Source organism: Mercenaria mercenaria, chromosome 19, assembly GCF_021730395.1.
Source record: "Mercenaria mercenaria strain notata chromosome 19, MADL_Memer_1, whole genome shotgun sequence".
NCBI classification, from domain to species: Eukaryota; Metazoa; Mollusca; class Bivalvia; order Venerida; family Veneridae; genus Mercenaria; species Mercenaria mercenaria.
In genome coordinates this window covers 12,530,155-12,602,243 of record NC_069379.1, presented here as the reverse complement: position 1 = coordinate 12,602,243, position 72,089 = coordinate 12,530,155, and the positions used below count along the sequence as shown (strand labels likewise).

The 72,089-nt window shown below is 35.3% G+C and overlaps 2 protein-coding genes and 1 long non-coding RNA gene across 4 annotated transcripts in view; all 3 read right to left on the bottom strand.

The window, feature by feature from the left end:
• LOC128551210 (uncharacterized) overlaps positions 1 to 2,830 on the bottom strand; it is a 5,779-nt gene extending 2,949 nt beyond the window's left edge. The window contains exons 1-3 of the mRNA XM_053531831.1: positions 2,587 to 2,830; positions 1,048 to 1,182; positions 615 to 701 (exon numbers count right to left, since the gene is read on the bottom strand). Of these exons, the coding sequence (XP_053387806.1) occupies positions 615 to 701; positions 1,048 to 1,182; positions 2,587 to 2,692 (328 nt within the window). The 5' untranslated portion in view covers positions 2,693 to 2,830. The remainder of the gene's footprint in view (positions 1 to 614; positions 702 to 1,047; positions 1,183 to 2,586) is intronic.
• Positions 2,831 to 39,307: 36,477 nt separating this feature from the next.
• On the bottom strand, positions 39,308 to 48,693 carry LOC123541839 (interferon-induced very large GTPase 1-like). The gene is made up of 2 exons (XM_045327462.2): positions 48,587 to 48,693; positions 39,308 to 44,029 (listed from the first exon to the last, which is right to left on the bottom strand). Exon 2 carries the CDS (start codon positions 43,922 to 43,924, stop codon positions 39,308 to 39,310), a length of 4,617 nt encoding a protein of 1,538 aa, XP_045183397.2. The 5' UTR covers positions 43,925 to 44,029; positions 48,587 to 48,693.
• Positions 48,694 to 63,714: 15,021 nt separating this feature from the next.
• Positions 63,715 to 67,174, bottom strand: LOC123542502 (uncharacterized). Of its 2 annotated transcripts, XR_008368622.1 has the most exons (5): positions 67,156 to 67,174; positions 66,868 to 66,947; positions 64,730 to 64,789; positions 64,335 to 64,440; positions 63,715 to 64,042 (listed from the first exon to the last, which is right to left on the bottom strand). It is a non-coding gene; the product is annotated as an uncharacterized LOC123542502 (long non-coding RNA). The 2 variants fall into 2 exon arrangements; XR_006684753.2 differs by lacking the exon at positions 67,156 to 67,174 and having other exon boundaries at positions 66,868 to 67,149.
• Positions 67,175 to 72,089: the final 4,915 nt, after the last annotated feature.

Sequence of the window (72,089 nt, the reverse complement as noted above, 5' to 3'; positions counted from 1 at the left end):
CTCGGCAGAGCCTTTAGTATTTTATTAACCTTTAGCATGCTAGATAAATTGTCGTCTGCTGGAAATGTCGTCTGCTAAAATTGTAAAGTTCATTCAATTTGCTCCAAAATTGGAAGAAATATTGTCAGAGTAGCAAACAGCTTGGAACCTGATCAGACGCCGATTTAATCGGCGTCTGATCTGGTTCCAAGCTGTTTGCAAAGGCTGTCAAATTCGCCTGCAGCAGGCTAAGGGTTAAACTCGTTTATAAATTCAATATGAAAAGACGCTCATATAAAATCCTCTATACATTTTACATAACATTTCTACTTAAGTGTGATGAGTGTCATTAAGCTTTCTTTACCAGATACTTTATAGATCTAGTACTTAATGATTTATACAAAACACTTTTTTACGATCTGCACTTAAAGCTACTAGCCCGCAGTTTGGGTGAAAGTTCTCAGCATGTTCGTTTCCAATAGGTTTGGCATGGTGACCTTCGACTTTTTCATAATTTCTTTCTAACATGACACTGTGTTCATACACAAAGTTTGAACAAGTTCTATTTTTGGGAATTTTTTATCCAAAACTGCCGCAACAGACCCTAACACTCAATGAAAACACTAACTACTTACATGTTATAGTCGTTTCAAAGAAAGGCGTTCCGTTAATGGTGATCTCCATCTTTATACCCGACGTTTCAACCGATGCAATAAAACATGCTGAAATATAAAATAAAACATGACTGACGATTGTCTGAAGTAACAAAAAACATGATATTTAGCATAAATACATTGTGTGTAACTAGGCCAAGAAACTCTATTTGTGTTACATTTTAAATACAGTGAAATATTAACCGTTCAAGGCCGATGGGCAAATTTCTCGAGCTACAGTGTACGATGTATCTGCTGTTTCAAGGAATTTGGTATATAAAATATATGGAAACAAGTCGGGGAACGTATTGATTGATCCAGATTGCGTGGAGGCTTGAGCAATCAGCGTAGTTTCAATATTTTACGTTTTGTAAAAATCCTTATTCATACAGATTTCTATTAAATAGGGTGCTACCTTCGATAATTTCCGTGCTGCAAAACTTGCATGTTCCATTGCTGCAGTCCCGAAGGTCGAATTCATGGTCATCGGATGTGCTTCCGTGGGAACTAAGAAGCGAATTCAAAATCTCCGGGACGGCGGAATCAGTTTCTAAAATTAAAAATAAAAATAACATTAAAAGCGCATGAACAAATTCTCAAGCCTTTTTATGTACATGTATGTATACTCTTTGTCAACATATAAATAATTATGTACATTATAAAGAAAGCTGCAAATATCAAAGACTTGTATAAGTTAGACATTGTAACGCTTGACGCTGTGTGTTGCGTTATATACCCGAAATGACATACGGCAATTTCCGTGAGATTACGTATTCTCGTCAGACAGTTCGGCATTCTTCGGACGTAAATAAGCTCAAGGCTGAACACCACTAAATCCAGCTGTTCTTTATTTCATATAAAATCCACTTACTTCATAACGGTTTTTCGACATTTTCTAGCATATTCAGATCAGATTTTCAGAGACTTATATTCCCATAAATAACTAGATCGCTACTTTAGAAAAGCAAAAAGAAAAGGGAGTGTTTTAACTTTTATAAAGAAAACTACAGTTAGTTAAATACAACCCGCTGAATTACTACTTTTCGCTTCTTTCAATTTCTCTTTCGAGACATTAAATTCTTACGCCGCCATTTTTTTCCTAGCATGCGATAGGAACATGCCGACTTCAATAGAATACAAAGTGATACATACTAAAACGCGGTAGGGTAAAAGTAAGCACGTTGCTATCGAGAAAATGCACTAGGAAAGGAAAAAAAAAGATTAGTACTATTTATATTTGGACTACTTGTGACTAGACCAGCGGGGGCTTACATTCTATTTGGTAGTGATCAGCCTCAACGTGCACAAGACTTTCCGTAAAAATGCGAAGTAGTAATTTGCCGATTGCCTGGCCTGGTCCACATAAAGATGCAAAAGATAAAAAATGCTCTATATTTTTACATTCAAAATAAGATTTGAAAATAGCTCATATTTCAAATAATTCATCTGGTGTTCAAACGGTGAAAGATGCTTCAGATATGAAGATGAAACAAACAAATACGTTTATATTACATGCTGTCGATAAAAGCAATTTTTCTACAACTGACATTTTCCACAGTAAAAACGTTTCTCAACAGAACAAAACTAAGATATAGCCAGTTTTTGGAATAATGACACTTCGAATATAAACAAACATCTGAAAAAATCTTTTATTGCACACCAACTCTATTACAATTTTGCAATTGATGATTACCAGTTTGAAATGGCCCTAAAGAAATATGTTGAATAATTTTTATTTTACAATCTTTTCACTGTCTGACTCCTGTAAAACAAAGCCTAACAAAAATACAGGCTACTTATATCCCCAATATCATATAATTCATTTTTTGAAAATTTAACGTTTTACCGTAGTTACCGAATAAGGAATTCAAACCAAAATCCTTATTTTTTATTTGAAAAATCGAATAAGGAATAATGTAGAGTCAACTGAATAATACATAAGAATAAGGCATACCTTTAGAATCTTCTGTCAAAGAGATAGCAACTCTCTCCAGGTTCAAAGTCCGAGCCGCTGCCAGAGTCACAAACACTAAGAAACAAAGGATCCGCGTTGAAGCCATTCTACACCTTTGACGCAGACAGGGGAAAACGGTCTTGTGAATCCGTTATCGCTTACCGATCTGATAATTTAATCATTTTCCTACGTGATTTATATAGATTTTTTACAGATTCGCAAGGAAATTAATTCTAACTTCTCCACTCATTTAGTTTCCTTCCACCATGACTAAAATGCATGTGTTATCTATTCAAAGTTATATTTTGGTTACTGGTTATACTTAAGGCAACAGTGAACCCATTTATTGTTGGTATGTCCTCTGCTGTCAACCTGTAGATATAATGTTAATTCTATAACAACTTTGTTGAAGGAATAAACGAACTATGCGTTAATACAACCATCGTTCACCGGCAACAAACAAGTTTATTAATTGGTAATGGGTCAGTATAGCGTTAACGGATGCCCAAAGTATAGAAAAATTGCGGCTGACGGTGACGTAAAAATTCCCCCGCTGCTGCTCGGTTCTCTCGTGACTGATGTATGGGGCGCATAAACCGCACAATGACAGCAAGATCAATGCACATATACAAGACGAAAAACATTCAATTTACGGACATCACCGCGATAGTAACGGACTTGTACCTCGTAAAACGTAAGTACAACGCATGAGAAACTGACAAAACGTTCTTCGAACGTTTGACTAATGTACTGTCAGTTATCGTCCGTTGAACATACGTTACATCCGTTGCAACTCCGGTAGTAGTCCTGCCGTGTATGAGGTCCATCGGACAAGAACGGATGCGAACCAGACAAGTACAGAATAAGGAATGCACGAGTAACGAACAAAACGCATACCAGCGCTTTACTACCGTATATCTAATGGACATCTTTGAACATGTTCAAAACCTTTCACCGGATGGAATTAACCCCTCGTCGAACAATGCACAGGTGCCGTATAAGAAACTGGAAAGAAACGCATGCGAGCGGACACGAATGAATTGAAAATTTTGTCTTACGTTGGACGTCGGTTATCGCTATACGGTGTAGTGAGACTGACCCATTAGGTTTACGTTTAGGTCGAAAGTCTCCTTTACCTTAGCGCACATTTCAAAGTATACCTGCATGTATATAAATATGCATGCACGCGTAAATACAGGCGTGCACACTTATATGGACATGCTCATGTATATGAACATTCGCTTGTAACTGCGCATGCACGTATTAATTTAATAAGCGAATATTTACGTGCACATGTAATTTCAATTACAGTTATTAATTTACACAACACGTATATTTGTACGCACATGCGTATTTATATGAAGACCTAGAATTACGTGTACACGCGTAGAACTTTACGTCAACGTATGTATTAACGCGTACACTGTTAGATATATAGGTGCACGTGTATATCTAAGAGAAGTTTGATATGAGCGCTCGCGTAAATATGAGCGTCCAGATGCATATATTTGTACGTGCACGAGTAAATATGTAGTTGCACGCACACATGGACATTTGCGTGTAAATTTTTAAGTGCACGCCTTATTACAAATGTAGGTATACATGTAAATCTGTATATTAGGTGCGCACGTATAAAAAAACACACGGACGTTTCAATCTACACGTGCAAGCATGTTCTTAAACGTGCACGTGTATTTTGAAATGTGCGCGTACGCAAAGTAAACTTTCGACACAAATGATGTACCATAGAATTATCCACTGCAGCTGGAAAACTTTTTCAAGGGACAAACTTTTCCACAATTTGAGTGATGCAAATATATTTAAAGAGTAAAAGGACCGTTAAATTAAAAGCTATGAAAATAGATTTTTGGGAAAATCATTTCACATTTGGATGTGGAATTATGCCTGCCTAATAAAGCACTTTTTTTCAATGCATGTATTGCTATATTTAACATTTGCATATGCACCATAAATTATTCAATTCAGTGATAACCCAATAATAAAAAGACACTGCTATAATAAATAGCTTTTTTTTCTCTTTTGTTCTCAAAGGAAAGAACCTAAAATATCATAATTTAACATTTATTTCAGTTTCAGCAGGAAGAAAAATGATGGAAAATAAAAGAGGTTGTCACAACTGTGAAAATATGTAAGTGGTGTTTTTTGTTTCATGTTGTATAATACAGAGTTAAGTAGGTATTACTAAATGTACACGCCGGTATTTCCCACACTTGCAATGTGATTATTCGTAAATTAATAAATTGACTACTAGTATATGTTCTATATAAGATTAACAATCTTCTGAGAGTTAGGCCCATTTAAAAAAAAAACAAAAAACGATTACTAGTCTTTATGTTCTTAAATGGCCTACAAACCACAACGAAAACGCAAAAAAAGTAGGGGTCATGTATTTTTTAAGAGTTCTTTTTGTCTGACAAGTCAACACTATGGAATATCTCCCAATCTGAACTGAAAGCTCAACTGTGGATATGAACATATGTGTATCTATATCAAAAAGTTTGTTTACATTTCATAAATAAAAAATCTCCTTGAAAATGCTACCTTAACGTCAAGTATAGGTCCAAAATGAAACAAAAACAGGAACTGGCTTACATGAAAAATGAAAATGTCACTTTAACTGAGGATTTTTCATTTCATCCATTATCCGACCAGCTTGATTACCTGTTGCTGCACCTAAAACAGGTATAAAGATAAGAACGGACGAGAAATTTTTATTGTGGCATATGTCTGCATCCACTGAATACGCAAATTCGTAAAGTTTTTATGACAATTTAAGAAGCCTTTCATGAAAAGAAACTCTTGTTCTAAATGAAAACAATTCACAATTTCGCGAAACTTACTGTTTTTTCATGTAAACAGAAGTTGTTTTTATGCAGTTATCGTTGTGCAGTACTGGGCACTATTTTGACATATAGCCTTGATAACCAGATAATATTTTATCAAAAACTCTCCTAAATTCACGAAAGTTTATCCAAGTTTTGGCAAAAAGTATTGTTTTTTCTCGAATGTTCATACTTCTGTGTTTGCCCTACACTGTTAGACATGTAGCCTCGATGAAACTTGTGTTTTGCCGCCAATTCTCAATGCCTCCATACAGTTTAGGGTGGACTGAGGTATCTATCGACCAAGTCGCATCTCGCTCCTTGTCATGCCTTTAACATTTCTGGAGTATATGTTCCATAGTCTGATCTTCCTCACCACATGGACAGATTGATGATGGTGCCAATCTGTATTTCTTGTACATGTGAGCATTGACCTTGTTGTGCTCTGAGCAAAGCCTAACCAGCATCTTCCTCTATCCTTGGTATCGTTAGTGCCTTGATGATGGTGACTTTCTCCTCACAGATGTATCTCAGAGATGCTGTTGGTTGTTCTGACTGAGCTCCCAGCTTAGCTACCTGGTCTGCCTCTTCACTGCCTGCAAGTCCACAATTGAGTGGAATCCACTGAAGTGCTACTTTGCAAGTGCTACCCATGCTCTGCATCCTCCTGGCTAGCTGTGGAGCTTTATTGGTGATCAAAGCTTCCTCGACAAGACAGTGCATCTGTGAGAAAAATTACTGGAGAGCCTTCTTCTGCCGGGTCTTCAATTATGGAGTTGGCCTTCATGAGTGCTCCAGTCTCCGCCTTGTAATTGCCGCAGTGTTTTCCTCTGGATGCATGTAGTATTTTTTTGCCAGAATGTTATAGAATAAAAAAACTCCTGCTCCGCCATCTTTGATGGCGCATGTGGCTGATACATCTGTATAGACATGAGTCTATGTTTCCGGAGGATAGTCGTCATTGATCAAAGCTAGTGTGCGAACACCTTCATCCTTTTGTTTCCCGCGGGCAATTTATAATGCCTTCTCTACCTTGGGAGTCGTTGGTATGATCAGCTCAGTTACGAACTCTCGATTGAGTTTCTTTGCCTCGTGAACGAAGAACGTGACTTTTGAGTCAAATCTTGTTGTAGCCATCCAACTTGGCTTTCATGGAATGGTCTTGAAAAGATCTGAACCTCCCTACTTGAAGCAGAACCTTTGCATGTCTCCTGTCTTGTAATGACTGTGTACCTGTTAGCTTCTCCATGAAGGAGATTGGTGTAGACTTTGCGGCACATGTCATGTTTCATAATACTTGGTTTCGAACCTTGTCTTGAGCCTTTTGGTTAGTTGTGGCAGTAGTGGACCAAGCAGTTGCAATATAATCTAAATGGGGTCTCAGTGTTCCTTGATATACTTTCTTGCGTATGTGCTCATTTGCGCCCCACGTTGTTCCAGCAAATTTACACATCATGGCAAGTTTTCTACGGGCATTCCTTTCTGCTTGACTAATGTGGGGTCTCCAGGTTAGCCGTGTGTCAAAGTTCACTCTAAGTTATTTTGCTTCGTCTGCTTCAGTCAGCGAAGTATTTTCCATCTTAATTTTACCCGCCCTCTGCTTTGATTACAGGGAGAGTAGTGTGTTGGACGATTTCTCAGTATTGCAACACAGCAATCCTCCGCATAAGCTAAAAGTTTGTTGATGGCTTCTTGCAATCTATATGTGGCTGTTATGGCATGTTCTTCCTTGCACCATAACACCAGATCGTCAGCGTAGAGTGCAGCCTTAACTCGTTTCGGTAATTTAGACACAAGGTCATTGATGAAAAGCAGGAAGAGTGTAGGGGATAAGACTACGTCTTGCGGGTCATCATGATGCAACAGGAACTTTCTACTGCTGGCATGTTCTAAGCTGACTCTTGCTCTCCTGTTTGTAGAGGTATGACTTAATCCACCTCAGCATGTGACCTCCTACTCCACTCCTCATCAGACGAGAAGTCCATCAGTCCAGACTTTGTCGAACGCTCGCTTTAGATCGCTTCGAGTAGGTTGTTAGTCTCGCAGCACAACAGCTGGTTTCAGGCAATGCCGCTCCACTGAGGACCATACCACCCACCTATCACAAGAGGTAGAGGACGTCTTCCAAGAGCAGAAAGTCGTGATGTGAAGCGAGCGTACGACAAAGTCTGGACTGATGGACTCCTCGTCGTGGAAAAGGTTGTTATTGTCGATGTACCACTTCAGACGTGCATTCACAATCCTCTCCATGGTCTTTCTAACACAACTGGTTAGACTGGTTGGGCGATAGCTTGCAGCCTTCTTTGGATCCTTCCCTTTCTTATGGATGGGGATCATGACTGCCTCTTTCCATATCTGTGGATTGCTAAGTAGCCTTGTGTCCAGCTGTAGCTGTACTTTTCAAAGAGTTTGCAAATGCCGCAGTGCCTAAGTAGGTCAGCTTTTTATTTGTGACTCTATCTGGTCCAAGAGACATTATTGTCTTCAACTGTCTGAGAGCCGTCTGTAGCTTATATAGTTTAAGACTCTGTTCCATGAATTTTGATGTTACTTTACTAGCCTGCCTTTCCATGTTTTCTCTTCGGGCTTCCCTTTGCTGTTCCCTGTTGATGGAGATGTTGGAAACATCTTTGTAGTTTGAGGTAAAAATTGTAAGCCGCTTGTTTTCCAGTCAAAATTTCACCATTCTCTTCCAAAGTTGTTCCCTGTGTCTTCATCGTTCAGCGGTCTTGTCAATCTCCATAGTTTTTACCATCTCGCTTTAGGCTGAGCGAGACTGTTTTGTTTCTCCAACTCTTCCTGTGCTTCTTGTTTGTGCCTGAAGACTTTGGTCTTGGCTCGCTGTATAGAAAGGTTATTTTTTGTGGGTGACTGCTTTCTGTTTCCTCCCTGCTTCTGATAGCTTTACCTGTAGATTCTCCAACTCCTCACTCCAGCAGTTCAACAATTTTCATGAAAGTTTTATGATTATCGTATGGAGAAACATGCCACCATAGATCCTTATTTGTTACCTCTGGCACATTGTTGTTATGTGTCGCGCGTGACCATTACTTTTACGTAAAAAAACCTTATCAGCCAGAGAATATGCAGGTGCAGCCCGGGGGTCCAGCAGCACGCTTCCCATATATATGTTTCGTATGGGACTTAGGCATATATAATAAAAATTAAAGGTGACAAATAAAGGCAAATAAAAAACATAAATCTTAAGAAATGACTACACATTTTGAAATATACGACTAAACATTACGATAGCCGTACAATATTCTCTTGAAGTCAAAACATGTGCAGGGAAACGAATGATTTTGAAATTAGCTCAAACGAATATCCGATTAAAGACGCGCCACAAAATAACTGTATTCTGATGTATTTCCATGATGGTAATTATACATGATTTGCATGAAAAGTCTGAGGTGTACAAGATTTTAGTTTCAAACTGACAGTGACATATATTAGGCTCAGAAAATGTGTTAAATGTCTACAATTCTATTGAATTAATGTAGTAATATGTTTATAAGTCAGTGTATTTAGGTAAAGTCCAATCACATTTAGTTTCTACAGTGTAAGATAGTTATTCATCTGTATTCTTAAAACTATGCTGAAAAGAGATTGACTGAATAAGTTTGCAGTTGAAGTTGATAAAACACATTTATTCGGAAAGGGCCTACTTTTTCCACCCGAAAACTTATTATAAGATTTTTTTTTAATGAAGATTTTGTGAGTTACAAAACTGTTGAATTCCCTATGCTATGTTTGTAAACATCACGTTACCTTTGGAGCATATAAAATATTTTGCATCTATTTATAAATAATAGCCGCGTTTCGGAGCATTCTTCCGAAAAAAGAATCCGAAAATGCGCGAAGGGTTCGTAAGCAGTCGGAAAACTTACTTTCGGTTTGAAATAGGCAAAAATGCTCTTGTTTATTTGTTGGTTATTCTTGAACATATTCATGATTGTTTGGTCATGTCCGATGCAGTGGGTCATGTTTTCAGTAAATATGAAGTCTCAGCTACAAACTTCGGTTTTCATATAATATTCGTTCGGGTGCTAGTATTGGACCTTTAAAGGAATGTTGTTCATAATATGGATTCTAATAATGAACTACAATAATACTATTTGATTACTTTTGCATAAAAACTGCGCAACTGTTTATAATTCTATTATATCAAGGCTACGTCAGTGAACAAAACACATATTTTCAGTCTTGGCAGCAATCACGCTCTGTTGTCTCTACGGTAGCTAGTGTTGCGATTATCAGATCTTACATGCTTGCCTGTGTAAGACGGGTTTTTTCCTACCCGAGGGACACTGTAAAACGGAAAACCGAGCCTTAATGAGGTTTTTATTCATGCTGTCCCGAGGGTTGGGAAAACAGCTGTATTACACAGGCAGACATCGACGCCTCAGAATTACAAGGGCGTAAGTGGAAAAATCATAGTTTTCGGCAAAACTAAAAACAAACTGTATATGACAGATACACCCTTCTAATTCTATAGAAGTAACAGAAGGGCGTAAGTGGACCCTTCTGGTACATTTAAGTGCAGATACGACCTTCTATTACTATGATTCTGAAAAACGCGTTACTTACGCCCTTTTATTATTGGTGAATTAGGTCAACACAACTGTTTGTAAGAAATTATTTTTAATAGGATTATGCCCCTTGGCATATAGTTTTAAAAAATATATAATTCATAAAAGGGCGTCGCTATCACTTACCCACTTCTTATTCTTGGGCGTCGAAATACTAAAATAACTAAAGCTTGTAATGTCAGCACTAAATGTATTTAGTAGGTCATGTGTATTAACTGTCCCAATGTAAAATTTTAATTTCTGTTTTAATTAAGAACATCATACTGTACTTACTGTAATGACGAAAATTAAAAGCACTATTTAATATGTCCAAATAATAAAACCAGTTCCAGATTTTCTTCTTTATTTTTCTTCAGTGGAAAACCACACAGTTTAAGGTTAACAATCAACAGTTTTCACACGGTTATCCGTAGAATGGAACAATTAGAAAAAAGATTTAAGTGTTAACAATTCTAGTGTTCTAGTGGAAAACCACGATGTTTCTACTTGGAAATCCAAATCTATTCTCCTCCAAACCTGCTGTCTTGAAAATATATTTTCTCTCCACATATAATAACCAATTAAAATGACCCTTATTGAGACTGTAATTAACAGTGTAAACCAATCAAATTCAAGAAAGAGTAACGATACATCTCTTGGTTTAAACAATATTTTTTTTTAATCACAATTCATTTACAACATGTATATATATATCAAAAAAAGCATACAGGATTGAGTAGGAAGCTGAAAGCTTATTTGAAACTCTCTCCATACATACATCTCTTATTGTAATTCACACGCTTAAAGCACACCAAGTAGAGCGACAAACACTAATTAGATCGCCGTTTCAACAGCAAAACTATTATTTGCCTCACTGAATAAAGTTTGTCTTGCATTTATCTGCATGGTAAATTATTTCACCGTAAGTTTCATTTTTCTGAAAGGGGTATATAGATCATGCGCAATGAAGTTCTACAAGTGAATGGAGATCACGAAAGTAAACCAAAGAACCTGTGCTAAAATGCTACGCTTACACATAAAACAGCAACATATCCTAATGGTATATTACCCGTATAATCAAGTCAAAGTATCGTTAGATACAAGATATAGTAATTTGTACATTAACAATAATGTTCACTAACAATATGAGCGCACATGGAATGTATTGTTTTATAGTGTAAATATCAATGTATGCAAGGTAAGTCGAAACAATCTGTTACCTGGGCTCCTGAACAGTGTCATGACAACAAACCCCTAGGACTTCTACAAACAAAACAGTTTAATGATCAGGGTGTCATTGTAAACCTAAAGTGACGACCTTTCCACCAGTATATTATATTTGGCATTTGAATGTAGATAAGCGATAGTCAAACGGCAACAAAATTTGATAAGAACGAATCAAATGTCAGTTGGACAGATGTGCAAGAATCTTTTGTCATATTGAAAGATGCTTGAATATCTAAGCAAACATCTTGCAAAATACATGTCTACGCTGAACATTGTGACTGAACATAAGCTCCACCATCTCCATTTACAACATGTTTTACATTCACATTTTCATAGCATATCCTTTCCATAGCCGTAACGTACTAAAACTTTTTAGAATCTGGTTGCCCATTCACGCTTCCATAGAATCAACATTTATAATACGAAATTAATTATTTCTGAAATGCCTAGGTATGAAGGTCACAAATACGAACATATCTTACATCCGAGACATAAAGTGACATTTTAAGACAACATCAAAAAGGACCCTATGAACGATTTGCCAAAGGGACAAAATACATTGTATTCCTGTTACTGATCCCTGTGAGAATTGTGTATTTTCCGAGTGCAAATAATAATCTTAATACACACATATATTTTCATTACAATTTAGAAACAAATACTCAAAAAACTAAGGCATGTAATACCATAATCAGTTCTTTTGCCATATCTAAGTGGCATATTACCCGTATAATGAAGTCATAGTATCGTTAGATGCAAGATTTAGTAATTTATTCATTACCAAAAATGTTCAATAACAGTATCAGCGCACGTAGAATGTTCTGTTTTGTAGTTAATATCAATGTAAGCAAGGTAACCTGAAAAAAATCTGTTAATTGGGCTCCTGAACAGTGTCATGACAACACGCTCCTACGATTTCTACAAACAAACCTGTTTTATGATCAGGGCGTCATTGTAAACCTAAAGTGACGCCCCTTCAACCAGTATATTACATCTGGCATTTGAATACAGGTATGCGATAGTCAAACGGCAACAAAATTTGATTAGAACTAATCAAATGTCAGTTGGACAGATGTGCAAGAATATTTTGTCATATTGAAAGATTGCTTGAATATCAAAGCAAGTAACTTGCAAAATACATGTCTACGCTGAACATTGAGACTGAACATAAGCTCCACCATTTCCATTTACAACACGTTTTACATTCACATTTTCATAGCATATCCTTACCATAGTCGTAACGTACTAAAATTTTTTACCCTCTGGTTGCCCATTCACGCTTCCATAGAATCAACATTTATAACACGAAATTAATTTTGAAAATGTATCTAAAATGCCTAGGTTTGAAGCTATATGAAACTATCTGACATCCGAGGCATCAACTGACATTCTAAGACAACATCTTAAAGGACGCTATGAACGATAAATCGAAGTTGCATAAACCTCCATACATTGTATACCCGTTACGTACACCTGTGGGAATTGTGTTATTTGCCGAGTGCAAATAATAATCTTAATACACACATACATTTTCATTGCCATATAGAAAAAAATATTCAAAAACTGAGGTTTGTAATACCATAACCTGTTCTCTATTGCCATACCTTAGTGGCATATTACCCGTATAATGAAGTCATAGTATCGTTAGATGCAAGATTTAGTAATTTAGTATAGCCAATAATATTCTCTAACAGTATGAGCTAACGTGGAATGTTCTGTTCTGTAGTTCATATAATGTATGCAACGACTTCTACAAAGAAACTAGTTTATGATCAGAGCGTCATAGTAAACCTTAAGTGACGACCTTTCTACCCGTATATTACATTTCGCATTTGAATTCAGATAAATGGTAGTAAAACTGCAACTAAATTTGATAAAAATGAATCAAATATCAGTTGGAGAGATGCGCAAGAATCTTTTGTCATATTGAAAGATGCTTGAATATCGAAGCAAGTAATTTGCAAAATACATGTCTACGCTGAACACTGTGACTGAACATAAACTCCACCATTTCCATTTACAACCTGTTTTACATTTATATTTTCATATCATATCCTTTCCATATCCGTAACGTACTAAAACGTATTAGCCTCTGGTGGCCCAATTACGATTCCGCAGAATCAACATTTATTATTCGAAATTAGTTTTGAAAATACTTCTATAATGCCTAGGTCAGAAACTCTCATATACGAAAACGACAACATCAAAAAGAACTCTATGAACGATCTGCCGAAATTTTTAAAGTTTCCACACCTTATATACCCGTGATGGATCCTTGTGGTAATTTTTTTTCCTAGTGCAAATAATAATCTTAATACACTCATATATTTTCATTACAATATAGAAACAAATACTTAAATTAAAAAGGCTTGTTAAACCGTAACTAGTTCTCTCTTGCTATATTTTAGTGGTATATTACCCGTATAAAAAAATCAAAGTATCGTTAGATGCAAGAGTTAGTAATTTGTTCATTAACAATAATGATCACTAATAGTATGAGCGCACGTGGAATGTTCTGTTCTATAGTAAATATTAATGTATGCAAGGTAAGTAAATAAAATCTGTTAACTGGGCTCCTGAACTGTGTCATGACAACAAGCCCCTACGACTTCTACGAACAAACCAGTTTATGATCAGGGTGACATTGTAACCCTAACGTGACGACCTTTTCACCAGTATATTACATTTGGCATTTGAATACACATAAGCGAGAGTAAACGGCAACAATGTTTGATAAGAATGAATCAAATGTCTGTTGAACAGATGTGCAAGAATTTTTTTTTTCATATTGAAAGATGCTTGAATATCTAAGAAAGTAACTTGCAAAATACAATGTCTACGCTTCACATTGTGACTGAACATTAGTTCCACCTTTTCATTTACAACATGTTTTACATTCATATTTTCATAGCATAATTATCCTTTCCATAGCCGTAACGTACTAAAACGTATTAGCCTCTGGTGGCCCATTTACGATTCCGTAGAATCAAAATTTATAACACGAAATAAATTTTGAAAATATTTCTAATATGCCTAGGTCTGAAGCTCTCAGATACAAAAATATCTGACATCCGAGACATAAACTGACATTTTTAGACAACGTCAAAAGGACACTGGACGATTTTCCGAAGTTCCACAAATCACCATACATTGTATACCCGTTCCTGACTCCTCTGGGAATAGTGTTTTTTTTTTTCGAGTGAAAATAATAATGAATAATAAATTTATGATTTATGACATTGTCATTTCAAAGTAAATATTCCATTAAAATAAAACACGACAGTTTACAAAATTCAAGAAAATATGGAAGTATTGAGTTTTATATCTAATATTCATTTCTACTTCATTACAAAATCCAAAGAAAATTGCATTGCCTAGATATTTGTTTTGAGAATTCACATTTTCGAATTGCAGAAATGTTCTACTTGTAATAGAAATCTAGTATCAATGCGAGCAATAATAAATGAACAGATCTAGTTTTCAATCAACAGTTTAGTGTAAAGTAACAAAGTCTCGATAAAAGTATGTTTTTGAAACATCATCCAAGGTAGTGAATTTACGTTATTGACACAATGCAATAGATTAAAACGTTCAGAAATATCCTATATAACCCCTCTTTCGTGTATTAATTACATTTAAACACGAATACACGATTTTTTCTATACATTGTTTCTTAAATACGAAACTAATTTCCAAGTCAGATAACGAACAACATCATATGTACCTGCAAACTTTTTGAACGAACATTTTACAAACTGACGTGACGTCATACACATTAGAGTCATTTAGTCAATGTTAACACAAAAATAAAAAAGATAGGTATTACGGGTTTTCATTTATTTCGTATCTGTTTATATTTATATTTATATAATTGATAAACTGCAAATATGCTAACATAAACATGTATATATATAATACTTTGAACATTGATAGCTACACAAATTGTAAGAATTCGTTCTTTCATTTGTACCATTGATTTTAAAGCTACCAAATTTAGCAAAGGGAAATTACTGTTTCTATACAAATACACTTTATTGGTAATATTACCTACCTTCTAACACTAACGACTGTTTTCGACCCTACATCAGATACAACGGGTAAAATGTAAATATCACAAGTTCATTTAAACAGCTACCTCTATAAAATTCAAGAAGGTATGAGTCAGTTACAAATAAACATACATTAGAGGGCAACTAAAGACACTTGTAAGTTTGACCCATAAGCGGCAATGAGTTTGGGCCTACTTTGCAAATGCATGGTTCTGAGGATGTTGATTGTGATGCTCTGTGCTTCCGAGAAATATACCCTTACTATCATTTCTTATATATTTTCTTGCAAGTCGAGCCTTCTTGCCACCTCTGCTGATGACGATGAATTCTAGGGAAGACTTTTGTATAGAATGAATCTCTTAATTCAAATCAGTTTGAAGCATGAGTTTATATTCTATGTTCCTCATTTAAGTATACGTCTCTGTCACTGTGCTCGAAGGTCAGTTTAAAAGCAGACTGTTTTTCAAGCCCTTATACACGTTCCAAGCCCCTGTGGTCTGACTGATCCTTTTAACAGTTCATTATTCATACATGAAATGTATTTGCATGCAAGGCATTGTTAGAAGTCAGTCACTTACAGTAAAAACACAATCACACCAGTTATACAAAATGCATGCTTGTATTTTATAATCGTCATATTCATACGAGCTCATTTAGTCAATGTAGACACACAAATAAAAAGACAGATATTACAGCTTTTCATTCATTTCGCATCTGTTTGTATATATAATCGATAAACTGAAAGTATGCTAACATAGTATTTTGAATATTTATAGCTGTACACAAATTGTAAGAATTCGTTCTTTCATTTGTACCATTGATTCTAGAACTACAAAATATTAGCAATGGGAAACTACTGTTACTACACAAAGACACTTTTTTGGCGATATTACCTACCTTTAAACACTAACGACTGTTTTTCGCCAGTTCTTTCAAATACATTCAGTGAAGTACATATATCTAATAAAATATAATTTCAAAATCTGCCTTATTTATGTTTTATACTGAATATTGTCCATGATATCAAAGGTTAGTAGTAGTGTTAAATGATATGGTATACTTCCTTTGCATATTCAGTATGACGTCTGTATAAATAAACTTATTTTCATTTAAACAGTTACCTCTATAAAATTAAAAAAAGGCATACAAATAAACGTGTAAAATTACAGTGCAACTTAAGACAAATTATAACTTTGACCCATAAGCGGCAATACGTTTGGGTCTACTTTGCAAATGCATGGCTCTGGGGCTGTGTTTGTGGTGCTCTGTACTTCCGAGAAATCTATCCTTACTATTATTTCTAACATATTTTCTTGCAACTCAAGTCTTCTTGCCACCCCTGCTGATGACGATAAAATATACTTAAGACTTCTATATAGAATTAATCTATTAAGATAAAGCAGTTTGAAGTATGACTTGGTATTTTATGTTCCTCTTTAAGCATACGTCTCTGTCACTTGGCTAAGCTCACTAGGAAGAACGTTGGTCTGCGAATCTCGGTGTCGCGAGTTCGATCCCTGGGTGGTGCGTATGTTCTCCGTGACGATTTGATAGAAGACATTGTGTTTGAAATCATTCGTCTTTCAAATCTGAAAAATCTTGTGGGGAAGTTGGCAGTTACTTGCGGAGAGCAGGTTTGTACTGGTACAGAATCCAGTAACACTGGTTAGGTTAACTGCTCGCCATTATATGACTGAAATAATGTTGAAAAACGGCGTTAAACTCAAAACAAACAAACAAACTGTCAATTCGCTGAAAGGTCAGTTCAAAAATAGACGTTGTTTCTCCCAGCTATCACACACTTACTAAGCCCCTGTGGTCTCATTGAGCTTTTAAAATGTTTATTATCTTAAAATTGAATGTATGTGAATGCGAGACATTGTTAAAAGTCAATTACTTAAGCAAAATACAATCGCACCAGTTACACAAAATACACAAAATGCATGTTCGCATCAGACAGAGAGTGCCGCAATGGTTAGTAGGTTGGTCTACAACGCGAGCAATCAGGGTTCGACTTCCGGCCACGGCTGATATCCCGAATAGTGCTTATTTCATAATCGACCCAGCAGTTTCTGAAAAGTTTTCACTAAAACCAGATACGAATAGGTTACCATGACTCCTATCACCCATGTCAGTCTACTGCATTGAAATAAGATCAACATAGATTAACGGTTTAGGAGGTGGTATTCTTTGAATATAATTCAGCTTTTGGCTCTGACATGATTTTGAATTTTATTGATAAAGCTTAGCAGAGGGCCAACTAAGACACGTGAGAATGTGTCTAGGTACATCAATGTCTGCGCTAATGTGGTTTACGTTGTAGTGTAATTGTGATTTAGGAACGTAGCATTCCCTTTGTATATTCATCCTCTTCAACCCACTCCCCCTGTCCCCTCCCCCACCCTCCCACCACACCTCCCTTTTCTACCCCTTCCTCCCCTCCTATCTATATTTTGCGTAATATTAAAATGTAATTGTTTCATTTTTGAAGCAACATATCTATAATATTTTTCAGTCAAAGCTTCTTTTTGTTGTGGGCCTACTTTACAAATGCGTGGCTCTGAGGCTGTGTTTGTGTTGCTCTGTGCTTCCGAGAAATCTACCCTTACCTTTTATCTTTTGTACCAAAATCAGAAAAGCATTTTATGACATGAAGATTGTAATTGAAATTTCCACTATGTATACAAAGGGACAACGATGTTTCAGACGAATTGGAGATAACTGTAAACTCTTGGTAGAGGATTACCTAAGGAGTGTAAGAATCGTTTTTCAAATATCGGGCAACAGATTTCGACATGATAATTAAAAAAATCTATTTTATACATATAGGAAACTGTAATTTAGCCCTCTAGCATCTTTGTAGAATGGCAGTAATCCGAGCATACAACAAAAGTGTGTGAAATTATTTTGGAATTTGACAACGAGATCTTGCTGGCTGCATCTCCCAACGGGTTTTTTTTTTGCCACGTGTCGTCAATGGGCGCTGGCAGAGATAGTATCTGTTGATTTTGTGCGGGTTAGTAGTTAACGGGCAACGGAGACTGCGTTTTATGAGCGAGGCTTTCCCATTTGAATATTCATCCATACATTTTCCACTTTCCAGAACACATCCACCGATTATTCTACCCCGCACTAATTTTTGCATCTTTATTATAAATTAAAATGTATTTGTTTTGTTTGCTTTGGGTTTAACGCTGTTTTTCGACAGTATTTCGGTCATGTTACGGCGGGCAGATAACCTAATCAGTGTTCCTAGATTATGAACCAGTACAAACCTGTTCTCCGTAAGTAACTGCCAGCTTCCCCACAGGAGTAATCGGAGATGGAGGACGAATGATTTCAGACACGATGTCTTTTATCAAATCGTCACGGAGAACATACGCCCCGCCCGGGGATCGAACTCGCGACCCTGCGATCTATAGACCAACGCTCTCCCTACTGAGCAGAGCGGGCGGGCTACAAAATGTATTTGTTGCTGAATTGATATGCGACCTGTCTGCTATATCTTTCCACTACAAGCTTTGTTTGTTGCGGACCTACTTTTTGCCGATGTATGGGTCCGGGAAATCTACCCTTACCTGTTAGTCCTTTTATTAGTATTTGTCTTCTTCCGCCAGCAGTCTACTGACTGCCATCTGAAACCAATCTCTGGCACTGCGTCAGGGAGTTTTTTTGTTGTTTTTTTATTTAACATCGCACCGACACATGATAGGTCATATGGCGACTTTCAAGCTTTCATGGTGGAGGAAGATCCCAGATGCCCCTCCGTGCATTATTTCATCACGAGCGGGCACCTGGGTAGAATAACTGATCTTCCGTAAGCCAGCTAGATGGCTTCCTCACATGAAGAATTCAACGCCCCGAGTGAGGCTCGAACCCACATCGATGAGGTGCAAGTGACTTGAAGTCAGTGACCTTAACAACTCGGCCACGGAGGCCCCTGCGTCAGGGAGTCGACTCTGGCTCAGTGTTAAAGCATTAGACTAGCAAATACGAATCCTGCCGCAAGCAGTTGGGTTTTTCATGAACTGTTATGCTCTTTAATTTCTACTACGCCCTAAAAGTCGTAAGACGGGCCTTGGCCGCGATACAAATTTTATCTCTCGTCAAAAATGGCACTTTCTGTGCCAAAATAGCTTCACACCATTACACCATCGGGTGGGCCGATGGTCTGGTGGTAACACGCTTGACTGTCAATCCAGAGGTCCGGGGTTCGAATCCCGGTCCAGGCACTGGAAATTTCTGTGTCTCCCACCTAACCAGAGGCCTGTACTGGTTCTTCACAGGAAAGACGGCTTTGACTCAGTGCTTAGAGCATTAGACTAGCACCCGAGCGACTTAGGTACGAATCCCGCCAAAGGCAGTTGGGATATTTCGTCATAAAGTGATATGCTCTTTAATTTCTGTTACGCCCTTAAAGTCGTACAATTGCAAGATATGGACTTAATCTGGTACCGAAAATGGCACTTTTTATGCCAAAATGGCTTAACGTAATCATAAATGATGACTTCTTTGAAGTGTAGAAGTGTTACGGTCGCATACGCTTAGCCTGTACATTTAAAGCCAACCTTTGACAACTGCACAAGGGAGTCGAATCTATAGCTCAGTGGTTAGAACATTGGATTAGCATCCGAATGACCTGGGTTCGAGTCCTGCTACAATCAGTTGGTATTTTTCGTCATGAAATGTTATGTTCTTTGACTTGTTCAAGTCGTCAGAAAGATCACTGTGATATTGAACTAAGACATAATGACACTCAAAATAGTTGTTCTTATCTACAGGACAGTACAAATACTACTCTTAAGATACTAGTACTGAGCGGAATAAATATTCAGTCTCGAGGTCGCTGTGACCTTGATCTGATCCTTAAACAATAGGGGTTATCCTTTGACTAAACACTATCGCTCGATTAAGTGTAATGATGGTAAGCAAAGCCTTGTTTCCTTATTGGAAGAAAACCGTTTACAGACGTCTTGTTTTGATGTAACAAAAGTTGTTTGAAAATCACATCTACCCCCAGCCCCTATTTTTGTTTGCCGATATTACTTTTTTGTACAAATTAACGCCACACCGACACAATTATAGGTCATTTGACTTTTGATGGTGAGGAAGATCTATGTTGTCCATCCGTGCGTAATTTCATCTCGAGCGGGAAACTGGGTAGAACCACAGGCCTTCCGAAAACCAGAGGATGGTTTCCTCTAATGAATCATTCAACGCCCCGAACGAGGCTCGAACCACATCAGTAAAACCACGAATAATTTATTATTCAATGAATTTTGAATATTGTCAGACGAAGCATTATCCAGTATTTGATCTAAAACCAAATGGAAGATTCTATATCGCATGTGAGTCTGACTGACCGATAGACAGAACATGAGCAAAACAATATATACAGCACTGTATCCCCTCTCTTTCGAAGCGGGGGGAGGGGAGTCATGAGAATAATTTGAAAATTCATTTTACAGGGTCACCCTAGAAATAATTTTGTAACATTATTTTAAATCTGCCAGTATTTTGTTAGGGGATGTTGTTTGAAGATATTTCCTATTTTTAGCTCTACCGAACCCTACAAATTTCAATACAGCCAAGCGGAACCGTTTGAAGAACGATTAAAGCGGACTATTTAGGGAAAGTATTGCTCTGTTTCAACAAACTACCAAATTGTTTCACGGGAAATGTAAATGTAATTTGAAATTGAAAACAATGTTATCAACGGACGAACGTCGGACAGTAAGCAATCACAATACTTCACCAGGACACGTTGTGTTTAGCTATAAGCCTCCCAAAAGGCTTTATCTTTACGTCTTATGAACAGACTCAATCAAACCGGGTCTGCTATTATGTTGTTTGGTCGCGTTCTATGCTTCTAATGGATCTTTTCACAAACTTATTAACTATCATAACTGTGTTACAGCAGTCCTATATGTCATATGGCAGCTGGAAAAAGTCTGCCTGCACAGTCTCCCTTTGTTATATTGTCCTGTCCTTTAGATTTATGGTGAACATTCATTTTACTTCATAATAGAATTCCGCTTAAGCCGGTGTCTGGGGCGTGAGGGGTGTTGCACATTTCATCAAAATGTGATAAGAGCTGTTTGTATGTACATAATCTCCCTTGATGGCCTTTCCAATTTCAACCCTAAGATCATTATGACCTTGTCCTTTGAATTACTGATCCCATAACTATAGGGTTATCTGCTGACCACTGTCAATCATTTTAATGTCTGAAGGCAGTAGTCCTGGGAGTTCTTAGGTTTCTTGGCGGAAACAATTGACCTAGTCCAACAACAATAGGCATCATTTCCTGACTAGTATGCTGACTCTCGGTTAAAGCGTTGCTTAGTTATAAAGAGGAAACCATTCTCTGTCTCGAGGTCATTTTGATCTTGACCTTGACCTTTGACCTACTGACCTTTATCTACTTACCAAACACTACGAAGTTCGATCATTTTGAGGCCAATCATTCTAGAGTTACTGGTAGAAAATAAAATATTTTACCAACTGACCGACAATGAGCAAAAGAATATACCGCTCTTCTTCGAAAGGGGGCATAAATATTTTAATGGGTATAAAGGTAAAAATGCAAGGTCTCATAGTATGACATTGGAGACCAACAATAGCGTTTTGCATGTTATCTCATTAGGCTGGGACTTTGTGGTAAGTAGTTTGAAAACCATTCCAAGGATACAGATCTTTCATACTTGGCCTTTGATCCGTTACCTTTGAGCGTAATTCTGGTTTAAATTTTGGGCTTATTGTTAAAAAATGCTTCAAAGGAATGATATCATAATGAGCGGACATAAAATAATCTCTTCGATCTCACTGTGTGGCCTTGATCCTTAAGGGACACTACCGGATGTTGCTTTTTGCATTTTGTCCTATAGTTGTAAAGTTGTGCGACAAGATATTTAAAAACCCTCTTCGGTGAGATACAATTTCTCATGAACGGACAGACGGACAGACGACCATATCAAAAACAATATATCTCCCTCAAAATATTTTGGAGATATGATAGCATTACACAAGGTCTTATTATTATAAGCCTTTCTAAATCTACTAGACTAGAAAACAGAAATAAAAGAATAACACTAACTAAATTATATCTTTTAATGATTACAAACATTAAATTTAAAAATTAGATTTTGTAAATCATAACAAATTTACTAAGATGCCAAAATATTATTGTGACGTGTAATGTAGTCAAACATTAATATTCAGTTTTGCATTACATGTAATTGGATTGTGAAGCACAAAATAAATATATTCCATCAAATTAAGTAACACATATTTGTTCAGATATTTAACGGATTTGATGAAAATGTATCATATATCTGCTTTATCAAAATAAGTCTTCCATTAAAACATAGATGTATATATTAGTTTCTTAAAACAATATAGAATATTTGTCAAATTCATATCAAGTTTAAAAATAACTTTGGAATAAATATCAAAATGCAATGGAAATAAATTCTTTGCATTATCTTACTGTTTTCAACATAAACGAATTGATGTTATGAAATTATGTGAGTATTTTTCAATTTGTAATTTTGGATAACCAATAAAATGACATGAGGAAACACTCGAGAGCATCTCAGAAACGTTTGTTTACATGTAATTTAACTTCAAACAGATCATGAATATCGGAAGCCCCAGTCATTAGAACCTTTAATCGTGTGTTTACTGTATAAACAGTTCATCAATAGTATACCGAAAAACTAATTCTAGATATCATCCAAATTGAAATAAAAAATAATTTCAGTTTCATTTTGAAGTGTGTAAAGAGTTTTAGCCAGTACTCTTTGTAAAAATGTTATGGTAATGTATGTCTCATTTTAATATTTCACATACTTAGTTTTACTATGCACAACTAGGAAATGATAATTAACAATTTGCGTCTTCGCAAAATGTTTACAAATGCATGAACTTTCTGATTGCAGTCTCGTTCAGTCGTAAACATTTTATAATTGCAATTAATTGAATCAACTTCTCAGTCACATAAATGCTTAAATTTAGCATGTTTATTTGTTTAAGGTACATTCTCTGATAACAGACGGACTGATGGATTTTACAGCTATTATATTAAGATGCCTTTTTAAAGTACTCTCGACATGTTGCTGGAATTCGATGCTCATGGAATGTCGTCAGTAAATAAGCGTGTAAAGCTAGAAAGAAAATGTACAATATTATCTTCAAATTACACTGTCAAATAAAGACGCTTAATATGGAGCAATTAGTAATAATAAAATTCTAATTAACAATGCATGTGGCATAATGTTACAGTAGAAATTAACAACAGTAGAGAAGAATTTATAAAATTTAAAACAATGTGTAAAATGCGGTAGAGCTACATGTATTTGTATTTTTTCACGCATTTAAAAGTTTAAAATAATCTTTATTTCGTGTTATAGGTACTAGTCAAAACCAAAGATCTGATTCTGTTTCCAATATAACCTTCCTTTGGCAGATAAACAATCAACAAGGCTGGTCTACAGTTCGATATTATAATATGCTAACATTTCAAACTGTAATACATAATTATGCTTCTCTGTAAAAACAGATCAAAATGTTGATAATATACAGCAAAAACGTACAAAATCAACACAATTTTCTTAATATTTAATAATAAACTTTATTACTGGTTAAAATCAACTTTTGCCCCTTCCCATTTTGAAATATTTCCATTCATTTTCATGAAATTTTGGTCGTTTGTAAACCTTAACAACCTTATTAAAGGAACCAATACAAGATAAAGGTCTTCCGCGTGGTGATAATTGTGTTACAGTTGTAAAATTCTTAGATGCCAAAGTATCTAACATGCAAAATGCGTTTGAAATTAGTTTTAGTTCTGACATTCCTGTTTTTTTTATCATAATTACTTGCAAAACTGCTTTCAGTTCTGAGGAAAATATGTCCAGAGCTAGATCTGTTTCTGGTAAAAAACGACCTGGAAATGACATCATCATATCATTACGTTAAAACAGGTCCATTTTATGCTCATCTTTTGAAAATATTTTTCATATACATTTTTCAAAATAATTATCTAGATTCAATACATATTTCTCTTTTGAAATACTTAAAAATCGTGATAGGTCATCGGTATAATAGTTTTTGAAGAAAAAAATCTGTTTTGATTAAAACCGAAGGTCAAACTTCCCAAAACACCGAAACTGTGGATTTTTCAGATTTCAAATTTTGACAAAATCTAAATTTCAAACAGCCCTTGGTATAACACTTAAAGTCTGACAAATTCTAATTTCTTACATGTCTCACATCTGAGACAATTGTACAGAAACCTTTTTTTAAACAAATCTACTTGAAAGGCTGAATAAATATGTCATGAAAATGTTAAACGATTTACATAAGAAACACAAAACAAACTGCTGAAACATAAATGATTTTATAGGAAGAGAAGCCATTAAATTTAAAACAAACAAGAGTACAAAATCACACTCATACAAGTTGTTTCTGTCCGTCACTTTACCGCTTTTGTCGATTTGATAAGAAAAACCAATACATTTAAACATAAACCTCTGAGATACCTTTTTACATAAAAAGCATATAGCTATAAAGAATTCATTCTGATTTCTTATATATTGAAACAAAAGTTGACACAATACAGTTAACCGCACATATCGTTTTCATAACATTACCGTTAGAAACAATCTAGAATTTAAAATATATTTATATCTCATACATTAAAACATTAAAGAAAATAGCCTACTTGAAGACTAGGCGTAAAAAATGTTTGTTTACGGTATCCCGACCTACCCTAAAGTTTTGGCCCGACCCTAAATGTTTCTATAACCTTGGAGAATATTTGTTCAAGTTTTTAACAAAAAGTTGCAAAACTGCAATTTTTAGGCTTTAAACTTGGCCAGCCAGTGATGTTAAAAATCAACTTACTGATGCTCTAAAGACACAACCCCCTTATTTGTATTCATTTGTGACACAAAAATAATTTCCGAAAAGTCTCCCTTAATAAAAAAAATCCAAAATAAAATCCGACCTACCTACCCTACTTTTTTATGGCATGTTCCCGGAAACTAAGAATTTTTTAGGCCTTTTATCTTTTAACAAAAATGTAAAAAGTATACGTTACCATTTGCAATAGATTGAGAACTTCTCATCACAAACTTTTACTAGTTTCAATATTTAAGTTGCACAGTACATAAAAATGCTTCAACGTTTTTAAGTTTCTGTTAAAATATTCAATCAATTACTATCACTTAGATCGTCAGGCTTTTATGTATATACCACCAGTGTTAAATCACCCAATTCTACTATATTTGTGTAATTTAACAAGTGTACAACAGTTGTCAGGTGATGCAAATTGTTTTCCGTTATATAGATATTTATTAAATATTAAACAAACAATGAAGTCATAAAATATATAATCGCATATACATAAAATCAAAAATTATAGTGAATATTGTTTTTGATAGTTGTGCTTGTACAATACAATACTAGCTGATTACTGTAACATCAATCTTACATGCAAGTATCAATGTTGAGCAAACTGTCAATATAAAGGTGTGGAATCAGCTGCATAATCATATATACTTTCAATAATAGCCAAAATGGTACATCGCTTTTGAAAATAGTCCTAACCATAATAATATCTAAGTAGTCATCTTTAAATAGCCATTTCTCTCAAATATTGCTACGATGTTCTTTTTATACATATATCACTTGTAAATAAAAATGGTTTTATAACTACAACGCAAATCAAATTTAAGTACTGAAAATGTACATTAAATGTTCACACAAATAATATCTATTACTTGTTCAAATTTGTAAAATATGAAAATTGGGTCAAGTGTACCATTTCGGTTTGATCTATTCTAAATCACTTTATCACAAATCTTAAGACTATCTATACACAAATCTATTTACACACAATACGCATTTAAGGGTTTAAAGAAATAGAGAGTAAATGTTATAAAATACATTTATATAAGAAACACAAGACAAATTGTTGATACAAAATGCATTTACAAGTAGGTATGATACGTATTAAATTTGAAGCAAACAAGTGTGTAGAATCACACTCACATAAATTGTTTCTGTTTGCCACTTTGATAAGAAAGGCATATACCTTTCGGATACCTTCTAACATAAATGTAAAAAGCTATATATAATTTTATTCCAATCGAAATGACACGTTATAGCAAAACAACAGTTGACACTATACAGTATTACCGTACAAATGAAACTCTAGTCTATTGTTTCATTAAGTAGTGTTAATACTGTACTATAACAATGATCATTTCAGTCTTACATTCGAAATCAATTTCTCAAGTATCAATGTTGAACAAACTGTCCATACTAAGGTGCGAAGTCACCTGTATAATAATATTTACTTTCACTGGTAAAAACATAAGACATGATTTCTGAAAATAGTTCTAACAGTCAAATATTTTTGTATCAATCGCTTTGTATCCTCTGATACATATTCACCTACTCAAGTATTGTTACGATGTTCTTAAATACACGGTCATATCAGTTGTAAATGTAACGATGAGTTCTCTTACTACAATGCGAATCGACACACACACACACACACACACACACACACACACAACGCAAAAACATGCGTAGTAATATTAAAACTTATATTTAAGGGGAAAATGCTTAAATGATATCATGTTTTCCCTTTTTCAATTGTAATACTAAACAAACAACAAAAATACAATTTTACTGTGAAATTTACAATAATTTCTATGCTGAAATAACTAAGTACGTAATGTTTCAAGGTAATGTAACCATCATTACAATTTTTTAACATATGATTAATACAGTAAATGTTGTCCTTAAAATAACACATAGTATTTGTATTTATTTCTTTTTGCAATATAAATGACTTCATTATCATTATACCATTTTAGATATGTTTCTTACTTTTGATAAACAATTTACAAGCATAATAAGGGAGTAGTTTTAACACCAAAACAAATATTACAACTGAATAATGTGAATTCTAAACATCAAAAATGCAAAAAAAAAAAATCTATTATTGCATTTTCTCTACGTAAAAGCATATATTCTCCGGCAATATTCTAGCTACATGTACATTGATTAATTTGTCAAAAACCTATCCCATCAACAAAAGTTATGTCTTAATTCATAAAATTCTTAATACCTCGAATTTATGGCATATACTCGCAAACATTATCTTATATGCGCAATGAACAAGTAGAGTGTTAGACTGAAACGCTAAGCGGGTTGTTGTAACTTATTATGATAACAGAAAATCAATTAAATCGACACTTAAGCAATTCCAGCACTCTCACTATCAATCCACGCAATGATATGAATGTCTATCAAATTCGTAATTTATTATAGTGATAAACAGTAAAACTACATTAAACGTGATAAAAATATAAAATATATATAAATGTATATCATTGTTCGCATTACCTATTTACAAAAAAAACCTATTAACATACTTCCTTGCAAGATCTCTGGCTCTCAACAAACTGTTTCATTTAACACTGAGATATAACAATTCTAAATCAGGCCAAACCGTCATACACTGAATTCTCAGTATTAAATGAAAAATCAAAACGTCAAAATACTGTTACATTTAAGTTCTATCAATTCTTTATATTGCGTAACTCTTATTACGTGTCCAGTCCGGTAGTGGCCAAAATAAGAACATAAACTTTTTATACATTAACATAGCGTCCGATCACTTAATACATGGTATCTGTACTCTTCATACCACTTGGTAATAATCAGAATGATGCATAATTTGAGAAAAAATTAATAGTGATACAAATGTATACTTCATATATTTTCAGAAGGATTGATTAATTATGTTTCAAATAGACTATAACATGAACATTTTTTCCAGCTCTCTTTCTAATTTTCCTAACACTGTTGCTTTTGATAATACTTTCCATGGTTCTGGGGTTTCCTCTGGTTCTTCCTTTCCCCATTTTAATGTAATATATTTAATATTTGTAACAAACACATATTTCCAAAAGCTGTTTTCTTCTGTTGATACATCTTTTGGAATTGTCCATCCTTGAACAATATGTGAACGTTGTCTGTCCGTACTTAGTTTCTCCAGTTCATCCCAACAAGTTGAAGAATCTAGCTTAGGTGTGGAAAGTGTGCATTTGCCCTGAAATCCAGACGGTCTATGCATCAACGCACGATGTACACCAGCGTGTTTTTCTTGTCCGATGCAGCAAGGTTCCCCGCAAAAAGGACACTTTTCCCTACAACCTGTCACAGTTTGTATAACTATTTCCACAGTTTCATTTTTTAGTTTACTGAAGTATGCACCAAAATATAATTCTTGAACAGTTTGTTCAATTTTTGCAATATATTTGTTGTCTCGTAGGTTTGTCAAAAGTAACCGCAAAACGATCTGAGGGTCAAGATCATCCGTATAATCGTTTTGGAACTGTTTGAGATTAATCGAGCTAATTGGCTTTAAAGCTTTTATAATGACCTGTATGCACAATTCCATTGTATTAATTGGATAACTATCTGGCTTTAAATTTTCTATTTCATTTACAAGATTTGTACAAGCTCTAGTAATATTTGATTCAAGTGTCCTTCTTACGATCTTTTGTACTGCATCTGTTGTCCTAAACATATTTTCATACACATTCGAAATAATATACACAGCCCCTGCTTCGAATGAACTAAGGTACGCATGTAAGACGTTTTCATTATCTAACATTTTAATGTAAGAATGTATCACAAACAATTGTTTCGACTGTAGGAAATCAGTGCAATCTTTTATGCTGTTAGCGAGTTCTTGTGGTAGGAAGGCAATTATGGACAATCCTATTTCTTCGATCAGTACGTTTGAAAAATCCTTTACTGCTTGTGTTGTGTTTGTGCAATTGTTCGACTTTTGCCTGCATCTTGAAAGAAAATAACTTTGAGCTGTTTTCATTAATCCATTCGTCAACATAATGCCTTCCTCCGAAATTCTTCTAAAACGCTGAATGAATTCTCCACATATGTAAAGTACTAATTCTATTTCAAAATTTGGCTTAGTTTGTAAACTTCCACTGGAGATATGCCGATGGCTTCTCACTTGTAATGAAATATCTTTGAAAATGTTTGGTTCATAAAGATGTTTCTTCTTTGCAGCTCCAATAATACGTGTTTCGCGTACAGCATAGTGTCTTCGCAATTCGGATACCATTTTATGTTTCGTCTGGTCACTAACCTAACATTTGTTGACGACAATATTTCTGGTATTTCATTAAGAAATGTGTCAATTTTTCTGTCATTAAACCTTTGAACTGAATTGATTTATCAATTTGGGCTCGACGAGTGCTAAATATTTTATATATAGCCTCAACTGCATCTTCTTCTAGATTAAAAAGTGTGCTATATGAAGATAAATGTGATAGCTCCCCTAACCATTTATCGAAAAGCCAAGATGGTGTATCTCTTAGAGTGTTGGAGGGTTCAAATGATACATGTTTATCAAGAAATTCATCAATTTGAATGAAAGCAAATTCACTGCAACGCAGTATATCAAGTTCTTTCATCCTCAGTGTCACATCTTGATCGATTTGCGAATCACAGTAAAGCCTGCATTCTTGAGTGTAGTCTTCTAATGTAATTTTACTCGACTCGAGCAGCCTTTGCATCGCATGTGTACGAAGTCGGTCCTGAGCAAAATCCGCCACGAGTAAATCATCTGCATTTGCTTTGATTTGTTCGTTTGTGGTGCAGTTAATACTTTGATTGTATCTTTGCTGAACTTCATTTACCTTCTCCAGTGTATCACAACTTTTAATTTCTGTTCGAAATTCCGCGAGTACACATAGAAACTCACTCTTACTTTTCCACTGCAAATGGCAAATCCGTTTGTCAAGTGCGACTCTGGCTTGAGTTTCAACGGTGTCTCTAAACTCAAAAACAAAGTCATCCTTTTTTACAGCATTCCAGAGCAAAGCGACATGATTGGCAAGCTCTTCTAATGTCCCGACTGATTCGGTATCTATAATCAGTTTTTCTTTTAAATATGATGCATCCTTGCTGTATAAAGAACTTACAATCTTAAGATCATCAACACTTTCGAACAGAGGTGAGAAAAAGTAAACGTCTTCAATAGAATCAAAATGAATTATATCTCTAAATCTCTTTTTAGGGATGTTTTCTAGTGTGCATGCTGTTGCTGTGTGTTCATCTAATATTCGTTCAAGGCCAAATGTATTTTGAAGCAACTTATCGTTCGAACTTTTCTCAACAGTGTGATGCAAAAACTTACACTTAGGCCGTAGTCCAACCAAGTCCATTCTTAAAAATGCATGGACAGTTATCGGCAGTATCTCATGTAAATAAGACATATCCTCTCCCATGATATTTACAACTGTTACATGTGACATGCCGATAGCCAATGTGGCAAGTTCCCTTTCAGTTTTATCCCTTTCATTTGTTTCATCAACTTTGGTAATAGAAGAATATAACCCTTCAGTATCTATAATTAGAAGGTAGTCAACCATATACTCTCGGGATGCTTTATCTGATACTTTCACCAGATGCATATACATACCTCGGGTACATCGACCTGAACCAACAGCAAATTGAGAACCAAACATTATATTTAGAAGAGTAGACTTCCCACTACTTTGTACTCCTAAAACTGTTATAACTTTGATTCTAACATTCCCTAGCCTTCTTCGCATTTCCAATAAAATACTTTTGACCCATATAATTGGTACCCAATTTGAACGCCCATCCATGATCTCTATTTCATAACCGTATCTTAATATGGTCACCGCGATATCTAAAAGCTTTTTTTGATATTCCTGATTTATGTTTTTGTCTATCAGTATTTCATACATGTGGCCCATTTCCCGCGAAAAGTCAAGAAAAGATAATGACTGATTTTCCAACTTTCCATCCAAACGTCTGAACTCCTTGTGTATATCGTCAGTCTTGGCTGGCATCATGCGTAGCTTTTCGAACAGGTTTCTGTACTCCTCATGAGCTTTTAGCATAGTTGGTCGTGTAGCCATCTCAATACTGAGTTTGAGATTACGAAGAAAAACTTCAACGTTTTCAATGTCTTTACTGAGAGACATTTATGAACAAGTGGAGAATCTTGCACTTTTCGCCAGTTATTAGCTTCAATTGTTGTGAACGTAATTCATTTTGTTTGATTTCTAATCGTTTTCTGTACTTGCCTACATTTTCAGTATTTCCCCTTAGTCTTAGTTTATATTTCTCTAAATCAGTTTTGCACCATTCAGAACAAAGGTGGCCCTTTATTGGAAATACACATTCCAAAGCATGTTCTTTGAACATTTGAAATACTAAATTTGATAGTTTTTCTGATCTTTTTAAAGCGTCTTCGATTGTATTTAAGTCAATGCTGAAATGATGGTCATTCGCTTTTGTTTTAATGTCATCAAAATTATGCCTTCCTTTAACTGATTTGATAGATGTATTCAACTCTTCCCTTAAATCTGAATGACTCATGCCTTTGTAACCAACTAAATGATTTGACACACATAGCTTTTCAGAAAATGAATCTAACTGAGATAGCAAGGCATCGCTCTCCTCGGTGATATCTAAATCTATAAAAATTATAACAACCTTTTCACAAGATTTCCCAAGATCTTTTTTAATAAAATCATGTATTAAATGTGTTTCAGTTTTACTGCAAACAAGAAAAACTACATGACTAACATTCGACAAAAACAGTTTTTGGTTCTGATATCTATTGCACTGACCTCTAAGATTTAAAAACAAAATCGGCTCTTTGTCATTATCTAAATGTGGGAAAACTTCGATCATTCCATGACATACATCTGACATCTTTCCTACTCTCGCAGCGCAATTACGATGGTAGAATACGGAGTGAACTTTTTCTGTTTTATTTATTAGTAGGTTTATAATATGTGACTTTGATACATCATAATTGTTGAATCTTAAAAAACTCACAATCTTAAACCCGATATTAGATGTGTTGTCCTCAACATACTGATGTAGATTGGTTGAAAGATGCTTATTTATAAGGCCAAGTGTAGGCCATAAGTACAATGTTGGCGGTTCAAGTTGCTCTGGTTTGATTACTAAGGGATATGCAAGTTTACAAAACCAGTGACGCACGACAAGGTCTTGTCTTACATTATTATTTGAGCATAAAAATAGAACGGTAGATATATCCACAGGATGTAAATCCAAACATGTTTTAATTTCATCATCAACAGACTTTTGTTTTCCTCTAATTGTACCGCTTTTATCAATACTGTGTTGATCAAGATACCTACAGTTCTCATTGAAATGTACAATGTCACTAATATACTGCGCAAGATGCACGTTTTGTAAATGGTCGCCGCCATTACTTATTACAGCAAATATATCATCTCTTTGTAATTTTCCACTGTAATATTGAGACAAGTTTAGTTCTTTCAAGATCCTTTCAAGATCAACACTTTCTACTTGAGTATCCATTTTGGGCTGAAAATTAAAGTGATTTATTCAATAGGTACTGCTTGTTCTTTATATGAATAGTTAAAGTGTCAACTGAAAATGTGATTAACATGGGTATTAAACTGCGTTGAATTTGCAACCCAATTTTTAAACTCAAAATTCAAAGATCATATTGAAAAAAGGAATAACTACTTATACAAAAACAGACGTGGTATTGAATTTTTATAAAATAGTATTGCCAGCTGAAAGTGTTATCTTATTGCAAAATAAGCCAAACGACATACATATTTGAAATGAAATATTTCATGTTGGAGAATCAGATCCCAAGTGTGTGTCAGAATATCCATAGATGATTGCTTAAGAAAAAGTTAGGATGACCGAAAACACATATATGTTGATATTGCAAACTTGAAAGGTAAAGCAAAAATGGTCCCCGAATGACCACATTCCAGAAGATAAATATTTTAACTTAATACACATATTTAGTTTTTTTCCTTATCGTAAGTATTTTATCAATAGGGCTATGTTGGCCCTATATCGCTCACCTTAGTTTAGTTGCTTGCTTGAACATTTAAAAGTTTCTACTCAATAAGTACAGGCAGGTACTGTGTGTGTTGAGGTGGGAGTAGGGGATGGGGGATGGGGTAGAGGTGGGGTACGACATTGGGGGAATGATGTGATAGGACAACATATCAACATGAATATTTTTTTTAATTTCCACTAAATTGATAAGGGGTAAAGTGACCACAACTCCTAGTGGCAATGTTTTTTGATGAAACATAATAATTTGTACAATTTTCGTAAAGGGTCACCCAAAAACATTTGTGTAAAATTATTTTAAAATTGGACCTGCTGTTTCTGACAATAATACTTTATAATTTTCCAATATATACATACAGGAAACAAGAGGGCCAAGATAGCCCTAGGTCGCTTACCTAAGAAACACACCATAACAGTGTAAAACATGTTTGACCTAGTGATTTCATGGAAACAAATATTCTGACCAATTTTCATTAAGATTGGACCAAAAAATTGGTCTCTTGAGATTAAATTAGCACTTCCTTAGATATGACCTAGTGACCTAGTTTTTGACCCTAGATAATCCATGTTCAAACTCGACCTAGATTTTATCAAGGCAATTATTCTGACCAAAATTCATGAAGATCAATTAAAAATACAGCCTCTATCACATACACAAGTTTTTTCTTTGATTTGACCAAGTGACCTAGTCTTTGACCTCAGAGGACCGATATTCAAACTCGACCTAGATTTCATTATGGCAATCATCCTGGCCAAATTTCATAAAAATCAATTGAAAAATACAATCTCTATCGCATACACAAGATTTTTCTTTAATTTGACCTAGTGACTTACTTTTTGACCCTGGATAACCCATGTTCAAATTCGGCCTAGATTTTATCAAGGATATCATTCTGACCAAATTTAATAAAGATCAATTGAAAATTTCAGTCTCTATTGCACACACAAAGTTTTCCTTTAATTTGACCTAGTGACCTAGTTTTTGACCCTGGATGACCAATTTTCAAACTTGGCCTAGATTTCATAAAGGCAATCATTCTGACCAAAATTCATGAAGATCAATTGAAAAATATAGCCCGTATCACATACACAAGTATTTTCTTTGATTTGACCTAGTGACGTAGGTTTTGACCCAAGATGACCCATATTCAAACTCGACCTAGATTTTATCAAGGCAAACATCCTGACCAATTTCATAAAAATCAATTGAAAAATACAGTCTCTATGGCATACACAAGTTTTTTCTTTAATTTGACCTAGTGACCTAGTTTTTGACCTCAGATAACCCATATTCAAACTCAACCTAGATTTCATCAAGGCAATTACTCTGACCATATTTCATGAAGATCAATTGAAAAATACAGCCTCTATCGCATACACAATGTTTTTCTTCGATTTGACCTAGTGACCTAGTTTTTGACCTCAGATGACCCATTTTCAAACTCAACCTAGATTTTATCAAGGTAATCATTCTGGCTAAATTTTATGAAGATCAGTTGAAAAATACAGTCTCTATTGCATACACAATGTTTTTCTTCGATTTGACCTAGTGACCTAGTTTTTGATCCCAGATGACCCATTTTCAAACTTAGTCTAGATTTCATAAAGGCAATCATTCTGACCAAAACTCATGAAGATCGATTGAAAAATACAGCCCTTATCGCATACAAAATGTTTTTCCTTGATTTGACCTAGTGACCTAGTTTTTGACCCCAGATGACCCATTTTCAAATTCGGCCTAGATTTCATCAAAGAAATCATTCTGATCATAATTTATGAAGATCAATTGACAAATACAGCCCCTATCGCATACAAAATGTTTTTCCTTGATTTGACCTAGTGACCTAGTTTTTAATCCCAGATGACCCATTTTCAAACTCGGCCTACATTTCATCAAGATAATCATTCTGACCAAATTTCATGAAGATCAGTTGAAAACTACAGCCTCTATTGCATACACAAGCTAAATGTTGACGGACGACAGACGACAGACAGACGACGGACGACGGACGCCGGACATGGAGCGCTCAGAAAAACTCACCTGAGCACTGCTCAGGTGAGCTAAAAATGATAAAACAAAATAAGTTGAACAATCTTGGTAGAGGGTCATACAAGGACCATTTATGTGAAATTATTTCAAAATCGGGCCAGCAGTTTCATACAGGAAGAGTTTTAAAGTTTCCACAATATACATAAAGGGGAAAAAGACCACTCCCTCTGGTAGCCATGTTTTGAGGAATCAGACTAATTTGAACAATCTTGGTAGAAGGTCACACAAGAACCATTTGTGTGAATTTATTTCACAATCAGGCCATCAGTTTCATACAAGAAGGTTTTTAAAGTTTCCACTATACACATAAACGGACAAATAAACCAAGCTCTGGCGGCCATGTTTGTTTTAGGAATCGGACTAATTTAACAATCTTGGCAGAGGGTGACACAAGGACCAGTTGTGTGAAATTATTTTAAAATCGGACAAGCAGTTTCATACAAGAATATTTTCAAGTTTCCACTATATATATATAGTGTGTAGGTATATAGGGAAAAGTGACCACGCCACCTGGTGTCCATGTGTTTTTAGGAATCGTAATTATTTGAACAATCTTAACAGAGGGTTATATGAGAACCATTTGTATGAAGTAATTTTGAAATCAGACCAACGGTTTAAGAGAAGATGTCGTTAGAAGATTATATATTTTTACGGTTGAACAAATTTTGAAAGAAGACCACCCAAGGAACATATAGGCCAAGTTTCATCAACTTCCACCGAATGGTTTCAGAGGAGATGTTGTTCGAAGGAAAGTGTGGACGGACGCCGGACGGTGGGCGATCAAAATAGCTCACCCCGAGCACTTTGTGACTGGGAGGATGGTGGAGGGGCGAGGTGGGGGAGGATACAACTTTGCATGTTGATAAATATTCATTGACGGTTTAAGGTTTCAAACAAAAAAAAGACTTTTGTGGGGTGTGGGATGAGGAGGAGCATTGGGGTGTGACCAGGTCGGTGGGGGTGAATGGGTGTGGGTACACAATTTCACAATTTGATAATAAATTTTTACAATAAAACAAGAGATATTGAGCCAAGGGTCCCGAGTTAAACAATCTTGGTAGAGAACCCATAGAGCATGCCACAAACTAAATAATTTAGCATTGGGCCTTATGGTTTGAGACAATAATTTTTAAAGGTTTTTCCCTATACAAGTCTATTTAAAAAAACAAGGATGAATATCAAACAGAGAATACCACGTTCCAAAAACAAAGCCTCCCCTAAACATAACCCACAGCACGCAGATCTGCACACTTCTAACATTCATACTCACGTTTAAAACAAACACACGAGGACAAAACAAACAATTAAAGAAACAAAGTGGGCACCGTCTTGGAACGGTCAGTGGCAAAAACACCACTGGGGAGCTTAAACCGGTTTATGGTGCGCACCCAACCTCACTCTTACCCACTCCATGTTCCAAATTCACGGGACAATGTAGATAAAAGTAATCTCCGCCTGGCGAATCTCTAACACACACAATGGAATCAAAAGGCATGTCATCAAAGTTTTAATCCCAGGGGATAATTGAGCAATCTTGGTAAAGGACTACTACGCAATGCTACATACCAAATATCGAAGCTCTAGGCCATGCGGTACAAGAAGATTTTCAATGTTTTCCTTATATAAGTCTATATAAACCATGAGTCTCCAAGGGGGAAGGGCATTTCGACCCTAAGGGATAGTTTGAACAATCTTGGTAGAGGACCAGTAGATGATGCTACATACCAAATATCAAATCCCTAGGCCCTGTGGTTTTAGACAAGAAGATTTTCGAGGTTTTCCTTATATTAGTCTATATAAATAATGTGACCCCAGGGCGGGCCATATTTGAGCACAAGGGGATAATTTGAACAGTCTTAGTAGAGGACCATTAGATGAGGCTACATATCAAAATTAAAAGCCTTAGGCTCTGTGGTTTTGGACAAGAAGAATTTTTCAACGTCTTTACCTACATAAGTCTATATACACCATGTGACCCCAAGGGCGGGGCCATAATTGACCCTAGAGGGATAATTTGAACAATCTTGTTTAAAGGAAAGCGTGGATGGACGACGGAAGAACGGACGGACGCCGGACGTTGAGCGACCACAATAGCTCACCCTGAATACTTTGTGCTCAGGTGAGCTAATAAAGCATGCATCGCTATAAAGTTGAAGTATCCATTAATATGTAGGCATAATTTATTGGCAAGAAAAAAGTATCACAGAAGATAGTAGTAAAACACAAATAATGACCTGTCGACGAGTATGCTGTGACCTTGGTCTTTGTCCAAATAACCCTTATAAAGTCATCTGGTGGTCACATCATATCATCTATAATTGAAGTATTTGATAGCGGTCTACAAACTAATTGTTTTGATTTTTGATCTTATCAATTATGTAACAGCTAATAACCGCAGGCAGTTATCATGCGAAAATTGAAGGCTTACGTCAACTGTTCTCAAGTTATTTTTTGGAAAGGATTGATTCAATTTATGACAAGCAGTCTAAAGTGGCAAATTTACATATCTACTGAGGATAAGAATATACAATAAGGTTTTCATTTGAACCACTCTGATCAGAATATACCTACATTAACTTACAATATTTCGAAATAAATTGCACAACACGACTATTTTTGCGATACCTTAAAAGCGACAAAACGTAATTTTTTAAACTAAATTATTCCTACTTTCGTCACACAAGGCGCAATTTAAAGGTAGTTAACATGTTTTTATAGATAAATCGAATGTAAGTATAATATTTAGGCCAGTAAATGTTTTTAATGATCTAACATAAAACGAATATTTAATTATACGCCCTTGCTGAGGTACACCATGTTTGCAAATACATGAAAAAAAGATAATATTCTTTTTTTTCGAAACGACTGAAATACAACATAAATTGTATTTCACTCTACTCTCTATTTACAAACAATCCTAATTTATTTAACAACACGTGTACCAATCTCATTTTTAATGAGATAATGGTATTTTGCAATTGTCAAAGCAATCAGAAATTGTATAAATTGATTATATTTACCTTATAGAGGCTTCAGTCACAGTGCAATGTTTTCAAACATTTTTGCGTAAAATGGCTTCACGGAGTTTCTAGATATATTTTCAATCCCGATCGTTTGAATGTCTAACACCTGAAACAGTGTCCATGGAGTTATACGTAACAAACGAAATCAATTCATTTGAATCAAAAATGCTTTTAATGTATGAAATTGATTTTGATAATAAAAAATACAATAAAACATCGTTGGTGTTTGAACAGTTTTGACATGTACAATTCTTCTGTCATACAACTTGGCTCATCGTGGCGTAAAGGTAAATATTCGTTCGATTTAAGGTTATCAAAACTAAGCATTTTCATTGGCCTCAATACCTTATCGAAATTCAGTATAATATTACAAAAAATATGATGATAATTACTTTTATATTGTATAACTTCTACGGGAATCATCCTATTTAAACGTCGAATAGTTATCGATTTGAAATTATTGTTCCTTTAAAATGGTTGTGATGTGCAATTCATCTTATTATAAATATAACTAGTAAAAGGTAAATGCAGCTACAACATATAAAACGTAAATTTCTAGTCGAATTTCCACTCTCACAGAAATTTTATATTTATCTATAATTATATAGTCGATTTTTATTGCGTGACTCAAATATATTAAAGTCTAAAATACTTTTTGGAAATAAATATAGATTACCACCCAAACAAACTCTGACATGACCACTGACCGCTCAACATCACCAAGTTTGACACTAAATTTTAAGGTAGATAATCGTGCTTTGCTTGTTACATGCGTTCTCTTGTGCAAAACTTCTTTTTTATCAAAGTAATGAACCATGTTCTCAAAATAGCATACGAGAAATCAAAAGTTGTCAGTGATCGTAGAAACAGTCAATTATAAATACATAATTTACCTTGAAATAATAAACAATTTTTCACGTATTAAAATACACTCTGTAATTCGAGATTCTAATATTCTAAGACAAGTATCACAAACTCTTAGATGCACTTACCGTTTGATATGTCAAACAAACAATTCAAATATTTCTTCTAGAGAGTACAACGCCTGATCTTTACTTATATTTTTCCATGCAACTGGTAAGTTATCAGGTAATCTCACGCCCGGAACTGCACTCAGAAGTCTGTACTTATTCACTAGAATCCATTTCCAGATTAAATGCGGTTCTTTTTCTTGTGAAGAAACAATGTCCCATGTATTAAATACCTTCTCGTAATCTTTAAAAGCAATCCAGTCACCTTTAAATTTGAACAAAGTATGGTTTTCATAATGTTCCGTACATGTTTCGTAGCATAAGGCATTTGTTTCTACCCAGTGCCCACCTCCGACACCGTCTGGTCTATGAACAAAGCACTCGTGTTTATCAGGATGGTTCAATGAATACTTGCATATCTCTTTGCAAAACGGACACGTTTTGGTACATCCTAGAGTCATGTCACAAATTCTATCGGCGCATTTTTGTATTACTCCTGCCTGTTCTTGACAAATATATTGACATAAATCAAGCGTGTTTGATTCTACATATTTAGATTTTTCCTTATCAATTGTATCTTTAACTGTGGCTACACTAACTGGAAGCTCGGCCGATTCTTTTAAGATTTGTTTAGTTAAACTGGCATAATTTGTTTCAGTATCTATTTCATTCAAAACAATATCAAGGAAGTTGCCTAATTTCTCCGTATCGCTTTTAACTGCAGCAACTTTTCTGGATATTTCTTCCATGGTTTGAAACACAAATTCAAGTATTTCTGTTTTGAATTCAAGGTTGGAAAAAATTTCAGGTATTATTTTTTTTTTTAGGTATTGTGACACAGCCACCTTTGGCGATTTGATATATTGAACCAACATGTCATCGTCTTCATGTTTAACTATATGATAAATGCACTTTCCTATCAATCCCTGTTTAGAGTCTGTAATAATATTGTAAAAGGCTGAAGTACGCAAATAAAGATGTAAAACCATAAACACTTTTCGGCTAAAGATCCTTCGCAAATTATATTGTAATAAGGCGAACATGATGTCGACAAAAAGTTTGGAAGCTTCAGCTACCGTTCGTCTTTTTTTATATAACAACTGAAATTCATTTTTATGTGGACCTAAACTTCCACACAGCATGTTTTCGAAATCATTTATAATTGATCCCGCTGCTGAGATAAGTAAGTCATATTTAAACTGAATACTTATTAAATTTTGTTTGTCATAACTTTCGATGTTTTCGTTTATCTCTGCCTCAGTACGAAGCAAAATGGACTCAGGATGTCTGTGGGTATATTTCAGTTTACGTTGTTTAATCTCATTTAAAGCTATGCTGTATTCTCTATCCGCTGCTAAACGTACACACTCTAACATGTTTTTGACATTTGGTCTAGAAAATATTCTTGAGCCACCGAAATGAACGGCATCTGCATTTGTGTATGATTTACCTGTATAATCAAATAATTGCAAGGATGACTGTCTAACCTCCTTGTCTTTCAGCATATATAAATGCCCGCGGCAAATAGTATCAAGAGCCTGCAATGTATCTTCTACAATAATATGCAGTTGCGGCGCAATAATTTCTTTAGTCCATTTTATCCATGCTCTTTCAAATGCCCTTTTTTCTTCTGAATCTGTTTTGGATTCTACCTCAATCATATTTAAAAACCTTTCAATTTGCTGATGAGATACTTCTGGTTTAAAATCCTCTAGATCGGAAGGTAGGCTTTTGTCCTTTTGCATTTGATTTTCCAAACTGTTCGTTAAGTCAATTTTCCACCTTTCTAGGCGATCGGACACAACTTCTGTATCTGAAAGGAAATTTTCAAGTCTTTTTTTGTACTTCTTTTGTAATTTCAAAATTTCTAAATTCATGTTTTCTGTAAAAGTTTTAATTGCAACTGATTTCTTTGTTTTCAGAATATCCTTATGTCTATCGACCAGTTCTTCGTGGTCCAATATATAGTCTTTCCATATTCTAAAGTATTCTTTGTCAAGTTTTAACCTCATTTCTGTTTCGAGAGTCGTCCGAAATTCAAATACGAAACAGTCTGTTTTTATCGCGTTCCACAGTTTTTCAAGACGAATTGAAAATGGTTTAAATCCAGTAAGATATGGCTTACTTTTTTTAAGTATTTTCATAAGCTTGGTTCTCACACATTTTACTTCGCCACTGTAACCAGTGCTCACCGGTGCCATAGGAAGTTCTCCATCAAGAAGTCCAGGAATATAATCCGTGTTTTCATCTATTGTAAATTCTATCATATCTCTGAACGATCTCTTTGGGACATTTTCCATTTTGCATGCTCTGCTTGTGAGGTCATTCAGTACCTCCTCTAGTACGCGTCCTTGTTCTAATAATTTATCCTTGTTTCGTTTATCAACATTATGATGGACAATTGTACATCTTGGATGCAAACCAACGAGATCCATTCTCAGAAAAGCGTGAACGACAATTGGCAAGTTTTCACGCAAATAAGTTGCATTTTCTCCCATTAAATTAATAATAGTGGTATCAGATAAACCTATGACAAGAGTTGAAAATTCATTGTCATGTTTTACTGTGTCCGTAGAGGTCATGTCTGTTGCTCGCAGCCCTTCCGTATCGATCAATAATATATATTTTGCTTTGAGTTGGTCATATGATGATGCGTTTAACTCTATGACTTGCAAATAAGCCCCCCTAGTACAGCGACCTGCGCTGACTGCAAATTGAAGTCCAAACATAGTGTTTAAAAATGTTGACTTTCCTGAACTTTGAATACCAAGGACCGAAATAACGTGTATATTTCTAGAAGCAGTTGGCTCTTTTGTTGAAGCTTGGAGTTGATTTATAACGCTATTGACCCATTTCTGAGGAACCGCATTAGCTTCGCCATCCAAAATCTCCAAAGGATATCCTTCTAACAGAATGAAAACTGCATAGTCTGGGAGTCGTTTGTATGATGTTGTGTCAGGTAATTTTTTGGCCAGAGAAGGCTGACTTTCACATGCTTCATACAGCTGGCCAATTTCTCTCATGATATGCTCAAATCCAAAGGACAGAGACATTTTTGTATTATCAAGATGTATAAGTTCCTGATATATATTAGCTCGCTCATGTTCCTGGGCTTTATTTGCTTTGGAAACCAATGTTTTATATTTTCTGTAAAAGGGTTGAAGTTGCAAACGGGAAAGGTTGTCAAGATGTAACTTAAGAGTTCTCAGAAAGATTTTGCGATAGGAATCATTTCTAGATGCTAGTTGACTTAAAACAATTTGTACTGGAGCTGAAAGGCCATGACTCTTTATATAAAAGAATTGGTCCTTTCGCACGTTCTCCATTTTGTGGCATATCTTTTGACATTTTTCCTTCCTTTTTTTAATATTTGTTTCGTAGCGGCTAATTTCATAACGCTCACGATCAAGTTTTGACATTTGCTTCCAGTATATCTCTTGTAGGGGCAATAGAACTCGTTTCCTGCCTTTATTATCTGTTTTCTCTATCAATGACACTATTTCCTCTGATCGCACAGATGCTTCTGTGTACCATACATCTCTTTTATCAACTTTAAAATTCGCAGGAAAGGTTTTAAGATCAGATAATTTAACTGTTTTACTAGTTTTCTGTTCCATTACTTTAATTGTGTGAATTAATGACTGCACAATTCCTGGTAAAGTTTTATCTGCTTTCATGACAGCATCCATTTGGTCTTCAGAGGAGACAGTGTCTAAATATTCAATCACTTTATCTTCGTCGGGACGCCGATCTAATATTAACAATACTACTTTTGAGTTCTGCAAGAGCAGTTCGCGAATAACAGGTTTCGTTTTAGTAAGATCTGCAGTAGTACATAGACAAACGGTTACAGTGGATATTTGACCGATGATTTCTATTTGTCTAAGAAAAAGTGCTGAATCGCCACGAAGATTTAAAACGATACGTGGTCCATTGAATTTATCATGGGATCCATTAGGCAAAATCCAACCTATCTCTATCAGACCCTCTACAACATTTGATCTGATGCGTTTTGATCCCTCAGAGTCACGGTGGAAAAACATTGGATGTACCTTTTCTGTTCCTCCAATTACACAGTTTATTAGGTAAGATTTAGAAAGGTCATTATTATCACCAAACCTAATAAAAGATAAGCACGGCATCTTTTCATATACTAGCGCCTTTTCAATAAATCCGTCCTCTTGAAATACATGGCCATAAATTGAATGGAGTGGCCATGTAAAGATTGATGGTTTCTCAAAAGGCATCTCTTGTATACTAAATGGTACCGCGAGTTTGCAGCCCCATAAATGCATAGCGAGGTCTTGTTTTGCTATCGGATCACAACATAGAAAAACAGCGACGACAATATCCATTGGATGAAGATCTACATTGACTTGTTTCTGTTCCAAATTTCGTCTCTCCCGAAGACTCATTTGTGATGTATCGGCTTTATTTATTTCTTCGACGTGTATATTACGGGCACGATAATTGTATCTTGTAATTTCAGTTATAAACTGCCAAGCCGGTGAACATTTGGTATCTTCGTTTATCATATACGGTTGAATCTGATACATTTCACGCCTTGACAACTTACTGAAGTAATATTTCTTTAAATCCAAACGTTTCAGAAGCGTCTCTAAATCAGTATTTACAAAATCACTCGCCATTGTTCATGAAGGAAATATATATTTACCTAAAATATGCTGCAAATTACCCGTTATCGAATGGCAAGAATATGTTTCCAGTCGTCATAGTTTCGTTTATATTCCCAACTAAAATATAAAAAAATAATCCCCATATTACTTGCTGAATATATTTCAATGACTTGTTTGAATAATTTTAACAACCCTACTCCTTTTCTAGAACTCGCGTGAAATTTGTAACAGTCAACGGTAGTTCGGACCATCAGGATTTCACTTTATAGTACACCTACTAATTATATAGTTAGGTTTGCCAATGACTTGCCATAGAAACTTCTAGATTTGCGACCTTTCAGAAGTATATCAATTAAGGAAAATTGGTTAGTTTCAGGACATGCATTTATTTATATAAGATTAAATTCTCTCCTTCGCACGACATCTTATATTATGGTCGCACCCTTCCTCGTGGTCACAACATCTTATTTCGTGGTCACAACATCGTATCACGAACTTATCTAATCTGTGTTTTAAATTTTAATAGGGTCCTTAGTGTGTATTCAGATCATCGGTAAAACCATACGGACGACTTTATAATTATGGTCCGATCAATTTTGATATTATTTAAACTTCCCAGAAGTATATTTTTGTCATGTCATTTGGGAGAGCGGTGCATATAAGTGGTAATCTTATCTTCAAAAGTAATGGAAGACATTTAACGAACGTGATTCTTACTGAATGTTAGAATATCAAGGAATCGCAGTTCGACTGATAGTATCAATTCGCCCATTGTCAGAAAAGTTAGAAAATTGCATGCATGAATTAAGGGAAAATATGGAAATTCTTTGATATGTGGGCGAAGCCTACATGCTTAATCTTGATTTCGTCAAGTACTTAAATCTATTCATTTGCCTCATCACTGGTATCTTTCGCCTAAGATAAGTTGGAATACGCACGATATAAGATGTCGAGCGCACGAGATATCATGTCGTTGGTTCGAGATTCCATGCCGTGCGCTAGATATAAGATGTCGTACGTTCGTGATAAGATGTCGTGCACACGAGATAACATGCAGTGCGCTCGAGCGACATAATATGTCGTGCACACGAGATGATTTAATCTTTAAAAAATAAATTTCCTAAAAACACAACCATCCTAAAAGTGACAATTTCTGATTTTATCATATTTATGCTAATTTAAAACAATCATACTAATACAATCATGTAGGTGCGTCAAATATATAGATATAATAAGCAGCATCAGTTCTGCTCATTATTTGCTTATTGTAAATGCTTCTTGTCTATTTTCAGGATTAACTACAATCCATTTTAATTCTAATTCATTTCTTTTTAATATTGTATAACCGTTTAAGCGGACAGAATACACTGAGATCAAAATCCTAAACACATATTTGTTTTGTATATGAATGTGACCGAGGAGCATCGAGACTGCATAAAAGGTGGCGCTATTTTTTACATATTGGTAAGAACATAGAAACAAAATATGATTTCTTATTCTTTTGATGCTTTTCAACAACTAATTTTTTTCTAATGGTATTTTATCAAAAATGCTTTTGGTATCCGATCCACAAATAATCAAGTTCTATATAACAGTGCTATTAAAATGTATCAAATATTGATGCCTGGTAAGCTCATATAATTTTGGTATCCTTTGAAAGCTTATTGTCTGCTGAAAAAGAAACTGAAATAATTTACATGACAAAATATGTTCAAGAATTTTTATTCTTCTACTTTATAATTTTCAGTAGAAACCCAGTTATTACAGTGAAAGATAAATTAAAAAGCATGCGTATTTTGGTTCTTGCGTATTATGTATGGTCACCTTCTCTACTAATTATTGTTTACCAGATAGTAAGTCTTTCAATTGATATCAATAAATAAATAAATAAAATGGTCACCAGGCATTGAATGTTACCTATTTTTGGTTTGGAAACTTCATTATAACATTTATTTCATTTTAACGAAGACAATATCGTCGAAAGAATTAAACATCTTTGCATATCAGACTGGCGTTTGCGGTAATTTTACCCATAACAGCAAAACCCATCTAGCATTGTTACACCTTAAAATGGTAGCAACGCATTTTGGTAGTCACTACCAAAATTCGGCCGAGTTTTGATAGCGACAAAATGCGTTGCAAGGGAACATACGATATGTTAAGGATCATGGAAGGGAACGTATTTTGGTAGTTGTTTTTTTTTTACATCAGGGGATGTGCTCATTTTTACATTACGCACAAAAGAGAGATAAAAGGAGGGCATGTCTCCTATGAAAATGGTAGGAGAAGGGGTTCGGAATTCCCCTACCGAAATATATAGTTCGTATAAAAATAACCAAAATGTAGATCCCTGAGAGTGTGAAAGGGGCCTCAAACGACGCTTTGTATGCAATAACATTGTATTGTTTTGTTGTTTTAATGTGCTAGTGTTGTTGGAGGGATATTTCACCAAGATATTTTAAACATGAAAATGTTGAATTCTGTAAAACGAAGATTAAATTTGAGGATGGCACGTAGGTCCTCCATCTAGTTATTTTTTAAAACATCCCACATTAACATAAATGATGAATTCTGTTGTGTTTTAGGGGTCTTAAATAAATACTATATTTTTAATTTAAATTTTTATTTTTATTTTTAAATGTGATGGGTTTCGAGAGTCCACCACATATATCTTTGAAAGACAACGTAAAATTGTGGGCGTGGGCTTACTCGTATAATTTTCCACAGACTAAATTCCCCATCGTTAGATATAGATTTTTATTTTGGTATATAGATGCGAGTGGTGTTTTGGGGTCTTCCCCGGACAACGCATGGAAATGGTCGGTTCTGTGTGTTTAGATTGGCAAGAAATATATCATCTACTCAGAAATGAAGCCTCCTCCGCAATAAGGTATAACTTTTCTCGTGAATCTCCTTAATTTTAATCTCAAACGGTCTTTACTTACTTATAGGCGTTTGTGAATCCTGTCCTAGGGTCATGCAACCGAGGCATCAAATAATTGTGATGAACATTTGTGCCAAGTTCCTTCAAAATCTCCTGATATATGTCAAAGTTAGAGTTGATTTGATCTCTCTCACGTGTGTTCCAAGGGTCCTGCTTGACTGAATCTAGGGCCGTTATATTTTCAAACTCAAAAGGTCAAGTCGGATGAGCGACTAAGTTCCATCATCACTCTCTTTGAAATAATATTATGGATTCGCCACAAAATATTTTATAAATACCGTTTTGCGTTGAATGTGTACATATCCAACGCATGTTGGTACTACATTTTTGTTAACTACCAAATTGCGTTGAGTGTAACGCATTTTGGTAGTGACTACCAAAACTTGGCCGAATTTTAGTAATGACTACCAAAATGCGTTGCTACCATTTTGAGGTGCAACATAGCATCCCTTATGACTACTGTTGGGCAACTAACAATTCTAGAATGATTATACACTGTTTATGTGAAATTCGATAAAGGCTATTTACTTATTTAGCTGCTCATTTTTACAGTGTTTGTCTCGAATCAAAATAAGTTATTTTTACAAAAATAACGTTACACGACAAATAATAATATGAATTTGCGCGTCTTTGAAACTTTATGACGTCATTTCTGATTATAGACATTATTTCCCTGCGTTTTATTTAAATACGTTTACATAATGAGTGCTACAAAGAAGATATTTCAGTTGACTGTAATCATGTATTCCTATTTATTTTTAAATACAGTATGCAAGAGAAACATCAGTCTGTGGTTGTAGATGTAGATGGAAATAATTACCTCTCAATCGAGCCTCGTTTAAGCCAAAACAGTTACCCTCGAACCGGATATTTTTTAGAATCACACTTATTTAGAAGCATTAAAAGTAGATATTCAAATTTGAAGGTAGGAAAGCCTTCCGTAAAAATATCCGCCCCTACCTAGTTTAACATACAGAGAAAAGTCCTTCCTCTGACTAAAAGGAATGTATTTTTGATGTAATCAAGACTCTGACGTCCCCTACCAAGCAACTATTTTCAAAAATTCCATCTAACACAGTCACATTTTTTGTTTCAAAATGATGTTTTTTGTATCGCAGATGATATCACAGTAGAAATTTTATTTTTGTTTTGAGACTTTATGAATTATTGAAACAAACACTTGATGAACAAGAAGAACACCCTTACAAAGAAAAACAAAACAAACTATGTGTATGGATGTGTCTTTGAGCGACAATTCGAATAAAATCAACATCTGGGTGTATTAGACCGGTTTAGTATTAAAAACTTAATCTAAGCAATATTATAATGTTTTGTTACAAGACAGGTAAATAAATGTTATCCTCGACATTTCAATCCCTAAAACAAAAGGCACGATGTTTATGATAAACCCTCATGTATAAATTGACTTAGTGTGAAAGTAAATACGTTTTTCGATCAATGTCTTTACATAAGTCAGACAACATAAAGAAGAAACAAAATCAAAACAGAATTTACAGACACCCGCAGATGTTTATCAACAAAAAAAGAAGATACGAAACAATGCATGTACTATTTTATTTTTTAAATATAATTAAAAAAAATTAAAGACATTAATTCTTTCACATCATTACTGAACTTTGATATCTGAAGAGTCTGTCTCGTTCTTTAAAGAAATATTTTTTCTAATTATGAAAACACTATTATTACTTTAATTTGTAAATTTCACTTACTTCAATAATATTTTAGATAAACTCCAAGAATAAAGCACAATTTCTTTAAAACATCGTCATCACTTTCTTATTTACAGGTATTGTATTAATCCAACTGCTCTAAAAATTGAAGATGATATAATCGTTTACTCATACGGCGTTGTTTATATTCCTGATATTTCTGAAAGGGGTGATCAAAATGTAAATATTTCACTTTATATTTGATTACTTGAAATTTTACCACTATTTGAAAGAACACTTTTAAAAGGTCTTATGGGTAATAATCAAGTAGAATACTTGAAATCCGAAGTTTAGTTATACAGAACATGCCACAGAACTGGAAACTGTGTAGTTTGCAAATAAGTTGTATATAAAATTGGTAAGTGTTTGCCCTTGTAAAACTTGATTTGAATATATGTTATTATAAAAGGGATCCATACAGAAATGAGAAAGCTTTGTTCAAAATTGGAATAATCAACAAAACACATGCTGAAATATCTGAATATTAAAGAAAAACAATTTAGAACTTGCAATTGTTTACTCACTATTTGGTTCGTTACAATACGTATTTTGTGAACCTGTTTGACAGCCAAAATTATAAATTTCTTTACTGCATTTATAAACTGCGTAGTTCGCAAATATCGGTGTAATCAAGATAAATGCTCCTATACAGGTGCAGCGAACCTACAGTTTACATGTAAATCTCAAGTTGCATACGTGATCAGCCTTTATGTCAAGGTCGACGAAAATTTAAAGTAAATACATTTATAAAGAGTGCGAAGATTAAAATCCAAATTGTTCAAATTACTTTTGTCTGTTATACACAAACCAACTGAAAGATATTCAAGTTAAACGGGTTGCAATACAAGATTGGCTTATTGTCGATTTCAAATCCACATTCAAAATAATAGTAACTTGTCTCGCTATCAAGGAAAAAAGCGTTGAAACTTCTTTTTTTATTAAACTAAAACGGAATGGATGTTCAGTTGTTCTTGACAGATTAAACTCTTCCGTGCCAAAACAACTACATGGTGTTTGATAAAGTAGATTTATATTGTTATACAAAGACTTTCAGAAACGCCTTATTTTGAGAAGAAAAAATGTCAATTCTGAATTAAATGTATAATTTGATAAAAAAAGAAAATCATGAAGAAACTGATTGATCGACTTTAACATGTAATAATACTTAATTTTTGTAAATGAACGCTGTGACTTTTGTGTGACAAGAACTACGGTACAAGCCATGTGAGGACGTGCATATATGACAATGGTAACGCTTAAAATATGACAAAGGAAACACCATATAAGAAAGAAACAGAAAACAACATAGTATATAGAAACATGCTTTATTACTATAAAGTTTGAAAAAAGCTCTAACGACCAGGGACATTTTACAGTAGTTCTCTATCATTCCGTGTTATCAGTGGTTGGGCATGCTAAATGTCAGTGTCAATAATTAACTGTGAGCACCCAATGACATGTTCTTTTTTTTTAAAGGTAAGGGTAGATTTCCCGGAATAACAGAGCACCCCAAACACAGCCATAGAGCTATGCATTGCAAAGAAGGCCCACAACAAAAAGAAGCTGTAACGAAAAATATTGTAGACGGGTTGCTTCAAAAATCAAACAACAAGTACATTTTAACCAATATATGCAAATTACAGAAAAAGGAGAGGGCTAAGGGGTAGATAAAAGGGTTGGTTGTTAGGGAAAAGTGGAGCAAGGATGAAAAATAAAGAGACCACAGCTGTGCACGTACAAAAGACAAACACGCACACACAACTAACATACACAGATAAACAAACAGAGAAGTAAGAAATAAAACACGGTAGTGCACCGCCCAAGACACACACACGCACAAACATAACACACACACACGCGCGCGCGCACGCACGCACGCACGCACCCACGCACAAATACACACACTCTAATATAATCGGAAAAAAAGAAAGAGTCAGGCACCACCTAAGGACGACCGGCGGCCAAAATTATGGTAACCACGATAACTTACTCATTGTTAATAGGGGCACCACCTTGGAACGGTCAGTAACCTATGTAAAGGAAATTGGGGGGCTTAAACGCGTTAAGGGCATGCCGACCTCGCACTTACCCTGTTTCCAACAAGTTAGACGAGACAGTGTAAATAAAATCACTCCCTGCTGAGAATGGCTTTAACATGAGTGCCAAAATACATGATCATATACAGTAAAGCATAAAAAGGGTCAGTCTAAGGTATAATTACATCAATGTACTCAAAAACGTGTATGAAGTCAGAGCACCAAAAGCCTAACTATTAAGGGCACGACTACGCAAGCTGCAAGATAAAATTCTACTCTCTCCGTCCGTTTATTTTTGTGTGGGATTTAGCAATAAAGCATCAAGAAATCTTACACTATTAGTCATCGCACCATCAAATAGGAAAGTATAGCGACTAACTGTAGAGGGGCATGCACTGTGCTTAACGATTTTCGCATTGTATCCTCTTTAGGTAATTTTTTAACACATTTTACAAACATTTGATTAAAAAAAGGAATTTTGTTTAATTTACCACATTTTATAAACTATATCTCCGTAGTATACCAGGTGTGTGAGACCAAGTTTTAAAAGTGTTTTAAGGTTTGTGTTATAGTTCCTTGTTAGGATGATCTGTAGTAAAATTTAGTGAAAGTGTTCCGTAGTTTATGATATCGGTAACCTTGTTGTAATAATTGTTTGGTGATATAAAGATTTCTATCATTAATATCCTATAACTTTGAGCAAACTCCTGCAAAACGAATACGTTGCGAAATATAGACACCGTATGATGTCGCTCGAGGGACATTTCCGTCAAGATGGGTGTGGGTGGGGGGGGGGGGAGTTGACAATTTTGAAATCGTCTTTTTTATCATATATTATTGTTTCTAGTTTACCATTCACAGTTGTTAACTTTGTGTTTAAAGTGACGCTTCTAAATCTGAGGTGTTAGCCTTGTTGAGCTGTAACTCTTTTGGATAAATGTGTTCCACCATTTCTGAAAAATATAGGTTGAGCATAAAATCTTGTTCATAACAGTATAAGAATATATCAGCAAAGAGTGGTACGCTGTAAGTCCCCATCGGGATATCAATTACTTGTCTATAAGTTTTTTTGCCAAATATGAAGTGCCCAGGAAACATTTAAATCAATAAGGTATAGCATATCACTGCGACAATAAAGAATAATCGTGATAATGTATGTTTACAGCGAAGTGTGATTAATTCAAAAGCCAGTATAGCCAAGTTCAGAAAACGGCCTACAGCGGCCACACCTGACATAGTTCGCAAGTTCCCTCCTATGATTTCCAAAGTGAATCCATCGACCCATCGGGAGATTGCATCCAAGCTAGGTATATCTAAAATAATAACCAAAACGTTGGGGGCAATACTAAAAAAGTGCAAGGTACATCAGTTGAACATGGCTCAGATCAAGAAGAGACGTGCTCGATCTTGGAGACTGTATCTCAAGCTACGTAATGGCAGACGGACAAATTATGTTACTTCTGATGGGGACATGTTCTATAAATGTGGAGTTATGGTCGAAGAAGAATGTTTTACATTCGAAAAGGTTGAGATCTGAGTGACAAGTTGAAGTTCGTTAAGAGAGGTTCTTTTTCCACTGGTTTTATGGCATGGACAGGCTTGTAGTTTAGAGGCAAAACGGAGATTCGAATCAACGACAAAGCGACAAAGTAACAAAAGGTCAAAAGTAAATATTATATCGACAAGCTTTTGAAGCCACGAGGTACCTAGACTTTTTCCAGAGGGAAAAAATATATGGTCTTCCTTTAGAACAGTGCATAATCCATACTTCAAAACACATCCTAAAGGACAATAAAGTGAACTTTGTAAAGCTGAGGAATGGATGCGGCACTAAGTTCCCCGATGCCGCCCCGGTGGATTTTGGAATATCGGGGATCCTGAAACGAAGACTATAGTCACGGACAATTAACATCCTGAGAGGCCTTAAACGAACGCTTAAGGACGATTGGTAGAAACTTGACCAAAAGACAATAAATAAGACTTTGGAATAATGACCATAACGTTTTCACTCATATACAGCTGTCACGGATCTCCTATTGATACTTTTGACACAGGCTTTATCAACTAACATCAATAACGTTAGATGAATTAAAAAGTTATTGCAGAAAGTGCTTTTAGCAGTATGTCAGTTGTCTTCTCTCAATAAATGGACTGGGCACTTTGCTGATATTTAAAAAGAGTAGTCCAATTAACACCCGAAAGATAACTGAACAGAGTTATGGTACTTGTACAAAACCTCTTTGCCTAAATATCCTTTACCTTTATATCAAATTCCCTTTATCAACTTTAGATACATAATAATAGTATTAACCTATTGACATTGTCTCAAAACAAATAAATGATGTCTTTAGTTTTACTAATTTATATTTGCATAAAATCTAAAAGACTACAAATATTTTCTGTACATACTGTATTTGGAGTATAATGGTCCTGAAACCTTGTAAGTATGTTATCAATAAAATATCAGCTACAAATAAAGAATGCAAAAACAATCAGAATTTTGCAATATGACATTTTGAAAACTCTAATTTACATACAAATATTCTATATAGTTTGGATACAGCTATCACAGTAACTGTGAAACTTTAAACTTCAAACATAAATATTGTCTATGGGCATTAACTTGATGATATATCGTTAAGATTACCCGACTAACATGAAGGTTTATCTGTACTATTAAGTCTTATTGAGTGTATTCACAAATTTTACGCTTGTCATACGACACGACACAATCGGAAATCGTTCAACTGACCTTGCCGCCGTTAACCGAATTATTTCAAGTTGTTATTTGCATGTAGATGACGCAAGTTATATGCGTGTTCATGGTTTTGGGATTCCAGTTTTACAAAATATGTCAAGGTGGTTAATGACAAGTAACTTAATTGTTTTTTTTCCATTTGTGAAAAAAATGTGACCTAAAGAATGTACAGTGTAACTTCTGAAAACCGGACCTTCTAAAAACCGGAAACCTTTGAAAACCGCACGAAACTCAAAGTCCCGTTTTTATCTTTCTTTTTCTATATATTTTTAAATTCTGAAAACCGGAACTTCTGAATTCTGAAAACCGGACGATTTCTGAAGGACCGTTTATATTTTATCACTAAAATTAACTTCCGAAAACCGAACAGCAAAATATTTGCCGGTCTGTCTTTCACAGGTTTTTAAACCAAAAACGCCCATGGCAAGTTGTCAACATGTTCTTTTGGTTATCTGTTGTGCGCGTTTGTTTTGATACACATTATGATCACAATGATCAGTTGATGCAAAAGTAAAGAATTAATCAGTGATTACTTTAATTTGTTTTCAATATATAAAAAGTGATTTATTAAATATCTTACGTGTAGAAAACTTTTGTAATGTTTGAATGAAAGAAAGATAGATGTTTTAATTGATTTAGTTACATCGATTAAACTATGCTTGATCATCAATTAAATATTGATTAACTCGGGACTTCAAAGATAGAAAAATGTAAGTGGAAAATGTTTGAGTAAATGCTTTTATTGTTTTACATACAAAAAAGGAAATTTCTTATACGTAATTGATCATCCTTAATGTTTGTAACATATTAATTCAATAATTATTAAATCAATTAATAAATAACTTTATACAAATTTGTACAATTAAAAAGGATAATAATCTTCTTCATCCAACGTGTAAGAAAACATAACTGCAGTACATAATGCCCACTTTGCCTGCAAACTTCCAAACTTCTGAATTCCGGAAACTTCCAAATACCGAACTTTTAGGCTGGTCCGGAGGTCGTTCGGTTTTCGGAAGTTACACTGTACATTAAAATCCCGGATTTTGCAACTAATGCAACGCAAACATTTGGCACTGAAAATATACAGGAAAAGTGGGAATTTGATTTTTCAAGTGGTCGACCTACAGTACAACGAGATACCGATCGCAATAGTGTGCAGAGCTACATTGAGGTGTCTCGATATATTTAGAAAATTGCATTTTCGGTACATTAAATTTGTTTGCAAAAATCACAATTTCTATTTTGAAGCCCCCCCCCCCCGCCACCCTCCTCCCCCCCACCCCCCCCCCAAACCCCCCCAAAAAAACAGAAAGATTTGCTACAAAGACCGAACCTGATTTGTCCAACTTTATCTATGCTTTCATGAACGTTCACTACTAGATCTAGTAGATCTGGTCCGAATATTTCATAAAATATATATAGAACTGACTCGGTAAAGATCTTTCTTGTTGTTCTATAACTTTTGTAGCTTATTGTAGGATACCTGTGTAATAAAAATCAATTGTAAATAAGTCACATTGCCCAAATCATACAGACTTCCATGAAAATAATACTTGTCCTTGATTTTTATCAGGGGCCTCAGTGGCCGAGTGGTTATGGTCGCTGACTTCAAATCATTTGTCCCTCATCGATGTGGGATCGAGCCTGACTCGGGGCGTTGAATTCTTCATGTGAGGAAGCCATCCAGCTGGCTTACGAAAGGTCGGTTGTTCTACCCAGGTGCCCGCTCGTGATGAAATAATGCAGGGAAGGGCATCTGGGGTCTTCCTTCACCATCAAAGCTAGAAATTCGCCATATGCCCTATAATTGTGTCGGTGCGACGTTAAACCCAACAAAATAAATAAATAAATTGATTTTCATAATTGAATTAGGATAAAGACTATGTGAGGGTTTTTAATGTGTAGTGGCAAAAGCAACTGTTACTATCCCAAAGCATTGTCACGCATTCGTTTTTCCCCCAAACACTTCTCGTATACTCAGTAGAGGGCGAACCTATGTAAATTAATCGCATTACATTTCGTTAACAATTTTGTGTTTAGAATGACTTTAAAATGTGGCATTTGTCTAGCAGAATTTCACACTTCCTCGCAGAGGATCCTTATACTCTATACAAGTACTCCAGTCATCCAGAATAGTATGGTTCACTAGCGAACCTGTTTGTTTCAATCCCATTTATTTACTTTAACTCCAATCATGCAGACCGGCAGTGTGTACATTTACATCTGATATGCTCAGAGTGTTGTCTGAAATGGCTTAAAATTCCCCATTTTGTATTGTTAGATTAAAAAAAATGTCTCAGGAAGGACACGCTAACCTCCGCCTCTGCCTGTACTCCAATTAATCACAAAAATCTTTTAACTTGTCGTATAGATTCCGTTCCATACTTACCAAGTGATTATTGTAATCGTAACGAATTTGATCGTGTTTATTTTACCTTGTTTTGACTACGAGTCAAAATAGTAACTATACTTGGTGATTTCAGACAAAAACAATAACATAAGCAACTCTTTACACCCATTACTCGGCCATGAACTATAAAATTAGGATATAACTTTGTCACTATTTTTAAATGTATGGCATGTTTTAGGTAGTTTATTGCGCATTTCGACTGAGGATTACGTCCGCTATTTACATTTCTACCATAGCTCAAAGTCAAGGTGATAGGATAGTAGGAGGTAGGATAACGATCATAGTAGAATGGTCGACTGGCGACAGAAAGATGGTAGGATAGCGAAGCGACAAAAACCATCCTTGTATAAACAGCAAAATCTTTATTTGTCAATGAAAAGTCTTTTGAATACAAAACAAAAAGAATGTAACAAATTTTAAATTTCAACTGTGCAATACAATTACTGTCGGCGGAGTTACATGAATTTATTAAACATGGCTCGCATTCTTTTCTTTGACATATCAATCTAAGACTAACGAAAATATTGTTACATTGAAGCTAAAAAGCAACCGACGTCCGACCGTTCCGGAAAAATCTCGTGTGGGATAGCTGATAGGATAGAATGATAGCGATAACGAACAGAAGGATGGTAGGAAATTGATTGGAGAATGGTAGGGTAGAAATAGTAGCATAGTAAGATAAGATAGCGAGGTAGGATGATAGGATGAAATATTGCCATCCTACTATCGCTATCCTGTTATCTTTCTACCCTCTTATCTTACCATACTGACATCCTGCCACTGCAATTAAACTATTGTACAACTGCAGTCCTATTATTCTATCATTCTACTTTCCTACTACCGCGTTTTATTACTGCGGAAGACATCTGAAATAAATGACTGATATTGAAGCAGATATTTGGGATTATATTTTGATCCTTCTTGATGCATAGTTCCATGCTATGTCTGTTGACCGTAAGCTATGGTCTTTTTGTACTATCTGAAGCCATTTTTGGCGCTAATTTGCGCCCAGGTCCTCACCTGGCCGGACATAACTTATGTAGCTACAATAATAACTACCATTTCTGGAAGGTTTTCGAATAGGTTTGAAGTTGATGTAGTTATTGATATCTAAATCCAAAAGCAACAGAATAGTAATTAAATATTTTACCTGAATCATAAGTAATCACCTATACGAACGATCCATTTAGTCTTTATCTCGGTCACCAACACTCTCTCGGGCTTCTACAGAGACGGATGCCGTTAATTTACAAAAGAAAAAAGGTAATGGTAGAATTCCCGGAAGCACCGAGCACCCAAAACACAGCTACAGAATTACGCAGTTGCAAAGTAGGCCCGCAAAAAAAGAAGCTGTAACGAAAAAAATATTATAAACAGGTTGTTTCAAAAATCCAACAAATACATTTTAATTTCATGCAAAATACAGAAAAGGGAGGAAGAAAGAGATGGGGGGAGGGCGGAAAAAAAGGAGTGATGAAAGTGGAACAAGGATGACTATTTCTAAGGGAATACTACGTTTCTCAAACACAGTTACCATATAAGGTAAACCACAGCAGCGCAGACACATACGTACAAAAGACACACACACAAACACACATTACTAACATGCATAGATGAACAGACAAGTAAGATATAACAATACTCAAAGGCACTGCCCAAGATACACAGACGCACAAACACACACACGCATAATAAAGAAATCAATAGGGCACCTAAGAACAGCCGGCACGGGTACAATAACTTACAAGACGGACAGAAAACAGAAGTTGAAAACAGGGGAACTGCCTTGGAACGGTCTGTAACCTATATAAAGGAAACTGAGGGTTTAAATGCTCTTACTCTGTTTTAAACAAGTTAGACACAACAATGTAAATATGTAAATAAAATCACTCCCCGTTGAGGAAGGCTGTAACATTTGCGACAAAATGCCAGATCAAATAAAATAGGATCAGTCTAAAGTATAATTACACCAATGTACTCAACAACTTGTCTGAAGTCAAAGCACCAAGAGCCTAACTTTTAAGGGCACTACTAAGCAAGCTGCAAGACAAAATTCCAGTCCTTCCGTCCGGTTTTATTTTTGTTGTTGTTGTAGGATTTGGATTGCACCATCAAATAGGAAAGCGTAGCTGTTAATGTAGAGGGATCAATCACCAAACATGCACTGTGCTTCACGATTTTCGCATTGTATCCTCTTTGAGAAACCTTTTAAAACATTTTACCAATATCTAATTAAAATAAAGGACTATGTTTAATTTTATAAAATGACGCGTATTATCGCTATATTCAAGTTACAAAAGTAAAAAGAAGACACAAACACTGCATTGATACATGTACTTTTTGTTATAAGGCCAGAAGTTTTGTTCTTGTGAGGAAATGCATTCTCAGGGTCTAGCATCAGTATAATCGTGACATGTACAGCATGCAAAGTTTTCATTTGAAACAAGTCCTAAACTGAAAACAGGCAATTCTTCAAAATATGACGTTAATTGCTTACAAGACTTCTCTGAAGACATCTTTTTCTCTTAATTATAAATGCTAATATTTTTTTTAAATTTGTATCTCACTTACATCAATATCATTTCAAAGAAACACTAAGGTTAAAGCACATGTATATTCATGAAATGTCTTTGATTTAAAGAGATATATTGTTAAATTCTAGCAAAGTCGATTAGTGCAAAGAATTATTTAATTCATTTTACGACTGTTGCCCATTTTTCTGAAGTCACAAAAATACGGATGCATATTTTGTTTTCATTCAACGAGCAAATATTAATAATACAGTCTCTGTGGTGTAAATATTGCATTTTACTGATACATTGTCATTTATCAAACCAAATCTGAATTTGATTCGAAGATATGATAGGATAAAGAAGTTTTTTGTTATTTTTTTCGTTATATTCTTGCCTTGTAACGAACTTCTCTGAAGTGCATATATGTATTCCTGTGACATTTTGAAATTAGAGTACATATGATTTTCCCGTGAGGTGTTTCAAATTATTGACAATTTTAGCTCAATGATTTCAGGGATCAAACAAATCACTCAATTTTTTCGACTTAAAGCATGCAACTAATGATGTTCAGTTTAATGTAATCTTCTATAGGCTTGGAACATCTATTTTTAAATCGAAGTACCCGCCGGACGATGATAAAAACATACGAATCATATCGCATGGAGTTCAGCCTATGTACTTTAATTAAGCTGAAACTCTTTACAGTAGCGCTTGGTATACATAGCATCATTCAACCACCATAAAACTAAAACCAAGATGTCTTGGCTTTGTATTTCGACCAGTAACGCTGAGCTTGGTCTGTATGTACGCTGGAACTCTCATACTGCATAAGTAAAACTTTTAGACGCGGGCCCGATAGGCTCAGTTCCTCATCCAGCTATGATACTGCCACTCGTCTTCTGTCTATAAAGTTCGGGGCATTCTGTTAAACAATGTAGAGTACGAACCCCGTACATGTCACTTGGCGTGCCCTTCAACAAGTTTCGGAGCCAAAATAAAGATAATTTATCTCTGCAATGTCAATAGAGTAAGAGGTAGGCTGGTCTTTTGCAGGTAGTGCTCCTCCCCACCCGCACCCTATATCTAGTGTAGTGTTTTGGAAGTTCGGATCCCTTGTAGGGCCTTTCCCATCAACGTTAGTCGGAACGTCAACGGATGCACCCCATTATATTTACACGTGTTTTCTTTTTTCTTTACGATGGAAATAAATAACGGAAACACATGAGAATTAGTTGTATTTGTTGTTTATTTTTTTCCATTCAAAATTGAGAAGCGTTTGCAACGGGGTACTGGAGGTAAACTGCCTTAATTATAAAGCTCCATATTCAGCTCTCGGTAAATACGTGTTCCTCTGTGATGTACTGTCAAGAACGCTGTAACGGTTTTATTGCACGGCGACCCGGGGTTCGTTTTCCGATTTGTGCATGGTTTTTTCTTGATTCGCATTTTGATTTTTAAGGTAATTTAATAAACAAAACCCTATGTTCTTATTTTCATAATATGACGAAACTCTAATTCTAAAGATGAAGTTAGCCAAGCCAACTGTTTCTAAAAACAAGTTGACCTACTGGTTCAAATAAATAGATTGGTAAAAATAAAAATAGCAAAGCGTTTACTATATAATATGAAGATCGTGTACTTTAGTCAGATTGATGCTGACATGACCTGACATCATTTCTATCGGGTTATTAATTTTCCGATACTGAAATTGCAAGTGCAATTTTTATCTTAACTCTGTCCATATATAATATATGATAGATATGCAAGAGAGTACATAAATAATAACAATACTTGTATAAGAGAGGTAATATTTGTCAAAATAATATGAACTTTTTTCTGAGGTATTTCCCTTTGATCAAAACTGATTAATATTATGGATGTAACGGTTTTCTGTCAGTTTCATTATTTGCCAATCTTCTAACGAACTACCTATTTTGACAATACACTATATATTACTTATAGTTTATTTCTCAGATAATTTGATTTGATACATGTAAGAATAAAGTCAAATAAAGTACATTTTATGCGTAGACGACAGATATTTTCAATATGCATGTTCACTCAGTTAAATATATGTCTGTCCTGCATATGGGAAATAAAAGTGTCAAAGGCGGAGCAATAAACATATTGGATTACAATGCCAGCACCTATGGTTCAATTCCCTATCGAGGTTGATATTCTGACTAGGGTTCAGTGCTTGGTGATCTATCTAAATCAGTATTTAAATTGGTACGGACTCCAGCAGTATAGGTCCAGATAAGATGCAGGGGAAACGTGCCGTTCACTCGGCTACTCAAGTTAAACAAGAAACTTTACACTTACCATTTTACCATTTTTATATCATTAATGTTATTGAAAGCAACACAGACGGTTAGCCAAATGTATTTTTTCACAACTGCATTTAAATCAAATCTTGTGAACAGAAAACTGAGGACGTAACGCGCTTTGTGATTAGAACACATAAACTCGGTTATTATTGTTTATCTAATTATTGCTCAGATAATATTCACTTTTACCTACTTATCGATTAGTTTTTATTTCACATTTTTAACAGAATTCTGTGAAGTCTAAACACCACTAAAACAAACGAGTGAGATAGAATAATATTATAGTTAACAATCCATATAACATATAGTGCGATTTTGATGGAAACATACCAGAAACGGAATGGCAGGGTCAACAACGGTCGTCCTCCAGTCATGTGGAACACTGCCAGTACCAAGTTAAGACGTATAGATTTAAATACCATATAGAAAAGAAATATTTTAGACAGACAGACACTCTCAATATTGTCAATATCTATTTCTTGTCTTATAAACCGAAATATGAAGGGAAGTGTAAGCATATTACACGATATTCAAACCATGATGTGAACTTCTATAGATGACATATTACATGCCAGATATCAAAGCTCTAAAGAAAAAGATTTCTGATAGTCTGATAGCTGAAAACCTATTTTTAACCAAAAAGGCCCATATGTTCAACAAACCGGAACCATTTGAACAATGTTGAAAGAGGACTACCCAAAGGTCATTTATGCAAAGTTTCATCAAAGTCCATTCAGTTGTTTTTGGAGGAGATGTTGTTTAAAGAAATTGTTGCTGAAAAGTGACCACACCCACTGGCGGCCATATTTTGAACGAATCAGAAAAAAAAGAATACTATTTGTAGAAGGTCACACAAGGACAATTTGTGTGAAATTGCCTTAAAATCGGGCTAACGGTTTTATACAAGAAGATTTCTAAGTTTTTGCTATATACATATACGGAAATGTGACCATTCCCCGTGGCAGCCATGTTTTTTGACGAATCAAAACGATTTAAACAAAGTTGGTAGAGGGTCACACTAGGACAATTTGTGTAAAATGATAGGGAAACGTTATCACGCCCTCTGGCGGCTATGTTTTTTGACGAATCAAAGTAATTTGAATAATCTTGGTAGAGAGTCACACAAGGACCATTTGTGTAAAATATTTCAAAATCGGGCCAGCAGTTTTACACAAGAATATTTTTTTCATTTCTACTATATACATATAGAGAAAAGTGACTACGCCCCCTGACGGCCATGTTTTAGACGAATCGGTATAATTTGAACAATCTTGGTAGAGGGTGAAATAAGGACCATTTGTGTGAAACTATTTTAAATAGTACAATCGTTTTAGGAAGAGATGTCTTATGAAGATTTTTCTATATTTGACTCTGGCGGCCCCTATGTGCATCCAAGCGGAACCGCTTGAACAACATTGGTAGAGGACTATCCAAGGAATATCCATGCTAAGTTTAATCAAAATCAATTCAGCGGTTTTGGAGGAGATGTCTTTTCAACACAGTTGTTGACGGCGGATGGACGGACGCATGGACGTCCATCAGCCAGTCCGTCACACTTCCGGTCAATAACTGGAGAACCATTTGACATAGAACCTTCAAATTTCATAGGGTTTATGAACTAGACGACCCCTATTGTTTTGGGGGTTACTTTGTTAAAGGTCAAAGTCACAGGGGCCTGAACATGAGAAAAAATTTCTAATCAATAACTTAAGAACCAGTTGACCCAGAATGTTGAAACTTCATAAAATGGTTGGACATGCAGTGTAGATGACCCGTATTGATTTAGTGGTCACTCGTTCAAAGGTCAAGGTCACAAGGGCCAGAAAATGGAAATCTATTTCAAATCAGTAACCTGTGGACAATTTGACCGAGAGCTTTCAAACTTCATAGGGTGATAGGACTTACAGAGTAAATTACCCCTACTGACTTTTTGGTCACTGCATCATAGATCAAGGTCACAGGAACCATCCGTTTCTCATACTTTATTTTTGATCAATAACATAAGAACAATTTAACTTAGAACCTTCAAACTGCATAGGGTGATAGAGCTTACAAAGTAGGTGATCCTATTAATTTTAGGTTACTAAACCAAAGGTCAAGGCCACAGGGGCCTGAACATGGAAATTAGTTTCTTATCAATACCTTAAGAACAACTTGACCCAGAATGTTGAAACTTTACAAGATGATTGGACATGTAGAGCAGATAACTGCTATTGAGTTTCGCGTCACTGGACCAAATGTCAAAGTCACTGGGACCAAAAGATTGAAAATCAATTTCGATCAATAAATTGAGAACTATTTGAACTAGAGCTTTCAAACTTCACAGAATGTTAGGATTTACAGAGTAAATGTCCCTTACTGTTGGGGTCGCTTGAGCGAAGGCCAAGGTCAATGGGGCCTAAATATGGGAAACTCTTTATCATCAAGAACTTGAGAACCTGGGTCAAAACCCAGAATGTTTAAATTTCATAGGATGATTGGACATCGAAAGTTAATGACCCTTATTGATTTTTAGATCACTCGATCAAAGGTCAAGGTCACAGTATAATTGTGCTGAAAATGTACTCTCCCTTTGTGGAATTCTTGTCTATAAACATTTTGAATCATTGTTTTCTTCGAAATGTCAGAAAAATATTGCATAAAAATGTTGCTTTTAAACTACAAATTTAACTAATGCTTTAAATTTGAAACATTCTCTCAACAAAGAGTGTTCGGGTTGAGCTTCTTTTCAACAATCTTCTGCCATATAAACGAGTGTCTACTGTTAGCAGTGAGCATTATTCCTAAGTTTATAGTGCTGCCTCACTTGAATATAGACGTCGTAGACATGTGACATAAAAATCCACCCCGTCACATTACACTTTTATTGTACTGACCAGTCCTAGAACTATTGTCTTAGTTCTGACAGCAAAGCGAAGAAACTACTAGTTCCATTTTTTCTGTCTTTAGTATGACGTGGCCATGTAAAGTGCACCCGTGACCTCCCGTACTGGAAGAGGGTGAATTAAATGACCACTAGGTTACAAAGGAAGTCAATGTGTACTTTATGTATGACGCTGATATAAATAACACAAACAAACATAAGATGCAAGGTAATTTTATTAAAGTTAATATCTTATATCGAAGAGATTGTTTATTGAAGTCTTATAGAGTATAGTTGAAATATTTTTTAGACAGTCATAGCAAGAAGTTTGTAATTCCGGTCGTCTAGGTTGAAATCTTTGACAAAATAACATTATTCAAGTGACCGACCATATTGGTGTGTCGGTGCAGCAATATCCGTCAGATGTACAACGGTCACTCCCTTTCTCGCAGTCGGTGTCAGAATGGCATCTAATGAATTCTCCTCCTTTTCCCTTCCTTGCTTGCTGAGGGACGGCGAACTCAAAATTGTACCAGCATGGCCAGACTACAAAAGCAATGAAAGAATATTTCCTAATGAATGACTGAAAGCAGTTACTAGTCTTTTTTATTTAATATGTCGATTTCTTTTATATAAAACAACATTACCGAAGTTCAGGAACAGTTTTTCTGTGCAATATACAGTTATCAGTACGTTTTCACTTCCGGTTCACTGTTTATTTCGAATCAATAATAAATGGTATTGCTAATAAGATAAATGATGGATCAGTCCATTTTAGAAATTTAGCAGGGTATAGGTTAAAACAATTATCTATTAGTTAAGTACTTGAACTACTTACATCTGCAAACCATCTGACCTTTGTCACATGCTTTCAGTGGGTTGCCATTTAACACTGTGGCTGCGAAATAGCTAGGTCAAAGACACCACTTGTTCTCACCACATTCCTGTAAATAATCACGCTCCGAGCCTTTAATCTATTTTTTAAAAGCTTGTAATCAAAAAATTCAAACACTGTTTAGTTCATCTTTTTAGTGACGATGCTCTTTGTCCGAAACTTTCAGGCTTTAAATAAGAATTCCAAGGGAACTTATAAAATTTCTACCAAATATTTGTGTTTTGATATATATATATAATTGGTTAGATATGTTTTTTCATCATGCAAATAAAGTACGTAGCATGAAAAGTCAAACTGATAGATAAATGAAACAATAGATTGAAATCATAATTACTTACATCATAAAAATTTTTTCCTCTGCAACTTGGATGTACCGCCGAAACAGCTTGAAGAATGGCCTGAAAAAAAGGACAGGAGTGTTTTCAAAATATTAAAACTCATGAAACAGCATTAAAACAAGGAAACATGAGCTGTCACAGGTGACAACGCGCTCGACTATTTCCATGCTGGATGGTGAAACTAGGCACATGTGAGGAAGCTGGAGCTATAACCGGAGTGTTTGATCACTCCATTTTTAAAGAAGATATTGGACTACACCTAAAGTCTATGTCAAATGTATTTAGTAATATCAGAGATAGATATAAAGTTATCAACGTATTAGACATGTATAAAATAGAGATAATTATCAATTACTGTACGGATTTTCCTATGATAAAAAAACATCGAAGTCAGCAAACTGAATGCTCCCTTCTGCACAAAGTGACTGCTATTAGTTCTCAGTATTTTTTTTCTCTCAGATACTTCGCCAACTGCAGAGGCGTGCTCGTTATCTACATATTTTTGATACAAATCGAAAGAGTATCAAATCATATGGTTGGTAAACACCGTCACTATTTGCTAATTTGATCATCCAACAAAACATAATTGAGCCGCGCCATGAGAAAAGCAACATAGCGGCTTTGCGACCAGCATGGATCCAGACCAGCAATCCACGCAGTCTGGTCAGGATCCATGCTGTACGCTTTCAAAGCCTATTGCAATTAGAGAGAACCCGTTAGTGAAGTAACGAGAAAGCTAATCTGGCTAATAAACTGCAGTTGTGGGCACTTACACAAAATGTATCGACATGATAAAAATTATCGCGATGATATTTCCAGGTCACCTTCCACTATTGAATTAATCTTTTCAGAAAACTGCATTTTGTCAAGATAATTTTTTGAAGTATTGCGGCAGTTACTTGCCATCTCGTGGCAGCACACTTGAATAAAGGGATATTGATTAGAAAACTTAAAAACATAAAGTAAAGATAAATTCAATCATGTATGAATTTAGCGAAATGTTAGTCGATTTTACGGACGTTGGAACATTTTGAATTTTTGTGTTTTTATCAGACTTTTTCCGTGACATTGATATTAAAAGCACTCCTCCAGATCGTACGACAACAAAAAAGCGGAAAAAAAATCAGGTGTCAGGAAACTGTGGTGGCATATTTCTGCCACGAGATAGCTAGGTAGCTATCTCGATAATTTTACACTTTCCAGGAAATGTGTGCATTTTTTTTCTGAAAACATTTCAGCAATAAATAATATTTTCTAGATATTTTTTATTTTTTGTAAACGTTTAGGATTTCACGTTAATGCTGATGCTCTGTAACTGTCATGATAATAACTTTCCAGCAAAGTTGTGCATTTTTCTGAAAACATTATCGCAATTATGCGCAATAATTTTTTTTCTTCGTATGCATTTTATTTTCAGAAAAATTTAGGCTTTTGCGAAAAACTTATCAGAAAAGTTCGAAATATCAAGATAATTTCTGAAAGTATTGAGAAAGCTAATCTGGCTAATAAATGGCAGTTGTTGGAACTTACACAAAAGGTTTCGAGAAAATAATGTAAATTATCACAATGATTTTTCCAGGAAACCTTCTACTATTGAGATAATCTTTTTCAGAAAACATCGCTTAAATTATCAAGATGATATTTTTAAGTATCGAGGTAGCTACCTAGCTATATCGTGGCAGAAATATGCCACCATATGAAACTAATGCTATATTTTTAAGAAAGATTTAAAACCTGATTACGGACACACTATAGGTTGTGGAAACACATAAGTATTAATTGATTTTACTAATTTTTACACTGAAAATTGAAACGCGTTACTCAAGGCAAACTGCCATTTGTTTTCGTACGAACATATTTACTTTTTAAAAGATAAAGGGTATTACGAAACGAGGCGGCTCGACATACAACACTTTGTATTGTGTTTGACATATAAAAGTGCGAATAAAACATGCGTGCATAACAAGATGAAGGCACTTCGGTAAGCTGGATACATTGTATTTTTCAAAATTTGCAACACTTTTGGAGGGTTTTATGCAAAACAAGTGACAACATAAGTTTGTAAAACGAAAAAAAAAAGCATTGATTAAAACCATACAGAAATAAAACATTTCAATATAAAGTAAACTAGTACATACCAGTGACAGAATAAGCACTCCAACTACGCGTCCCATCATTAGTTACAGGCAATAACCACAAGAAACAATCAGCGTCGATCCTGGTGAAAAAAAAAGAACTTAATTTAATAGTTGCTTTTCTTTTGTTTTAATTTTATTCTAGAAAATTCTATTCAATTCACCAGTGGAAAATAAGACAAAGTATAACTTCCAAAATATCAAAAGACTGAAATTAAAAGAAGAGAACTACAACTAAAACAAATCTTAAGTGTCCGATTGCTATATTATATTTAAAGAAAACGTCTATACTCTGTAAAGATTCGTCACGTATTGAAATTCTGAACAATGAATACAGCGTAAATATCTTCTTTTCAAAAATGTTGTTACCCCCCAAAAATTGCAAGTCACTCTCACATATGTAGGGAAGTTGTCATCTACTCGCTGAGAAAAGGACAATTTTTGCCCTGAATCCTAAACAGTAGAGTTTTTAAAGTTAAATTACCTCCGTTATATAACTTGTAAAATGTTGCTAAGCGACAAAGATCCGAAATCAAAGAAACAAACGCACAATATTAAACGACATGATGTATGACAATTACCGGAAATCAAGTACCATTTCCGTATTGACTGAAAACGTGCAATACATTTTGCAATATTTAGTGGCAACCGTAGTTTTGATACATGCAAAATTTATATCAAAATGACAAAATCACATATTGTTCACTTTTGATAGAAAGTGGTGATAAGACGATATTTGAATAAATCATGTAAATATAATGCACCATATGCCAATTATTACTAGCAAAACAACTTGAACAGGGGCAGATAGAGAGGAGGATGTTTTGAAGGGTCTGCGTGTTAAAGGTATTAAAACGATAAACTGAAGACAAAGACATGGCTTTTGAACGCGAGCATTTAATAAAAATAATTTGTAGCCCAGGTCAAACTGTGACAGTTGTTCTTAACGGTAGATAAAGCATTATATTCTTGTAGATACAAGCAATGCAGCAGACCTTCCTATAGCCGTCCCTGTAAATGTTGTTTATCTGTAACGTCATATGTTTTTCTGCCTAACTATTGTATGTGCCTATCTTTGTTAATGTTGCCTAACTGTTGTAATTGTTGCCAAGGGTGGAGCGCGCTATGAGTGAGTGAGAGTTTACTAAATTCGCGTGCCCGACACAACCCCACGAAATATCTAATTTCTGCCATTCTAGCATCTCTTGGGCATTCCTATGATGCTGTTGTGATTGCAGAATAGGTCCGGTCTAAATAACATTATCATTATATGACAGATTTTATAACTTTTTTATATTCTAAAGCACGGACACCTGGGGTTTGGAATACTTGACCTCCCTAACCACCAGCCACAACTAGTACGCACTTGTATAAGCCTTAAAAATATCTTTGTTTCCGGTAACATACTCAAAAAATTAGGGCACGTAAGTCAGATTATTATTTTTTTTTATTATTAAGTGAGGCTTTTCGGAAATTATTTTTGTGTCAAAATATGAATACAAATAAGGGAGCTTTGACTTTAGAGCATTAGTAAGTTGCTTTCTAAGATCGCTAAACATGTTTAAAGCATAGAACATGAAGTTTTGCAACTTTTTGTTTAAAAAAATGAAAAATGTATTCTCCAAGGCCATAAAAACATTTAGGGTCAGGCCAAAAATTTAGGGTAGGTTGGGATACCAGAAACAAACAATTGTTTTACGTCTAACCTTTTTTCATCATCATCGTGTAGCCCTGGTTATATTATGATAGAACTTTTTCTAAGTGGTAGATCAAACATTATATTCTTTTAGATACATGCAATGCAGCGCACCATCCTATATCCGTCCATGTAAAAATTGTATTGTCCTTGGTATTGATCTGTGACACGTCCGATGATACGTGTTTGTCCGCCTAACTGTTGTATTGCCTAACTGTGAAATTGTTACCAGGGGTGGAGCGCGGATATCAAAGAATGCATTCTTTTCCAGCTGTTCTAACTTACACGTATGTGGTGGCATAAACCAGGCTGGTACGGGTGAATGCTCGCCCGGAAAATGGTATAAAATTGTAAATGTAGTTCTGGTGCATTTTGATGTCCACTAATATGGAAATATAAGTACAGTTATTTCAAGCTTGTCTTTAAATAGATGGCTTTTTAAACAATAATCACCTAGAATCAACAGCTGGCATTATTTTAGATATCATTACTTATGTAGCTTCGAATCAATTCCAAATTAAATAATAACTGTAAGACCAAATGATATACTTTGGATGAATGGCTCAAATAGAAAATAAATACGAAAACGCACTAGAGTCCGTAAAATAGTGAAAACCTCTAATGATCCAACTACATGGGCTAAATTTAGGGGGGGGGGGGGGGGGGGAAGAAATGGGTTCACATATCTAATAACATTGAATAAGAAAATTGTAATCTGACTATCCTTCAAAACTTATCGATGAAATGAACTCTAATAATACAACAGCTAAAGAATGGTTCAAACTGGCTAAACAGGTAACCAAAAAGGATTCCCAAAAGTCTATCCCAACCTTAGTAATTAGCAATGTTCAAGCTTCAAGCGATGTAGACAAATCAAACTATTTAAATCAATACTTCTGTTCTCAGTCATCCATGGTCGATTCCTATCATAACCTACCAAATATCCCTGTCAGGATATGTTCACTTCAGGACATACGGTATCTATTTGAGGTCAAGACGTTATTGACAGTATATACTGAATCGACCTCGGAAAGGCATGTGGTCCAGATTTGATCAGTCTCTGTCTTATTCGGGAGGGATCCAGCGTTCTTGCTTATAAGCTTCTGTCCGTCTACTTCAACAAGCTCTTTTAGCAATCTTTCTTTCCTGATTCTTTGAAACTCGCTAATGTCACGCCAATATTCAAAAAGTCCAATCCACCCAAACCGAATAACTATCGTCCTGTCTCGCTCTTAAGCTGCATATGCAGACTTATGGAACGCTGTAGATCTATCCACAAGCATGTCTACAATTACATTGTCGCTAACAAACTCTTAACCCCAAATCAATCTGGTTTCATAAAAGGTGAGTCAACGGTTAATCTGCTGACTTTCTTTTACAATGAAATATGTCAAGCAGTGGATGAGGGCAAGGAAGTGCGAGCGGTGGTTTGTGATATATCAATAACCGCTGGCGTTCCTCAGGGCTCAATTCTTGGACCTTTGTTGTTTCTCATCGATATAAACGATACTGTAAATGATCTCTTGGCCACCATCCGGCTGTTTGACGATGATACTACACTTTACATAACTGTTGATCTTCGTAAAATAACAGATTGGTCACGATCTTAGCTGGTGCATTTTAACCACCCAAAAACTGAACCTGTTCTCTAGGAAGAGAAATCTTATAACCCGCCCCCCAGACCCCACAACCTCCTCCAACCATGGTGTAGATCATGGATGACGTCCCATATATCTCCGTCTGTAAATTAAGCCTGGCAGAGGTTAGGCATAATCCGATCGCTGAAATTTATCTTGTCACGATCCAGTCTGGAAAGAATGTACTTTTGATTCGTTAGGCCTCTTCTTGAGTATGGAAAAGTTATATGGAAAAATGTCTGTAGAATTAAAAATGATATAGATGTTATTCAAAACAAGGCTGCGAGGCTCCTAACCGGTGCGACTAAATTATACAATATTCAAACGATGCTGCCTGAGCTTCGGTGGAAGACAATTAGGCAAATAAAATAGGCTCGTTCTATTCTATAAAATTACAAACGCAACTTTATAACTCTGCCTTTTTGCCAGCAACTATTCATGACTGGAATTCCCTCCCATCTGACGTTCGAAATTGTAACACTCTTCACACCTTCGGAACCAAAATCAACAAAGACTCCCGCCTTTTTTAACGTTGGAACACGTTAAAACCAGATATTACATACTCGTCTACGTCTCGGGTGAAGCTCTAAATTTTGCCCTTCACAGGAAAAACATTGCCGACACAGCACTCAGCAGATGTGATGCTCCCATTTCTGAGTGTTTCCCATTTTTTGCTTCAATGTCCCCGTTACATCATGCAGAGACAAGAAAATTTTAGCAATCTCCCATGTGCAAATACAGTAATCTCCTTTATGGAGATGGAGATAAGCACCTCCCATTGAAGCGGAACTAAAAGTGCAAAGCTTTATATTTTCTTCTGCCATTTCGCGTTTTCACCCCGCGGCCCCGCTGAGAGAAAACATGAGAATTAACAAGTTCAAAATGGCGGGGACGCAAGGCGAAAACTCGCTATTTAGCAGGGGCGCGGAGCGAAAACACGATAATTAGCGGGGTCGCTGAGCGAGAATTAGTAACTGGTATGCCGCGAGAGGTGAAACACGATAATTAACGCTACTTAAATGTCCGTACCGCGCCCCGACATTCCAGTTACTAAATCTCGCCCCGCTCTGCGCCATCGCTAAAAACTAGTTTTTGCCCCGTGCCCCAACAATTTAACTTGTTAATTTGCGTGTTTTTACTCGGCGAAAACTCGTTATTTAGCGGGGGCACGGAGCAAAAATATGATAATTAGCGGGGTCGAGGGGTGATATTTAGTAACTGGAATGTCGGGGCGCGGTTCGAAAACTCGACGTTTAAGCAGCGTTACATGTATAAGTCTATTTTTGCTATTTAGTTTGAAGATTACGGGTCAAGTGATTCTCAAGTTAATGAAAGAAAACTGTTTTCAAAGTTCAAGCCCCTGTGGCACTGATATTTGACCAAAACATCACTACGGATCATTTCCTTCGTTAGCCCAATCATGATTTTAAGTTTAAAGGTTTTTTTGTCAAGTGGATCTCAAATTATTGAGCGGAAACCGTTTTCAAGATTCAGGCCCCTGTAACCCTGTCCTTGGATCTATTACTCACCAAAACTACAGTACTGTAGTCATCTACTTCAAAGGTTTGAAAGTTCTGGATAGTATGTTTCTCAAGTTATCGGGCGGAAATCGTTCACTCTACCGACCGATAGATGCGAACGACAGGGAGCAATTTTCTCCCTTCTTCGAACGGGAGGAGCATACTTTTGCTTCTTTCTGTACACCAGATGTTACACTAACAGATTCCTATATTTGAACACAATTACAAGTGAATGAATGTACGGACGAGATCAAGTTATTCGCAAATCATGATTAGATTATGATTTATATTATAAATATGTTAGTTTTTAAAATCTGATTTCTATCTTCAAAAATCTTCTTCGCCAGTATCTATCTGTTTTTTTTTTATCTG

What these genes read in the sequence shown, in the direction of transcription:
- LOC123541839 (XM_045327462.2), bottom strand. Translation starts at nt 43,924, where the DNA reads ATGGCGAGTGATTTTGTAAATACTGATTTAGAGACGCTTCTGAAACGT.